The 72,089-nt window shown below is 43.8% G+C and overlaps 2 protein-coding genes across 3 annotated transcripts; one reads left to right on the forward strand and one right to left on the reverse strand.

Annotated features, from left to right (window-relative positions):
- The first annotated feature begins 1,044 nt into the window (after nucleotides 1–1,044).
- LOC121281966 (A-kinase anchor protein 17B-like) lies at nucleotides 1,045–37,431 on the forward strand. 2 transcript variants are annotated; one of them, XM_041195256.1, is made up of 6 exons: nucleotides 1,045–1,399; nucleotides 10,130–10,902; nucleotides 12,000–12,145; nucleotides 16,528–16,765; nucleotides 27,876–29,562; nucleotides 36,906–37,431. In XM_041195256.1, exons 1-6 carry the CDS (start codon nucleotides 1,348–1,350, stop codon nucleotides 37,067–37,069), a joined length of 3,060 nt encoding a protein of 1,019 aa, XP_041051190.1. In that variant the 5' UTR covers nucleotides 1,045–1,347; the 3' UTR covers nucleotides 37,070–37,431. The 2 variants fall into 2 exon arrangements, with proteins under 2 accessions (XP_041051190.1, XP_041051189.1); XM_041195255.1 differs by lacking the exon at nucleotides 36,906–37,431 and having other exon boundaries at nucleotides 27,876–30,943.
- Nucleotides 37,432–37,913: 482 nt separating this feature from the next.
- LOC121281967 (membrane-associated progesterone receptor component 1-like) lies at nucleotides 37,914–53,494 on the reverse strand. Its single transcript, XM_041195257.1, has 3 exons — nucleotides 53,000–53,494; nucleotides 41,503–41,658; nucleotides 37,914–39,179 (listed from the first exon to the last, which is right to left on the reverse strand). Exons 1-3 carry the CDS (start codon nucleotides 53,295–53,297, stop codon nucleotides 39,067–39,069), a joined length of 567 nt encoding a protein of 188 aa, XP_041051191.1. The 5' UTR covers nucleotides 53,298–53,494; the 3' UTR covers nucleotides 37,914–39,066.
- Between the last annotated feature and the right edge of the window lie 18,595 nt (nucleotides 53,495–72,089).

A 72,089-nucleotide genomic window follows, 5' to 3' on the forward strand; every position in this document is an offset into this window, starting at 1 on the left:
GGACGTGGACATCACTGGCAAAGCCACCATTTGTTGCCCATCCCTAATTGCCCTTGAACTGAGTGGCTTGCTAGGCCATTTCAGAGGGCAGTTAAGAGTCAACCACGTTGCTGTAGGTCTGGAGTCACATGAAGTTAAGGACATGTCCCTGAAGGATATTAGTGAATCAGACGGGTTTTTACAATGATAGCTTCATGATCACCATTACTGGGACTAGCTTTTCAATTTCAGATTTTATTAATTTAATATAAATTCCACTGCGGCCCATGTATATATCCCATGTGAGAGCTTGCAGTCCATTTATAGTTAGTTACCTGAAGGGGCTGTTCCTTAATGTTTGGTGACATTTTCACCCCACTCTGCCAAGCTGTGGGTGTCCAGTGGGGAGAGGGGTGGATAAATTGAAGCATCGTTTCATGGGCCTGGCTAAAGCAGCAATCTGTAGGGGCCCACAGTGATTGGGGTCAGGGGGCAGAGAAGTGGGGGGATGGTCGGGCTGTCTGCCTCTGTTCCGCATTCTTGTCCATGTCTGGGTGTCTCTAGAGAGGGAACATGTGGTGTTCACCAGTACTGAGAGCCTTCCGAGCCCACAGAGAGTGTTGGGTACATCAAATGGGCTGCAACAGGTTAAGGAGGCAGCTCACCACCACCTTCTCAAGGGCAACTAAGGAAGGGCAATAAATGCTGGTCTAGCCAGCGAAGCCCACATCCTGTGAATGAATAAAAAAAACGATACTTGTCTGTATTCTGGGACGAGGTAAATGCAAGTCTTTGGGCTTAAGGTACTTAAGAGATTGGATTTGGGGGGCGGGTTGCAGAACATTCTTAATTGCTGTTGAGTTGTAAAAGAAAACACACACACACACATTTTTGTAATTGGTGCCACAGAACTGCTGGTGCAACCTTATGAAGCCTAAAACAATTGGCAGGACTCAGAACACGTAGTTATAATCCTGCTCATGGTGGACCGCAGTGGAGCAGGAAGAGGAGAAGCTGCGCTTGCTCAGTCCGTGTGCAGTTACAATCCAGCCAGTTGGGGATTTCCTGGTCATTTCTCCTGGCTGTTGTGAATCAGCTGGGAAGGTTCTGTTTTTGCAGAGGGTGACACGAGTTGATCGCTGAATGTTAGTTTAAGAACTGAAAACGGCCGAGAATGAAATTCAGATGTCAGCAGACACAACCAGTCGCGGTTAATCGGACTGTCGCTTTGCGCACCGACTGATTTTTTTTTAACAAAACTGCTGCACCCCTATTGCTATTTAAAGAAAAAAAAGGTTATTTCTGCAGGAGGTCGCTTGATGTCAGGCAATGTGAACAACATCGAGCGTCCGAAATTGTGCATTGTGAATGGCTTTCGGTGCAAAGGAGAGTGAACAAGGGGAGTTCTGCTTCTGCATGTGTGAGTGACAGGCCTTTAATAGATCTCAGGCAAGTTGTACAGAGGTTTCTATAATACATGGTACGTTCACTGATCCGGTTGAGGGTGTGGGCAACTGGGGCAGCACACTTGCTTAGAAAAGTCAATTTGTAGAAAGGGTTCATCAGTATGTAGCTGATTGATCTCGTCCAGGGTGGCAATGGTATCAGGGGCTTGCATGCCCCTGGATTGGGGGAATGGCTACGACGCGTGTAGACAGTGGGTCGAGCTATTGACTCTGATGCCCGCCCCCCTTCACTTGTAAAACCTGCCAACTCAAGGTACATACATGAATATTGGCCATTTCGATCAGTGCTCGAGGGAAGCCAGCCTCCATGGAAGGACATCCTAGTGAGGAGTCAAAATTAGGGTAAGGAAAAACTGGTGTAGCGTGATCCAGACTTGTGGGCATTATAATGTGCAGTTCTGTACACCTTTCCATTACCATTTACCATTCCATTCACTGATGTTGTTTCTGGTACCGTTACATCTGTAAGTGATCACTCAGTTAAAGCCAAAATATATCCAAACAATTATTATTGTCAAAACTGGGGACAAGTTGTGATTAGGCTAAAGTAATTGATAGAAAGCAATAGAATTTTGAGGCTTAGTTCACTCAAGTTTGGCTGTGTTGATTATTGTCACAGCTGGACAGACAACTGTTACGTATGCTATAGGGCATTTTTAAAGCAACATTAAAGACAATGATTTCAAAGTTACGGTTACAGAGGTAGTTTCAGTCGGTGCAACAGTTAAACAACTGTCGAAGAACGTGAGATAATTGTTCATGAATTCCAATACAGCTGGAGATGGCTACAGTTGATGAGATAACATTGACACTGGTTCAGTGGACCGAATGGCTTCCCTCTGTGCTGTAATTTTTATGTTCCTGCTGTGCATTCCAGGGAGCAATACAGAAAGTTAAGAATTCATGTTAGTAATTGAGTTTTTTGGTTGTGATGGGATGTGGATATGTTATAGATGCAATCATTGTCAGAAAATAGGGTTACATTTCATTTATTGAATCTAGTTTTTTTTTAGATAATATGATATACCACTTGATATCTTTTGTACATGGCAATACAATATTAGCAGTTATTATTATTCACTTAAAATCGAGGCTTAAATTGGGATATCAATTTGCAGAGTTAATTCCCAAAAACATTGAAATAAAAGTGGCGATGAATAAAAATACAAAGATTTTTTTGGAAACCACAGTAGAAATAACAATGTCCTGTTTGTGAATGGAAGGACTCAGTTATGTACCAGTCTAAGGGAAGTTTATGAAATCTCATCACAATACAATATTTAGGAAGCATAGGTTATGGTTTTTGTCTCAAGTATTTTCAAAAGCATTATTCCCAAGTGTGTTGGACAAATTTTGGATCGGATTCATTTTTTCAAAGTGTTACAAATGAGCTTGACATCCTGTTGTACATTCTGTGATTTTGATAACTTGTTTCCTTACAGGAGATAATGTGTTAGTAACTTATTGTAATATCTGTACTAGGAATGCCAGATTTTCTGATTTGTCCCTATTACGATGGTGTTCTCACTTCTAAATCTTCACCTACATTGTTGCAATAAGCACCTATCTCCTGAGATTGTTTACTGATATATTTTAAAGTGGACAAAAGAATATTTATTCATTCACTGGCGAAGCCAGCATTTATTGCCCATCCCTAATTGCCCTTGAGAATGTGGTGACGAGCCACCTCTTGACAACTTAGTGGCTTGCCTGGCTGCTTCAGAAGGGCAGTTAAGAGTCAAACATGTTGGACTAGATTATATGAGGCGCTGGATTCCCCACACACTCCCACGCACTCCCCCGCAACAACCCCCCCCACCCCCCGGCCGTGCTAAAAGTTAGGCGGAAGCGGCAATACCAGCTCCCCCCACCCCCCTCCAGCCATTCAACAGGCAGCTGGCCATTAATTAATTTGAAGCAGGACTTTAGCCCTTCTGGGTCAAGAAATCCCATCTTGGAGAGTTTCCTGCCAATCGGAGGCTGGCAGCTCTCCAGAACTTCGGAACAGAGATGTTGGGTGTTGGTTTGGGACTTGGGTAAGTGATTAGGACTCTTTTTTTTAAAAAAAAATTCATTTATAGGATGTGGGCCTTGCTGGCTGGACCAGCATTTTTATTGCCCGTCCCTAATTGCCCTTGAGAAAGTGATGGTGAGCTGCCTTCTTGAACCGCTGTAGTCCATGTGGTGTAGGTACACCCACAGTGCTGTTAGGGAGAGAGTTCCAGGATTTTGACCCAGCGACAGTGAAGGAACAGCAATATATTTCCAAGTCAGAATGATGAGTAGCTTGGGGGGAACTTCCAAGTGGTGGTATTCCCCATGTGTCTGCTGCCCTTGTCCTTCTAGATGGTAGCAGTCATGGGTTTGGAGGGTGCCGTCTAAGGAGCCTTGGTGAGTTACTGCAGTGCATCTTGTAATGGTGCTCACTGCTGCCACTGTGCCTCGATAGTGAAGGGAGTGAATGTTTCTGAATGGGGTGCCAATCAAGCAGGCTGCTTTATCCTGGGTGGTGTCAAACTTCTTGAGTGTTATTGGAGCAGCACTCGTTCAGGCAAGTGGAAAGTATTCCATCACATTCCTGACTTATGCCATGTAGGTGGTGGACAGGCTTTGGGGAATCGGGAGATGAGTTACTCATCGCAGGATTCATAGCCTCTGACATGCTCTTGTAGCCACAGTATTTATATGGCTAGTCCAGTTCAGTTTCTGGTCAATGGTAACCCCCAGGATGTTGATAGTGTGGGATTCAGTGGTGGTAATGTTATGGCACAGTGGATGGTAAATGCTGAGCTGATCAAATCCCAAAGGGAAACTTGAAAACAGTTTGTATTTTTTATTTCAAGATGTGTGCCTTGAATTCAGTAGCAATAAGACCACCAAGTCTTAGAGTTTTTTTTAAATACAAAACTCAAGTAAACATTTCTTAATATAGGAAATGGTTTTAAGCACATACATAGGTCTACAAATTACTACTATGATAACTCCTAAATCCCCTAATCTAGCTCCCAGTTATGCCTCTGTTAAGGCAACAGTAGAACAACGTAGATTTCAGCAGACCCAGGCAAAGCACACAATACCCTGGACAGTCATATTTAAAATGAATTCTCTTAGCTTCGGTTTCTGGAGACAGCTGCTTGGTACATAGAGGCTGGAGGCTTTTCACACTTGTTGGATCTTAGAATGCCTTCTTCTTACACATAACCTCATCTCCTTTATACAGTTTTTTTTCCCTTTTTAATATAAATCCCATTGTCCCAACATGTCTTTGCAACTTTACTTTTTCCATAATATAAATCTTTCATAGCACTCATATTATCAGTAATCTTTGGGAAAAATAAACACACTGTTTAGCTTAGCCTCTATTAGCTAGGTGTAACACCTTGCCATCTCTTTGAAATTCACCACTCGGGTTTATCTAAAAACGCAAATGTTCTTCACATCTCCCATTCTAAAACTTCAACCATGTTTATGTATTTAGCATTTCAAAAGTGGTCTCCCCTCTGATACATCAAACTGCCCAGCCTAGCTGTCTGCAATTCAATTAAAACTCACACACAAATATACACAGAAACTAATTCAAACCCCACTATTAACCTACTTTTGCAATAAATTACAACAATATTATGACAATTATTATATTTTCATGACAGTAATACCATTGAATGTCAAGGGGCGATGGTTAGATTCTCTCTTGTCGGAGGTGGTCATTGCTTGGAAATTGTGTGGCGTGAATGTTACTTGCTACCTGGCAGCCCATGCCTGGATATTGTCCAAGTCTTGCTGCATTTGGACATGGACTGCTTCAGCATCTGAGGAGTTGTGAATGGTGCTGAACATTGTGCAACCATCAGTGAAAATCCCCACTTCTGACCTTATGATGGAAGGAAGGTCATTGATGAAGCAGCTGAAGATGGTTGGGCCGAGGACACTACCCTGAGGAACTCCTGCAGTGATGTCCTGGAACTGAGATGATTGACCTCCAACAACCATAATCATCTTCCTTTGTGCTAGGTATGACTCCAACCAGTGGAGCGTTTTCCCCCTCCAGTTTTGCTAGGGCTCCTTGATGCTGCACCCAGTCAAATGCTGCCTTGATGTCAAGGATCAGTCACTGTCACCTCACTTTTCACGCGCTTGAATCCTAGTATATTTCTAAATTTTCATAGTTCTAATGAAAGTTTGCAGACCTGAAACATGAACAATGCCTCTCTGCACAGATGCTGCCAGACCTACTGAGTATTTCCAGCATTTTCTGTTTTATTTCAGATTTCCAGTATCCACAGTATTTTGCTTTTGTTTTGATGTCCATTAGCACGTGCTTTACAGCAGGGGGTCACTGGATAACAATTCATAATACCAATCTTGGCTGTTATTTCTTTGTTTTGTTAGCCCGTCGGGCCAATGACAGAGACTTGACTGCTACATGACTGAGATCAGCTAAGTTAGTGAGCTTGGGTATCACACCTTGGGGCTCCAATAGGACTTGGAGCAACATTGTTCTGTTGACAGAAAACTTGCATAACAATGTGAAATGTCATCCCCTTATTACATAGATTTACATAGATTTTACACAACTGAAACAGGACATTCAGCTCAGCATTTCTACGTTGGTATTTGAGCTCCAAATGAGCCTCCTCCCACTCTTTTCATCTAATGCTATCAATACATCCTTCTATTCCTTTCTCTCTTATCTAGCTTCCCCTTGAATACTTATGTGCTATTTGCCTCAACTACTCCATTTGGCAGCAAGTTCAACATTCTAACCATTCTCCTGAATTCCTTATTGGATTTATTTATGTGCTAGTTTCTTTTAAAAAAGTGTTGCATTGTTACAAGCGAGATTAAATTGAGAGAAGTTTAAATATCTAGATTAGAATCTAAAGGCCCCATAAAGACAGATGGTACAATTATTTAGTACACAACATCATGCAGTGATGAGGTGTCAGTTTTTAACTGGGATTCCTCTGACACTTGAATTTCAAACATCAGCTGAGGCCATTGAGGGAGGTGTCAGCTGAAAGCCAAATACTTTTCCACAGTGAGGGAAGGATTATTGACTCACTTGGATGGCCAGCTACTGTATGTGTCAGCTACTTGGTCTATGGAACAGTGCATGGTCCAGGGATCTCAGAAACTGTTTTAGCATTTATAAATTTTGATTGTGTTCTGCCAAAATTTGAACTTGTCTTTTTTTCCTTTCTGAAGCTGCTGGATATTTCCAGTATTTTCTGTTATTATTTCAGATTCCCAGCATAGTTTTTTCTTCCTTTTCCTTAAGTAAGTTCAACAATTTGCTCGTAGAGCAAATCCTCTGCCAGTCTCCTGGTCTGTGTGCAGCTGTATTATGTTGCAGCCCGGATCATGACATTGTATTTTTACACATGAGCAGAGTGTTTTTTTTCAGCTTCAACGACTTAAAGGCAGTCAGGGTTGGCAATTTAAGTGGCCACTGGTTGGACATTGTTCCTGGAGGATTGGATTGATGGTCATCTCTTGTAATCCATGCTTTGGACAGCACTGCCTACTTCAGATGAGGAACATAAGAACATAAGAAATAGGAACAGGAGTAGACCATTCGGCCCCTCAAGCCTGCTCCGCCATTCAATAAGGTCATGGCTGATCTTCTTGTATTTCGATTTCCACATTCCCATCTACCCCAATAACCATTGATTCTCTTGCCTAACAAGAATCTATCTACCTCTGCCTTAAAAATATTCAATGGCCCCATATCTACACCCTCTGAGGCAGAGAGTTCCAAAGTTGCACAACCTTCTGGGGGAAAAAATTCTCCTCATCTCTGTCCTAAAAGGATGATCCCTAATTTTAAAACAGTGCCCCCTTGTTCTGGATTCACCCACAAGAGGAAACGTCCTTTCGACATCCACCTTGTCAAGGCTGTTCAGGATCTTGTATACTTCAATCAAATCACCCCTCACTCTTCTAAATTCTAGTGGAAACAAGCCCAGTCTGCCCAACCTCTCCTCATAAGACAACCCACTCATTCCAGGTATCAATCTAGTAAACCTCCTCTGAACTGCCTCCAACGTATTTACAGCCTTCCTTAAATAAGGAGACTGTATCTCTTTTGCTAAGTACTTAAATCTGTGCTCTCTCACTCTCAATCCTTTCACAAGTGGGAACAGCTTCTCCAGAGCCTCCTTTTCTCCAGCGAAAATGGCCCCAACCTCTCCAATCTATCTTGGTATCTGAAGATTTCATTGCTGGAACCATTCTTGTGAATCTTTTCTGCACTCTCTCCAATACCTTCACACCCTTCCTAAAGTGCGGCGCCCAGAACTGGACACAATACTCCAGTTCAGACCAAACTAGTGTCTTATACAAGTTCAACATAACCTCCCTGCTCTTGTACTCTATGTCCCTATTAATAAAGCCGAGGATACTGTATCAAAAACAAAAATTGCTGGAAAAACTCAGGTCTGACAGCATCTGTGGAGAAAAAGACAGAGTTAACGTTTCGAGTCCAGATGACTTTTCTTCAGAAGTTCTTCAGAGTTTTGAAGAAGAGTCATCTGGACTCAAAACGTTAACTCTGTCTTTCTCTCCACAGATGCTGTCATAATTGCTGAGTTTTTTCCAGCAATTTTTGTTTTTGTTTCAGATTTCCAGCATCTGCAGTATTTTGCTTTTATCTAGGATACTGTATGCTTTATTAACTGCTCCCTCAATCTGTCCATGTAACACCACATCAACAGCATTACCCTCATCAACCCTCTCTGTTACCTCTTCAAAAATTTTCAGCAAGTTAGTTAAACACAATTTTTCCTTAAGAAATCCACGCTAGCTTTCCTTAATTAATCCACATTTGTTCACGTGATGATTAATTTTGTCCCAAATTATTGTTTCTAGAAGGTAAACTGACTGGCCTATAGTTGCTGGGCTTATCCTTACACCCTTTTTTGAACAAGGGTGTAACATTTTGCAATTCTCCAGTCCTCTGGCACCACCCCTAAGCCTAAGGAAGACTGAAAAATGATGGCCAGCACCTCTGCAATTTCCACTGTCACTTCCCTCAGTATCCTTGGTTGCATCTCATCCGGTCCCGGTGCCTTATCAACTTCAAATATAAATAAAAGTACCCTATCCAATACTTCCCCTTTATCAATTTTAAAGCCATCTAGTATCTGAATTACCTCCTCTTTCACCTTGGCCTGGGTAGCATCTTCTTCCTTGGTAAAGACAGATGCAAAGTATTAATTTAATACCCCAGCTTTGCCCCTGGTTCCATGCGTAAATCCCCTCTTTGGTCCCTAATAAACCCTACTCCTCCTTTCACCACCCTTTTAATATTTAAATGCCAATAAAAGACTTTGGGATTTCCCTTTATGTTACCTGCCTGTCTCTTTTCATACTCCCTCTTTGTTTCTCTTTTTGCTTTTTCATTTCCGCTCTGAACCTTCTCTATTCAGCATGGTTCTCAATTGTATTTTCTACCTAACATCTGTCATAAGCAATATTTTTCTTCTGCATCATAATCCCGATCTCATATGTCATCCAGGAAGCTCTGGATTTGTTTTCCCTTCTTTCCCCTTTTGAGGGAATATACCTTGAATGTACCTAAACTGTCCCTTCTTAGAAGGTAGCCCATTGTTCAGTTATCATTTTCCTGCCAAGCTTTGACTTGAATTTATTTGGCTCAAATCTGTTCTTACCCCACTGAAGTTGGCTTTCCCCCAGTTAATTATTATTACTCTGGACTGTTTTGTCCTTTTCCATAGCCAGCCTAAATATTATGATACAATGGTCACTGTCCCCTAAATGTTCTCCTACTGACTTCATTCATTTTCTCTGGGGCAAAATCAATTCTGCTTCTGCTAGCGAGTGGAGCACGTCTGCTAATCCTGCCAATTGGTGTCAGTCTCAAACTCTATCAGGATCAGGTTTAACTGAAGGGCAACACTCCCTCCATTCTACCCCACAGTGTGCTTGACCCAAGAACTGTGTCCTCTACTGCATCGATGTGATAATTATTTCACTTCTTTCCCACAATAGCCATTCCTCTGACCAAAGTATGAACTTGTTAGTTGGTGGAAGTACCCACTAAGGGAAAAAACAATCATTCTGGATGTCACAAACAAGGCCCGGATGTATTGCCTTCTCTATTTGCCCTTGAGAAGGTGGTGGTGAGCTGCCTTCTTGAACTGCTGTAGCCCCTGTGGCATAGGTACACCCACAGTGCTGTTAGGAAGGGAGTTCCAGGATTTTGATCCAGCAACAGTGAAGGAACAGCGATATATTTCCAAGTCAGGGTGGTGAGTGGCTTGGAGGGGATCTTGCAGGTGGTGATATTCCCACAGAGCTGCTGCCCTTGTCCTTCTAGAAGGTAGAGGTTACAACTTTGGAAAGTGCAGTCGATACTGTCCAAACTATTTTCCAAGAAGACCCTTACAACCAACAGACAGGGGAGGCTGGTTTTGAATTTCTGGTGGACTAGATTCAAGGACAAGCTGCAGAGGTGAAGGCCTGTGTCTATCTCGCCCCTCCACCCACCCAACTGCATATAGAATATGTAGCTGTCAGTGAAAATGAATAATAGTCCATTGACCTTGCCACTGGTTATGGCACTGTGCCACTTAACTCTTCTAGGTAGTGATGGTATTTTTAAGCGCAGGAAATTTTACGAATGTAATTTTATTCTAACAATTATTTTACCCTTTTTCCTCCAGTGCTTAATGTTGCTATGGCAGCCACAAGATTGTTCGATACTTCTGATGCAGTGGAACTCTTTGCCCCCCAGTGCCTGTACTTAAAGCCGATTGCAAGGCTGACAATCAGTGTGATGTTTCCTGAGTCCAAGATATCCCCAAGGCTCGTTTCAAACTGGGAAGTGATGGAGATTCTGAAGAAAATGGCGTACCCAGATCAGATTACATCACTCAAAGTCTCGCGAAGTACAATGGACTTTATTCGCTTTGAAGCAGAAGTTGAAAATAAGAACCAAGTTCAAACTGTATGGGAAAAGTTCAACAACAAAACCATTAAGATGAACGGTATCAATGAGACAGCGAAGGTTCTGGCTGTTGTAACTCAAGTCAACTTTCCAAGCCCGTGTGACTGGGAGTCCTTTTTTAAGATGGCTGACTGCATGAATGAGGCCTTACCTGGTGAGAGACCTGATACCATTCACATGGAAGGGCTGCCTTGCAAGTGGCTTTCTTCAAAGCAGCTCAATAGGGAGAAGCCAATGGAAGAGATCCTTCAAAAAGTTTTTGGAAGGTTTGGAGAGATTCGAAATGTTGACATTCCCATGTTGGATCCTTATAGAGAGGAAATGACAGGAAAGAAGTTCAATACATTCAGTCTTGGCGGACTCCCCACCTTTGAAGCATACATCCAATATCAGGATTGTGCGGGCTTTGTGAAGGCTATGGAGTCTTTACGGGGAATGAAGTTGATGCACAAAGGGGATGATGGAAAGGCACTGGCATGTAACATAAAGGTATAGTGTTAAAATGCTTGCATTTGTTATATATGGATGCTGATACATTGTCCCTCAGCATTCAGATCTTGACTAGATGACCAGTGTCAGCTGTGCCTCAGTTGAAACAGTCATCTCCCTGAGTTACTAGATTCCAGGTTCAAGTCCCACTCCAGAACTTGAGCACAAGAATCAAGACTGACACTCCAGCGCAGTACTGAGGGAATGCTGCACTGTTAGAGGAGCCAGCTTTTGCACGTAACATTAAACTGAGGCCCTTTCCACCCTCTCAGCTGGGTGTAAAACCCCCCTCAGCGCTATTTTGAAGAAGAGCAGGAAAGTTATCCCTGGTGTCCTGAACAATAATTATCCCTCAATCCACGTGATAAAAAAAAACTGATTATCTGGTCATTATTGTATAGTTGTTTGTGGGAGCTGACCGTGTGCAAATTGGCATATTTCCTACATAAGATCATAAGAAATAGGAGTAAGCCATTCGGCCCCTTGAGCCTGCTCGGCCATTCAATAAGATCATGGCTGACTTGACTGTGGCCTTACCTCCACTTTCCTGTCTGGCCCCCTAATCCTTGACTGTCAAAAATCTGTCTCACTCAGCCTTGAGTATATTCAGCAGCCCAGCCTCCATTGCTCTCACGAGAAGAGTATTCCACAGACTAATGACTATTGACAACAGCAACTACACTTCAAAAGTACTTCATTGGGTGTAAAGCGCTTTGAGATGCCTGGTGGTCATGACATGTGCTTTATAAACACAAGTTGTCTTTTTGTCAGTATGAACGACTGCTTAAAAGTTCTATGTTCCAGTGAGGCTGAATTTCAGTAATGGGAAAGAAGGTAGCTATTTAGCCTAAGGAAAGGAATATTTTTAGGTTTTGATTCCCTGTAGACTGTTTCAAGTTTCCTTCAATTTCATTGATCAGTTCTGCCTGCCTCTTTCTGTACACCGGATATGGAGGGCCTTGATCAGTTTGACTCTGCGCTAATTTGGCTGATTTCTTTGTGCCACCTTCTGATGAACAATACCTTTATCCCTAACGTGTGCTTGTTTTAAGGTGCAGTAACTCGTACAGGGACCAGTCTCCTACTTTCTCTTCCAGGTGACCTTTGACACAACCAAGCACCTTAGTGACTCGGCCATTGAGAAGCGGAACCTGGAAAGGTTAAAGCTGCAAGAGCTGGAGAAGCAGCGGGAGGAGCAAAAACGGAGGGACAAGGAAGAGGAGCAGGCCAAAGAGGCTGAACGGTAAATCAGAATCTATTCTGGGAGATGCCTGGGAAGGTTATGTCAAGTAAAACAATTTAAAAAAAAAATTGTGCCCAGGCTGGTAAAGTGCTCAGAAAGGAGTAAGTATAAATAGTTGTTTGGTAGAACAGAACTTGAGTATTGTTGAAAAAAGAGACATGTCGATGCTTTTGTCTTGCACTCATCAGGACACTTCACAAGAATACCAATATATGGGGAAAACAAGAATTTAGGGTCTCCTTACTAACCAATCAGCACTCTCCTCACATAGAGTATAAATTGTTTTTTTCCCCCGTATATTGGTATTCTTGCAAAGTGTCCTGATGAGTGCAAGGTGAAAAGCTTCGATATGTCTCTTTTTTTCAGCAATTATACGTATAAAATTAACATTTCCAATACTCAGTTAACAAACTTAGTGGTAGAAACCCATTCCATTAGGGATAGTTTTGTGTGGGATGGTTTACTTTGTATACTCCAACGTGGATGGTTAGTGAGCGACTTCCCGTGGGGTGTGGTGCTGGGGTTTAATGTATTTGGCAGTGGTTAATGTCACACTGCCCCAGTGCCTTCCAACTTTGGCACATTGATGTTTAACCTGCCTAACTGCTGGGTTGGCAAAGCTGAATTGCTTTTTTTAGGTTGACAGCATTCATGGAATTTTCAAATTTTGGACATTTTGATCTGCGTACAGGCTGGAGGTAACCTGCTTCTCAGGGCATCGCAGAAATCAGTGGCTGAACTGATTTTTGCTGGCAGAGGATATTTGTCATAAGTTTTTCTGGATTCATGTCAACAGAAGCTATCAGAGGCTTCCAAAATTAGTCAGTAAATGATCCCATGATGGCCCATTTGCAATCTGCTCCACTGCCAGATAGCAGTAGTTTGATTTATATGGGGTTGGGGGGTGGGGGGTTGGACTAACTTACATCTTAAAGCTTACAGTGCACACAAACTTGCTTAGAGACTGACTAGCTCCATGAAGTACACTCGCTAAAATCAAACAGCTAAAGAAGTGATATCCATTTTAACACCCTTTTCGGTTTTTCTACTCACGTTCAGAACATAATTGTGTCAAAAATAAATGTTGATTACATGACTAGGATTTAATTTTGAGGATTTGATGGCTGTTATCTGGGCAAGTAGGATTTAGCTCAGGAATTTCAGAAAAATAGATTCGATGACAAAATCAGACCCCAATTGCTGAGTGACTAAGCACATTGATTAGTGGGCACTAAGTTATACAGAGCAGGTCTGTACTGAATTAGCCCACTAGGAGTCAGCGTGGGACGTTACAATTAGTTTTCACATTTATGTATTAGAGAGGAAGGGAAACTGATGAGGTTTTTTATTTGTTTCTGATTATTATTCCATTGGCTCTTGCAGATAGATGTTTGTGTGGATGTTGGATGAGGACAGAATCAGATTTGACTTTGGCTATGTGTCAGAGAAGTATAAGCCCATGGGATCCAGGCTAAAGTGGCAAGTTCGATCCAAAACTGACTCTGAGGCTGGAAGCAAAGGATAATGGTTGCTGGTTGTTTTTGACTGGAAGGCTGCTTCCTGTGGGATTCTGCCAGGCTCAGTACTAGGTCCCCTGCTTTTTGTGGTATATATCAATGATTTGGACTTAAATGCAGGGGATATGATTAAGAAGTTTGCAAACAATACAAAATTTAACTGTGTGATTGACCATGAGAAAGGAAGCTGTAGACTGCACAAAGGTATCAATGGACTGATCAAGTGGGCAGAAAAGAGACAAATTAAATTCAGTCCAGAGAATTTTGAGGTAATGCATTTGGGGAAGGCAATAAAGGCAAAGGTAGGATACTGAGAAGTGTAGAGTAGCAGAGAGACTTTGGAGTGTAAGGTAAAAGGTAACTCCTGAAGGTAACAGGACAGGTAGATAAGCTGGTTAAGAAGGCATATGGGATACCTTTACAAGAACCAAATACTGCAGCTGCTGGAAACCTGAAAGAAAATGCTGCAAATACTCAGCAGGTCAGGCAGCATCTGTGGAGAGAGAAACAGAGTTTACGTTTCAGTGTTGTCAAAACTCCGAAAGGTCATTGTTCTGAAACCCTAATCATGGTTTTGAGGTGATATAAAATTTGCAGAACATCAGTCTGTTCAGGGGGTATACAAGATCTCGTATCACTCAACTTCATTCTTCAATCACCACCAGCAACATAGATTAACTAGCCATTTATCTCATCTGCTCTATGTATGATCTTGCTGTGCACAATGAGTTTCTATGTTTTCTGACAAAACAATTACCTTGGGGATGTGAATCATACCATATAAAGGCAAGTCATTTCTTTAGGGAAGAGTGATTATAATACAAACAACATATACCTCATACTGCAAGTGTGCAGAGTAACACTCTTAATTGTAGTAACAGTCCAAAAATAACAAATGGAAGTCCCTCAACACCTCCCATATGGAGAAGTCTTATCCTTAATATGTATTTTAGTTGCAATTTTGTAGAACCACTCTGAGGGGTAATTTTAACCTAACACACCGGGCAGTAAAATCTTCAAGATCAATTGAAATGCTAGTTATATCTTCCACCCGATATCACTGCCATTAGCTTTTAGTCTTGTAGAAGGTAAAACTGATGTTGTCAGTTTCCTGACTGGCACATTAAAATTGTCCCCTTTCAGTCTGAAGACTTAAGGCTGGGAATTTTTTTTTAAAGTTGTTATTCCACAAGCTATACGTATTTCATTAAGCCGCATAGTAAAGACAAGGTCACACGTCACTCTCATATGCTGTTACAACAACAACTTGCCTTTATAAGAATGCCCCTAACATAGAAAAATTGTCCCAAGCAGGCACTTTGTAGAGCTGTAATCCGTCAAAAATGGGCACTGAGTCAAAGAAGGAGTCATTAGGAAGGGTAACCAAAAGCTTGGTCAAAGAGGTAGGCTTTAAGAGGATGGGGAGGAAGGGTGTGATTGCACTGGAGAGGGTGCAGAGGAGATTTACCAGGATGCTGCCTGGGCTGGAGGGTCTGAGCTACGAGGAAGGATTTAATAGGCTGAGGTTGTTTTCCTTGGAGCAGCAAAAACAACCTGCTGCTGCCCCAAGGAAAACAAGAATGTGGAAGAAGAAATGGGGCATAATTTAATGTAACGTTTATGAGATTCTCTCTCACATATCGTTGGAAAGAGGAAGAAGTGATTAAGCATCGTGAAACATTATTTTTGTCACACTCTCATCTACATGATCCACTGTGTCTCCCAATCTAGCACATATAGACTCATCGGTGTTTACAGCACAGGAGGAGACCATTTGGCCCATCGTGTCTGCGCTGGTCAACAAAGATCTGACTACACTAATCTCATCTTCCAGCACTTGGCCCTTAGCCCTGGAGGCTATGGCAATGCAAGTGAATATCTAAATGCTTCTTAAACGTTACAAGAGTTTCAGACTCAACCACCCTTTCAGGCAGTGATTTCCAGACTCCCATCACCCTCTGGGTGAAAAGATTTCTCTTCAACCCCCCCTCTTGGCCTTCTACCTCTTACCTTAAATCTATGCCCCCTGGTTATTGACCCCTCTACTAATGGAAAAAGTGTCTTCCTATCCATCCTACCTATGCCCTTCATAATCTTATACACCTCTACAGGTCCCCTCTCAACCTTCGTTGCTCCAAGGAAAACAACCCCAGCCAATCCAATCTTTCCTCCTGGTTCAGACCCTCCAGCCCAGCAGCACCCTGGTAAATCTCCTCTGCACCCTCTCCAGTGCAATCACATCCTTCCTATAATGTAGTGACCAGAACTGCATGCAGTTGTGGCCTAACCAGCGTTTTATACAATTCCAGCATAACCTCCCTGCTCTTATATTCTATGCCTCAGCTAATAAAGGCAAGTATCCCATATGGCTTCTTAACCACCTTATCTACCTGCCCTGCTACCTTCAGGGATCTGTGGATATACACACCAAGGTCCCTCTGATTTCAGTACTTTCCAGGGTCCTACCATTTATAGTGTAATCCCTTGTCTTGTTAGCCCTTCCCAAGTACATTACCTTTCACTTTTCTGGGTTGAATTCCATTTGCCATGTACTTGTGTGTTTAACAAAGAACAACGCTGGATATGCTGGGTTCTCTTAATTCTGTCAACTTAATTTTAACAAACAGAATTCTCCAGCCTGTAATGTAATCCCTTGCTTCATAGAAGATAAATGTGTTTGCTATGTTATCTCACATGTAATGTTGTGTTCAAAAGGAAATGTGAACATAACTCTTTATGGTTCGTTGACAGGAAACTATATTTTATGAATTTTAAACTAACATTTAAATAAACATTGAAGAAACTCAAAATGCCCAGAATGGCTCTGTGTAAACTCACGTTGACTTCCTGGACTGTTGCCTTCAGGAGACGTAGGGAAGACGAGCGGGAAAGGGAGAGGAGACGGAAAGAAAAGCTCAGGAGGAGGGAACACAGGCAGAGAGAGCGGGAGGAGAGACGCCGCCTGCGCAAACAGTGGAAGATAAAAACGGGGAACGAAAAAGAGCAGAAGGAGGCCACTGCCTGGGAAGAGAGAAAACTGGTGTTAGCACAGAGGAAGCTGGACTCGTACAGGCTCCTCACGGTGCTCTTAAACAGTGCAAAAGTAAGTATCTGGTTTTGAGTGAATTTCTCCATCACCCTCTCCTTTGTGTGCTAGTCTCTCTTTTTTTCTCTCCGATATCTTCATTCTCCTAACAGGCACCGACCCCTGCGACGTTACCACTTCTTTGCTTGGCTGCTGATCAAGCAGTGTCTTGAATTTAAAATTCACATCCTTGTTTCCAAATATTTCCATGATCTACCCCTTCCCTAACTTTGTAAGCAGCGCCCCCCCACCCCTACCCCCCCCTCCAGCCCTACAACTCTCCGAGATATCTGTGGTCCTCTAATTCTGGCCTCTTGAGCATCCCCGATTTTAATCACTCCACCATTGGTGGCTGTGCCTTCAGTTACCTAGGCCTTAAGCTCTGGACTACTCTTCCTACTCCTCTCTGCCTCTCTACCTTGATTTCCTCCTTTAAGACTCTCCTTAAAACCTACCTCTTTGACCAAGCTTTTGGTCACCTGACCTAATATCTCCATTTGTGGCTCAGTGTCATTAAAGGCTGTATATAAATTGTTGTTGCTGTTGTAATAGTTCTGTGGTCCCTCACTAAGTGGCCAATCCTTCATGTGTCAGTCTCAACACTGAGAATCAGCAGACTGTCCAAAGTGGATGCCATTCTACACCCAGTGCTCACACTCGCACCCTTTCTGACAGGGAATGACTGGTTTCGGTTAGGAATAGGAGCAAAGCGCTTCCTTTTCTCCTCCTTAGCTCAGGGCACCTTTCCAGCAAACAGTGATCTGATTTGGGATTTTTCTAGTTGGTGAGGCTCAGTACCATACTGGACAGTGGATTTGCCAGCAGGGCCATGGCAGAGTGGTGTGAATGCCAGAATAAAATATCGGCCCAAATCTTTCCATCAGGCTTGGAACCCCTATTTCCAACCTTTAATCAAATAGAAAAACACACACTTCCCTTGCTTCGATTTTTCTGAGCAATCTTCCTACGACTAGTCCTTCCGAACTGACTTGGTGCAGTAGATGTGGGAGAGAGCAGCGGAGAGAATCCACGCAGGAGCCACACCCGCTTTTACGGCAATAGCTGCCGTGTTCTGGTAAGTAAAGAGTTTAAGTGTCCCAAGGCTGCTTTGAAATGCTCCAGAGAGAAGGTAAGGGGGTAGGGTGGGTAAGAGGTTACATTGGCTGAAGTAAAGGTAAAGGTGGGTGATGTAAGTGGGTAAGGGGATAGAGTGGGTAAGGTAAGGGGGTAGGATGGCAGGTGGTTAGGTGGTAGGTGGGTGAATGGGTAGGCGGGTCATGGGCTATGTGGTTGGGTTGAGCGGTCAGGTCTGGGGAGAGTTGTGTGGTCGGAGGTTGGGGAGGAGGGGTGCAGTTGGGTCCTGAGGGAGTTGTCAGGTTGGGGGATTGTCAGGTTGGGTTGGGGGGTGGTCAGGGGTGGAGTCAGGGGTCAAGGAGGCAGTTGGATGGGAGTTCAGTGTGGGTGTTTGGTGTATCAGTTGTATAGTTACCTAGGTGTTAGACTAGGATTTTTCTATCTAACGTTTCCCGGGTAACTATCCAGGTGAGTAAGTTGGAACTGTCTAAAGTCTCTGACTCTAACTCTGTTGGAGACTTTTTCAGAGGGTTCCTGGGGAGAAGGGGAATTGACCACCGGAAGTTCAAACTTCCCTGGCAATTCCCACGGATTCCTTGTATTGGTGTTTCTGACGGCTCCCGTAGCGCATTTTCTGGGGAATGTCCAGTCTCTGAGCATTCGGAGTCTGGAAGATCTGAGCCATTGTCTTGTACCCTTTCCTCCCGAGGTTGATTCAGTCTTGCTGAGCAAGTTTAATTTATTTAATCAATTCTTAACTGGACCACTAGGTGGAGCAATTCAGCCACAGATGCAAACTTCTGTTCTCTGTGCAAGATCCCACAGTCCAAGTTTCATCCTTCAATTACCAAAATAGGGATCATCTGGTCATTTATGCAAAATAAAAGCAAAATACTGCGGATGCTGGAAATCAGAAACAAAAACAAAAATAGCTGGTAAAACTCAGCAGGTCTGACAGCATATGCGGAGAGGAACACAGTTAACGTTTCGAGTCCGCATGACGCTTCATCAGAACTAAGAAATAAAGAAATGAGGTGAAATATAAGCTGGTTTTGGGGCGGTGGGGTGGGGGGGGGGGGGGGTGTTGGTTGGAGGGACAGGTAGAGCTGGATAGGGGGCCAGCGAAAGGTGGAGGCAAAGAAAAGATTGCCAAAGATGTCATAGACAAGAGGACAAAGGGGTGTTGACAGTGGTGATGTTAACTGAGGAATGTGCTAATGGTGACATTAAGAGTAGAAAGCAGGATGAGCAAGGGACAGATAGCCCTAGTGGGGGTGGGATGGGGGGAAGGGATTGAAATAGGGAGTCATTTATGTTATTTGCTATGTGTAGTACCTTGCTGTGCACAAATTAGTTTCTGTGCTCCATAACAAAACAGCTGCCTTGAACATGGTACAGCTGCTATATAAATGCAACTTTTGACTTCCTAATGAAAGGGGGAAGTAGTAAATTACATAACGTACTAAAATGTTTTTGGAAAGATGCTCTTACTTGTATGGCACTGTCCAAACATAACAAATAAAACTCTCTCAGGCGGAGCTTAAACAGATAGTCGATTCCATCCCATCAGGTTAAAATGACCCCAGAGAGTGTGTAGGTACTGCCAACAATGTTTGTTACCAGGACACATTTTACCACCAAATATATTTTCCAGACACTTGCTTCAGCCAACAGATTTATTTCAGCTTGTCAATTCTTAGTTGAGCCACTAGGTGGAGTATCTCAGCTGCAGATCAAAACCTGTTGTCAGCTGGGTGACATTCAAAGCAGTGAATCTCAACAAATTGTCTTTATATGGTGCCTTTAATGTAATGAAATAAAACATCCCAAGGCATTATAAAGCAAAGGTTGACACCAAGCCACGTAACACACTGTAAGGGTAAATGGATAACAGTTTGGTCAAAGAGTTATGTTTTAAGGAGTGGCTTGAAGGGGAGATTTAGAGAGGGAATTGCAGAGCTTAGGATCCAGGCAGCTGAAGGCTACCAATGGCAGAGAAATTAAAATCGGGGATACTCAGGAGGCAAGAATTAGAGGAGCGCAGATACCTTATAGAGATGTGGGGCTGGAGGAAATTACAGAAATGGGGAGGGGTGAGGCCATGGAGGGATTGAAGACGAGGATGAAAATTGTAAAACTCAGGAGTTGCTTAACTGGGAGCTAAGGTAGGTCAGCGAGCATGGGGTGACGAATGAACAGAACTTGGTGCGAGTGAGGACACGGACAGTATCTCCTGTTTACCTGTTCTGTGGTTGTGGAAGAACGTCATTTCCCCACCCCGTTTTAAGGAAATAAAATCAGGGAAAATGGGCAAAATAAATGCTGAGAATCAGCTGGGCCAGTTGGTTTTGTGGTGCCTCAAGTTCAGGTGTGTCCAGCTGCCCTATCCCACAGCAAAGATACAAGGACAGATGTCATAACAACACAATGCATTTCTATAGCACTACAGAAATGTGCAGGGTATAGGAACATAGGATTTAGGAGCAGGAGTAGGCCATTCAGCCCTTCGAGTCTGCTCTGCCACTCAATAAGATCATGACTGATTTGGTTGTGTCGCAACTCTACTTTGCCATCTGCTCTCAATAACTCTTGGCTCCCTTGTTTATCAAAAATCCAATTCTGTCTTGAATAAATTCAATGACCTGGCCTCCACTGCTTTCTAGGGAAGAGAGAGTGAGAGAAAGTGTCTCCTAATTTCCACCTTAAACGGTAGACCCCTTATTTTTAAACTGTGTCCATTGGTTCTAGTCTCTCCGACAAGTGGAAACAACATCTCGGTATCTACCCTATCAAATCCCCTCAGGATCTTATATGTTTCAAAACCATCACCTCTCATTCTTCTAAACTCCAATCGGTGTTGGCCCAGCCTGTTCAACCTTTCTTCATAGAAAGATAAGCCCTTCATCCCAGGAATGAGTCGAGTGAACCTTCTCTGAACTGCTTCTAACACAATTATATCTTTCTTGAAATAAGGAAACCAAACTGTACACAGCATTCCAGTTGTGGCCTCACCAAGGCCCTGTATAGCTGCACTAAAATGTCCCTACTTTTATGTTCCATTCCCTTTGCAATAAACACCAACATTCCATTTGCCTTCCTCATCACTTGCTGTATCTTCATACTATTTGTGATTGAAGTACAACAGCCAGCTCCCTCTGTACCACTGAGTTCTGTAATCTCTCTCTGTTTAAATGATATGCTGCTTTTCTATTCTTCCTGCCAAAATGGACAAGTTCACATTTTCCCACAATATACTGCATCTACCAATTCTTTTGCTCATTCTCTTAACCTGTCTACATCCCTTTGCAGACTCTTCACCTCTTCTTGGCACTTACTTTCCTACCTATTTTGGTGTCATCAGCAAACTTACATTCTGTCCCTTCATCCAAATCATTGATGTAGATTCCACTTGTCACAGCCTGCCAGCCCGAAAAAGACCCATTCATCCCTACTCTCTGCTTCCTGTTAGCCAAACTATCATTTATCTATACCAATATGATGTTTCCCTCCTATACTATGTAATCTTATTTTGTGGTGTAACCTTTGATGTGGCACCTTATCAAATGTCTTCTGGAAATCTAAGTACACCACATCTACAGGTTCTCCATTATCCACCTTGCTTGTTAATTTTTCAAAAAGAGCTTGCAGGTGGTTGCATTCTCAATTGCTTCCTGCCCTTGTTCTTCTGGGTTATAGAATACCAGGTCCAGAATACCCTGCTCCCTGGTTGGCTCTAGAAAGTACTGCCCTAAGAAATTGTCCCAAATACACTCTATGAACTCATGTTCCTGGCTACCTCTGCGAATCTACATATAGATTAAAGTCACTCTGATTATTGCTGCATCTTTTTTTCACACCCCATTTATTTCTTCCTGTATAGCCTGTCATACCGTGTAACTACTGTTAGTGCTCCCACAAGTGACCTCTCACCTTCACTATTTCTTATCTCTACCCAAAATGATTCTACATGTTGCTGTTTCAAGTCAAGGTCATTTTTCAATACTGCACCAATGACATCCTTAATTAACGGAGCTACCCCACCACTTTTTCCTAGCTTCCTATCTTTTTGAAATGTCAAATACCCTTCAATATCCATGTCCCAGCCTTGGCCACGCTGTAACCATGTCTCAATAATGGCTATCACACAGAATCACAGGATTACAAAGCAGAAGAGGCCCTTCGGTCCATCGAGTCTGCACCGACACATGAGAAACACCTGACCTACCTGCCTAATCCCATTTACCAGCACTTGGCCCATAGCCTTGAATGTTATGACGTGCCAAGTGCTCATCCAGGTACCTTTTGAAGGACGTGAGGCAACCCACCTCCACCACCTTCCCAGGCAGCGCATTCCAGACTGTCACCACCCTCTGGGTAAAAACGTTTTTCCTCACATCCCCCCCTAAACCTCCTGCCCTTCACCTTGAACTTATATTCCCTCTCATGACTGACCCTTCAACTAAGGGGAACAGCTGCTCCCTATCCACAACTCTCATAATCTTGTATACCTCAATCAGGTCGCCCCGCAGTCTTCTCTGCTCCAACAAAAACTACCCAAGTCTATCCAACCCCTCTTCATAACTTAAATGTTTCATCCAGGCAACATCCTGGTGAATCTCCTCTGCACCCCCTCCAGTGCAATCACATCCTTCCTATAATGTGGGGATCAGAACTGCACACAGTACTCCAGCTGTGGCCTCACCAAGGTTCTATACAACTCCAACATGACCTCCCTACTTTTGTAATCTATGCCCCGATTGATAAAGGAAAGTGTCCCATATGCCTTTTTCACCACCCCACTAACATGCCCCTATGCTTTCAGAGATCTATGGACATACACGCCAAGGTCCCTTTGTCCCTCAGAACTTCCTAGTGTCATGCCGTTCATTGAATACTTCCTCATCAAATTACTTCTTCCAAAGTGTATCACCTCACACTTTTCAGAGTTAAATTTCATCGGCCCATTTGACCATCCCTTCTATATCTTCCTGTAGCCCAAGACACTCAACCTCATTGTTAACCACTCGGCCAATCAATGTGTCATCTGCAAACTTACTAATCTTACCCCCAACATAGTCATCTATGTCGTTTATATAAATGACGAATAATAGGGGACCCAGCACAGATCCCTGTGGTACGCCACTGGACACTGACTTCCAGTCACTAAAGCAGTCTTCTGTCATCACCCTCTGTCTCTTACAACTAAGCCAATTTTGAATCCACCATATCAAATTACCCTGTATCCCATGTGCATTTGCCTTATTTATAAGTCTCCCATGTGGGACCTTGTCAAAGGCTTTGTTGAAATCCATATAAACTACATCAACTGCACTACCCTCATCTACACATCTGGTCACCATCTCAAAAAAATTCAATCAAAATTGTTAGGCGTGACCTCCCTCTGACAAAGCCATGCTGACTACCCCTGATCAAACTTTGCCTCTCCAAGTGGAGATAGATACTCTCCTTCAGAACTTTCTCCAATAGTTTCCCTACCACTGATGTGAGACTCACTGGCCTGTAGTTCCCTGGCTTCTCTCTACAACCCTTCTTAAATAGTGGAACCACATTAGCTGTTCTCCAGTCCTCTGGCACCTCCCCCATGGCGATCTGCTCCCTTGCCTCCCTCAGCAAATCATCTGGACCTATCAGGTCATATTTATTTATTTCTATCTAACAATTCATCCATTTTGTTGTGAATGCTACACACATCCAGATGCAGAGCCTTTAATTTTGTCTTTTTACCATTTTTGCACTTTTCAGCCTTATCTGCTGCTGCACTCCCTGTCCCTACCTGCCACATTCTAGTTATCACTGCCCAACTTGCTACTCTGCTCTATTAACTTGTTGTTTCCCTTTGATTTACTACATCTTCTCTTGCACTTTACAATAAGAGGGATACAAGAGACCAGGGAGTGTGGTGGCGGTAGGAAGATCAAGGGAAAATTGAAGGGAGAGGGAGCTGTTTAGGGTGGTTGAATGAGCATCTGCCAATAGTGAAGTGAATGGATTGGAGTCAAGGAAGACCCCAAGATAAGAGGAGTGGACATTACATGTGGGGAGATAATCACTAAGGAAAGATGGAGTAATGCATAGAGGGATTTGAAAACAAGAAATCGAATGATCCTTTGAGTTTGGAGAGGACAGGGATGGCTGGAGTGAGCAACCTAGCAAAGATGCAACCTGTAACATTTTGACTAAGTTGTTGCTTCTAGAGGGTTGAGGCAGTGAGATAGATGAGCAGGAGACCTCAAGGTAACTAAGGCATGGACTAAAGTTTTGCTGTGGGGGTGGGGTAGGAGATGTGGAGTTGCAGTGTTGGGAGGTAGGAAATAAAGTGGAGGTGATGAGAGACAGGAAGCTGAACCTGAGGTTGAATGGGGTGTCAAAGTTCTACATCTCCCATATCTAACTGGTGCCGGCTGGGCAGGTGAGTGGGAGCCGAGAGGAAGGAAGCTTTTACATGCAAGTGGCAGCCAGAAGCAAGATTTGGTTTTGCAGGCACTATGCTGAAGGAGGTTCTGGCTCATCCAGATCTTAATCTTGGGAAGGCCTTAGCAAACACTTTATGGATCAGTGGGGTGGGAAGTGTCCTGCATTGTCAGCATGTGAAAGTTGGCACCATGATTGACACACTACTTTGGAAAGATGGGTGAAGGAAGGAATGGTTAACATTGGGCTTGCTTATTGTGCTGTTACTGCCTGGATAGTTTATGGTGAATGCCACTAAACAAATAGTGGACAAAACAGATCTGCACCAGAGAAGGTGGTAACACAACCCTCTGCTAAGCTTTTCCACAGGACACCAAACGCACTGTGTGTGTGTGTGTGTGTGTGTGTGCACGCGTATGTGTGTGTGTGTGTGAGAAATAAAAACACTAAATAACACTGAATAAAAACAGTAAAGTATGGCAAACTCAGATGTAGGAGATTAGTATTCAGGAACACTCTGTAACGTGTGGTGTGCTGTGTAATGGATCATCAGCACTCCTCCCTTTCACATTATTGCCACAGTAACCACCTCATATCCTGCTAACCTGTCAACCTCGGCTCCAATTCCTCGCAATAGAAAGGATGGAAATGTGAAACTGACTGTGACAGAGAAACATGTTATCTGGGGTGTACCCTACCTGCAGGTTTTGGTCGCACACTAGATTGCCCTATTTGTGGAATATTATGAACCCAGCAGGATAACTTACCTTACACTTTGAGCTGTCATTTTTCCATATCAGTAGCAAACAGAGTATAATGGAGCCCCGCCAGTTGAGATTTGTAGAATAATGCAGGTGCTTTTTGCAAAGCTTTCACAAGGAACCATGGATAATATTTAACACACTTTGAAAACAAATCTTATTTTGTCCACTCACTGAGTTTGGCACCAACTGTTGATAGGACTCACCCTTTTCCCTTATATCAATTGATTGCACAGAGTGGCTGATATCTTGATGCATATTTGAAAAGCCAAGCTAAACCTATGCAATCAATAAATTAAATGAAATCAAAGAAGTAAATTATCTTATGGATGCATATGTTGAATAACAAAAGTGACTGTCTTAAGTAAGGCGACAGGTATCTTCCTTTATACAGAGTACAAACCAAAGGAAATGACACTATATTGTAAGTAGGTTCTATAGTGCAATACCATTACATAGGTCTCTTTTGCATGCACACTCTGAGGAAGGTAATTGTTGGTCCCTGTATTACCCTGATGTTGAGTATCACATGATTTACCTTTATACAATGTTAGGATGTTGTCATATTATGCAAAACAAGGGCACATAAAGTCTTTTCCACCTGAAGTTCAACCTCACACTGTACATTTCTGTGGAGGATTTTACCAATAATAGACTGGCTGCTCAATGTGCATTATAACTTCCTAGAGTAGGTTGGCTCTTAATTAAAATACCCTGCAACACTTTAGAATCATGCAACAGAGGAAGTGGCCATTCAGCCCATTGTGTCTATGCTGGCTCTTTGATATCCAATTAGTCCCACACCCCCTACTCTTTCCTCACAGCCCCGCAAACATTCCCACTACAAGAACTAATCCAATTTCTTTTTGAAAATTATTACTGATTCTGCTTCCAACGTCCTTTCAGGCAATACATTCCAGACCATAACTTGCTGCATTAAAAAAATGTCCTTGTCTTCCCTCTGGTTTGTTTGCTGATCAATATTAATCTGTGCTTTCTGGTTACCAACCTACCACTTTCTGGACCCACCAGTTCCTCCTTATTCATTATCATCAAAATCCTTCATAATTTTTGACACCTCTATGAAACACTTAACCTTCTCTGCTCTAAGAAGAACAATCCCAGGTTTTTCAGTCTCTCCATATAACTGAGGTCCCTCATCCCTCACACCATTCTAGTAAATCTCCTCTAGACCACCTCCAAAGCCTTTAGATTTCTCTAGATTGCCCTTAATAGGTAACTATAAATATTCACTTCTCTTCACCTGGAATTTCTCACACACTCAGTTCCTGCTCTTTGCTTTGCCAAATGTCCTTATTTCATGGAAATGGCTGAGGAGAGGAAGAGAGTGGCATTAGGGGAATGCTGGCATAGGGAAGCTCAGCATTCTCTGGGCCATTGTATGGTGCAAAGGGAGGCCGACTTAATTCAACTTATTTTGGCAGTGAATATCTTTGTTTCATGTTTTGTTTGCTCTGTTGCTACTATATCGATGTTATAGAGGTTTTTTTCCAAGGTTGTTGTATTAATGTACCAGTAACAAAAGTTCCAGATAGATAAGGTATGAAGTTGAGCTGTTTGCTTATCATTGCACATTTGTAACTCCTCAGATAATGAGGTAGTCCACGCCCACTTATAGCAAGACCTGGACAACATTTGCATCACACAACTGCCAGGCAATGCCCATCTCTACCAAGAGAGGAACTCGACATTCAACACCAGTGCCATTGCCAAATCCTTCACCATTAGTATCCCAGGGCTGATCATTGACCAAAAACTCAAATTGACCAGCCTAAATAAATGGCATGGCTACTGAAGCAGTTCAGAGACTGGGTGCTCAATGGCAAGGGCCTTGATCCTGACCCCCTTAAGCCTCCCCAACAACTCACATACCAGGGGTGCGATGAAAAACTCTCCACTTGGGCGCAGCTGCAAAAACTCTCAAGTAGCTCAACATCTAGGGAAAACAGTCTGCTTGATACTACCCAATCCATTAGCTTAATCATTCACCCCCACCATTGGTATATTGTGGCTGCAGTATATCCTATCTGTAGAATGCAGTGGAGCAACTTGCCAAGATTTCTTTGACAGTACTTCTCAAGCCTGTGACTCCACCAGCTATAAGGATGAGAGCAGTGGGTGCATCTAGTAGGAACACTATCATCTACAACTTCCCCTCGAAGTTGCATAAGCTCCTGACTTGGAACTAAATCACCAATCCTTCATTGTCGTTGGATCAAAACCCTGGAACTGCTTGCCTGCAAGGCTAGCATTTGTTGCCCACCCCTAATTACCCTTGAACTGAATGGCTTGCTAGGCCATTTCAGAGGGCAGTTAAGAGTCAAACACATTACTGTGGGCCTGAAGTCACATGTAGAGCAGACCAGGTAAGGATATCAGATTTCCTTCCCTAAAAGGTTTTTATGACAATCACTGATAGTTTCATGGTTACTATTACTGAGTTTTCAATTCCAGATTTTTAATTAGAAGTAAAATTAAATTCCACCAGCTACCACAGTGAGATTTGAACCTATGTGCCCAAAGTATTAACCTGGGTCTTTGGATTATTAGTACAATCACATTACCACTACACCACTGTCTCTCCCTGTACCTATACTGCATGGATTGCAGCAGTTCAAGAAGGTTCACAACCATCTTCTCAACTTAAATTAAGGATGGGCGATAAATGCTGGACTTTCCAGCGATACTCACATCCCGAGAACGGGAAAAGGAATGTCAGATGTTTGCTTTGTCTTGCGATGACTAATATATTTGCCAATAAATTTTTTATAGATGTGAAATGGACCTAATCACCATCACCTTTGCCAGACATTTATTTTATTGTTTTTATTTGTTTACAGTTGTTCTTGCAAAAAGAAATGAGGTTTCGAAAGAGACAGCTTCCTGAGAGCGACACAGCAAACTGTAACCAGAAAAAGCTGAAATGTGAACACGTGGAAGAAAATGAGCGACTGAAACCAGGTGAAGATGTCGCCGGAAAGGAAGGTTTTCAAAAAGTGGAGACTGAAGAATGGAAGAAGATTAAGATGGTGCACAAAATCACTGATGAGAAGCACAAGTCACTTACTGGAGCAAATGAGCCTTTGAGATCACAAACCAACAACTTTCCATTCACAACCTCACTGATAGACATGATTCCTGTTGACTCCAAAGAACAGCATGGCCCTGTCAGGGAAAAGGGCACAACATCCCATGAATCTGGATCATTGCAAATTACTGTGATTCAAGATTGTGGTGCACACTTATATAATCAGCATACAGGTGGCTACAATAATTACCTGTGCAATCGACACTCGCGTAAGGTCACCACTGTGGATCGGCAGATTCGCCATCAGCTTTACAGCTATGAAGATTTTGTCAGTTGCTTGCTGGATTACCATCAGCTTGCCTGCCCTTCAGATCTCACCCGTGCAAATATCTGCCTTGATACCAGCAGCTCAGGAAACCACTCTGAGTGGCGGAGGATAGTCTCTGACAATGGGGAAAGCTTCAGAATAGATTTGAAGAATAAATCGAACCATCTTTGCACCAAGGTTAGCGCCACACCACAAAACAGGTGGCACGATTATGACCACAACAGCAATTACCGGTGGACAATCACTATCAGTGAGTCTGGTGCGAAGCAGAAAGCCTCCAGCAGTAGTACTAACCATCAGCTGAACAACTATAACAGAGAGTTCCAGTTGCAGTGGAAGGATTTAGACAGCCAGTTGGATTTTCGGAAAGATTTAACTGGTGGGAGTCAACTGCACTTAAAAGATATAGTTGGTGTCTCAGAGAACAGTTGTGTTGCCTCTGACTATAGCTTTAAAAACCAAGAGGGGAAATTGGTCAGTAACCCTGAGAATCTGTATTGCAGCACCAAGGATCTGTGGATATCTTCCCATTCAGGCTCCAAAGAACCATGGAAAAATCCCACTACCAACTGGAAAATTTCAATTAAAAACACTCAGAACAATGTGGCTCAACCAAGGCTAGAGGACAGTAATCAGTCCAGGAATTCAAGCAAGAAGTACAACCCCCAACTGAAATCTCATTGCAAGGTAACCAAGATTGAACCAGGTTGTCCCAAGCAAGAATGCACAGATGAGCTGAAGCAATCAAATAAAACAGTAAAGCGCATTCATAAGGATAACGCTTGTGAGTTCAGTGCTGTACAGAGCTGGTCAAATTGCAAGTCAGGAATTCACCAAGAAGCCTTGAACCACAAGCCTAACAAAAAATCTCAAACATGCAGCAATGACACAAAGCCAGCTCCCAGTGGATCCAGGAGTGAACTAAAATATCCTTGGAAAGAAAATGAAAGCAAGTTAAAGGAAGAGCTTAACAATTCTGGCAAACCTTGTAGGGGGCACCAGAGGAAAGACTTATGGGATGGTGAAGGATCTGGGAAAAAGCTTAGCAATGTGTCGGATTTGGGTAATCAGCTGTCTAGTGGCTCTGAAGTCTTCAGTGATGAAGCAAAGCACAAAATAAAGGAAAGCAACACAGTGATCATAGTACATCCCAAAGACAAGCACTGTAAACGTAAGAATCATCTCATGGATTCTAATAGAGATATGAAAACCCATTGGAAAGGTCTTTCTGCTTCATCTCAGCATGTGAAGAATGAATGGATAGATAATTATTGCTCTTATGAAAGGGGTTTTAGCATTCACCATGGTTGCTATGGAAATTATTCTTGGCCTCACGAAAGAGATTTTGGGCATCATTATTACCATTCTCAAACAGAAGCAAATGGAAACCAGACATACTTTCACAAGCAGCTTGGTTTTGATGATGCGCTTTATGATGATAACAGAAATGGGCAAAAAATGAAGAAGCATGAAAATGATACAAACAAATTTCATCTCCGTAAATAAGCAAAAGGATTAAAGTGAATAAAAACAACTTAGGAGGTCTAAGCACAGTGAAGCTCATGCATCATCATATCTTCTATAAATTAGTGACCTAATCTGCTTATTTTATCCAAAGCACCATCCATAAAAAACAGATTTCCATATGATTTGACTTGTGCTATTACAATAAAACCCATTTAAATACATTGATGCTTTTCTAGGCCAAAGCACTTCAATTAATCTGATTTGAACAAAGTAGCATATTAAACCTAGCTTAGGTATGAATTGACATATGGTCGTGTAAATGCAATATTGTAGCCTGTTTGATTGACCAGCAATCATTCTCTTTCTGCGAACATGTTTGAGAGAACAAATTCTATATTTGGGAGTCAACGTAGAAAAGGATGCACTCCAGATATTTGGCAACCAAACGAAATAGGAACAACATAATAAGTGTTCCCCGAAAATTACATTTAAACTTCTCCCTTCTCATTAATATTTTATCTTAGCCAACATTGTCCCCGCAAAAACAATCTGGTCATTTACCTTGCTACTTTCTTGGGAGCTTGCTGTGCGCAAATTGGCTGCAACATTTGCCTATGTTACCACAGGGCAACACTTAAATAGTTAATTGACTATGAAGTGCTTTGTGACATCCTGGGGATGTGAAAGGTGTTATACAATTGCAAGTTCCTATTACAGTGAACAAAGTCAGTGATACAGCAGGCTTTGTACTGGAACAGAGGACATAAGCTTTATTATTCTCTGGTCCTGGTTCCTACTTAAACTCTGATACTCCAGTGAATTAGCGTGGCATAGACCTAACTTTAATTGCAACCCTCACAGCACAACATTATTTCAACCTTTTTTCTCTCTTCTCAGACTTTTAGTTCTAGCCAAAGGCTAATTTATTAGGGGAATATGGTTTTCCCAATGAGAGGGCACCACTGTACCATTTAGCTTGACAACCCACTTCATAAAAATGTAATGGTTCTTGTTTTTCTTTGTTAAATGTTTACTTTTGGTAGTTAAATGACTCAAATTAAATCAAAATATGAATATAAAATGTTCATAAATCAAGCTGTAGCAGCATTTCTAAAAGAAGGACAATCCCAGTGGTTAAATATAAATTTATAGATTTGCTTAGAATCTAAGGACCTTATTAGCTTTGTTTACTGCATACAGACACGTTCAGATGAGATGATAAGCATTTGAATGCAACATGTCTCCACAGTGGCTGCTAAATAATTCCTAATCTGTATCCTCTCATTTGATGATTTTTGTTAGGTAGTTGAATTGATATTTTTTAATCAGAAACTGAAGAAGAAAGTTTTTTTTTAAATCCTCTGAATGGAGACTAGAATAACTAACTGCAGATTTTATACTGAGTATGTTACAATGCCCCCACCCACTCCAATCTAAATTGCTAGCGCATGCAGCTCAGGGGCTTTGAAGGTCACCATTGTCCAAAAGGACCATAGGCTGCTCTCTCATTGGAAAGAGACATAACTGGCAGTGGATTTAACCTGAGGGTCACCACACCTCAGACAAGGGGTGAGGCTGAGAAGGCGGGCCTTCATGGATGACTTCACTCGGTATGGAAATTGAACCCGCGCTGTTGGCGTCACTCTGTATCATAAACCAGCCGTCCAGCCAACTGGGCTAACCGACTCCAACAGGAGCTGTATGTGACTAGAGATATTAATAATGTAATTCTTAACCCATTTACTGGCCTGCAGAGAAACTTGCTTTATAGCATCACATTCCATTTGCTGGCCACTCTAGGTTCAAACTCATGTTAGTTTCACAGGTGACTTTATAAAAACAAAAGATTGGAATACTTACATTCTAGCTTTTGTTAAACTGCATTTGTTCAAAGCAGAATTAATTTACAACATGCATCATAAATGGTCTGATACCGTCACTTGCTTAGAACTAAGCAATACTCAGTTGTACTGTGGCTCTGCAAAGTTCTTTGTTTAGGTAGGTGCAATTCTTCATGATGCTGGTAGGTCCAATCACTGGTCTCCAAAAGCTGATGACATTTTCTAATGTTATTGAGATTAAAAAATTAAAATGATAACTTATGGAAACTCTTGTTCCACAGCCAGTGTAAAACAAAAGCAACTTGAGATCTACCTGATTAAGACCGACGTCATTCTATCTGAACTGCATCTGCTGCAAGAGAACTGTCGATATATTACAGATTATGTGCTGTTACCTGCTGCACCACTACCTGCTTGCCACTTTGAGGGAAAGAGATGCAGTGTTTTTATCTGTAAATTCTTTGATCTATTTGTACTGCACCAGTGTAAAATTATTCTGCAGTCACAATTAATGAAACTGCAAGGATTTATGGTGGTGAATCACAGAATCTCTCAGTGCAGAAGAGGCCCATCGGGTCTGCACCAACACATGAGAAACACCTGACCTACCTACCTAATCCCATTTACCAACACTTGGCCCATAGCCTTGAATGTTATGATGTACCAAGTGCTCATCCAGGTACCTTTTGAAGGATGTGAGGCAATCCGCCTCCACCAACTTCCCAGGCAGCGCATTCCAGACTGTCACCACCCTCTGGGTAAAAAAGTTTTTCCTCACATCCCCCCTAAACATCCTGCCCTTCACCTTGAACTTATATTCCCTCTCGTGACTGACCCTTCAACTAAGGGGAACAGCTACTCCCTTTCCACCCTGTCCACAACCCTCATAATCTTGTACACTCGATCAAGTCGCCCCTCAGTCTTCTCTGCTCCAACAAGAACTACCCAAGTCTATCCAACCTCTCTTCATAACTTAAATCTTTCATCCCAGGCAATATCCTGGTGAATCTCCTCTGCACCCCCTCCAATGCAATCACATCCTTCCTATAATGTGGGGATCAGAACTGCACACAGTACTCCAGCTGTGGCCTCACCAAGGTTCTATACAACTCCAACATGACCTCCCTACTTTTGTAATCTATGCCCCGATTGATAAAGGAAAGTGTCCCATATGCCTTTTTCACCACCCCACTAACTTGCCCCTATGTTTTCAGAGATCCAAGGACACACACGCCAAGGTCCCTTTGTCCCTCAGAACTTCCTAGTGTCATGCCGTTCATTGAATACTTCCTTATCAAATTACTCCTTCCAAAGTGTAAAACCTCACACTTTTCAGAGTTAAATTCCATCTGTCACTTATCTGCCCATTTGACCATCCCGTCTATATCTTCCTGTAGCCCAAGACACTCAATCTCACTGTTAACCACCCGGCCAATCTTTGTGTCATCCGCAAACTTACTAATCCTAACCCCGCCCCCCCCCCCCCATAGTCATCTATGTCATTTAAAAAAATGATGAATAATAGCACAGATCCCTGTGGTACACCACTGGACACTGGCTTCCAGTCACTAAAGCAGCCTTCTGTCATCACCTTCTGTCTCCTACAACTAAGCCAATTTTGAATCCACTTCATCAAATGACCCTGTATCCCATGTACATTTGCCTTCTTTATAAGTCTCCCATGTGGGACCTTGTCAAAGGCTCTGTTGAAATCCATATAAACTACATCAACTACACTACCCTCATCTACACACCTGGTCACCTCCTCAAAAAATTCAATCAAATTTGTTAGGCATGACCTCCCTCTGACAAAGCTATGCTGCCTATCCCTGATCAAACCTTGCCTCTCCAAATGGAGATAGATTCTCTCCTTCAGTATTTTCTCCAATAGTTTCCCTACCACTGACGTGTGACTCACTGGTCTGTAGTTCCCTGGCTTCTCTCTACAACCTTTCTTAAATAGTGAAAGCACATTAGCTGTTCTCCAGTCCTCTGGCACCTCCCTCATGGCCAGTGAGGAATTAAAAATTTGGGTCAGAGCCCCTGCGAACTCCTCAGCAGTCTGGGACACAAATCATCCAGACCTGGAGATTTGTCCACTTTTAAGCCTGCCAACACCTCCAAAACCTTGTCATTCCCTATATCAATTTGCTCAAGAACCTCGCAGTCTCTTTCCCCGAGCTCAATACCTTCATCCTCATTCTCTTGGGTGAAGACGGATGTGAAGTATTCGTTCAACACTCTACTGATGTCCTCTGGCTCCACCCATAGATTGCCCCCCTGGTCTCTACTCTTTCCTTGGTTATCCTCTTCCCATTGATATACTTAAAGAATATCTTGGGATTTTCCCTACTTTTACCAGCCAGATCTTTCTCATATCCCCTCTTTGCTCTAATTGCTTTCTTAGGCTCCACTCTGCACTTTCTGTACTCCACTAATGCCTCCACTGATTTGCTCCCTTTGTACCTGCTAAAAGCCTCTCTTTTCCTTCTCATCGTATCCTGAATATCTCTGGTCATCCACGGTTCTCTGGGCTTGTTACTCCTTCCCATCACCCTAGAGGGAACATGTTGAGCCTATACTCTCCGCATTTCCTTTTTGAACACCGCCCACTGCTCCTCTGTAGATTTCCCCACAAGTAGCTGTTCCCAGTCTACCTTGGCCAGATCCTGCCTTATTTTTAGTAAAATCCACTCTCCCCCAATGCAAAACATTTTTTTTTAGCAACTTGTCTATTTCTTTTTCCATAACAAGCTACAAAATTAGCACCTTTTGCATTCTAATTCAACAAAGACAAGGCCAAGGTTAAATATTTTGCACAATTACCAAAGATCAGTCACTCTTGTGGAATTCCCCCCATAAACCTCTCCACTTTTCTGTCCTCTTTTACGACAGTCTTACCTGTCCTGATATCACTTCGCAGTGTTAAATTTTGTTTGATAATACACCTATGAAGCGCCTCATGAGATTTTCACCATGTTAAAAGGTACTATATAATTGCAAGTTGGTGTTGTAGAGTCACAAACAGGGAATTAAGACCAAGTGTGTGATCTTCAGGTCAAATAGGGTTAGAAGGCAGGACTGGATTAGGGCCCACAAACAATGGAAAGATAGACAATCCATTTGAGGTAATTGTAATCATGTGCTGGGACTGGGCTGGGAAACTGTACTTTCTAAACAACAGTCAAGGTTCAACAAGTTGTAATCAACTTATTTATCTCCTTATCCCCAAAACACCTCAGCACCTGCTCACTACATTTCATACATTGCAACTTTCCTCAACTTAGTCAAAGGTTGACTGACAATGTTTCCAAATTTTATTTTGTGATAAGTAAAATATTTATTTCAGGAAGTTCAGTTAAAAAAACTTGCCTGAAGAGACTTTTCCACAACAATTGACCACAATATTTTTTCTGATTTTCATTCGATATACTTTCCAGATTAGTATTCAGAATCCAGGTCAAGGATTGTCTGGATTTACTCTGAAACCTAGCAGGCACCCAGTTTGGATTGGTCAGTTACTGTACAAAACTTGACCTGGTGTTTCAATGATAGTAAAGGGTAGATCCTCAGGGTAACAGTATGAGGATGCACTGAGAAGCCATGACAGGATACGTTTTAGCTACATTTAGATAAATGGGCTGAAACCAAGTCTCACTGAACTGACTGGCACAAGCAATTTGTTGGAGATTTAGTGAATAGAGGTTAATTTAATGATGTCTCCTCTTTTGCAGATGGAAAACTGCACCTCCAAAGTAAAATGAAGCTCAATCTCAGCCGGGCAGTGTTAAGCTGCAAAACAGAAACAATTTTCCATCTGTGATAGTGACAAATTGGGTGAGCAAACCAACACTAAGTTGCAGTGATATGTGCTATTTAATTAATGTTATTGCTGTGCAGATTAAAACTTTTGAGACAATTTGGGCTCTTAAAGCAAAGATTTTTAGTGTTCTATCACTGCAACCTAGAGTCTTGGTTCATTCACCCAATTTGTCATTATCAGAAATGGAAAGTTCTGTTTCCGTTCTTTCACACTGTCCAGCTGAGATTGGAAGTTTCATTTTACTGTGAAGGTGCAGTTTTCCATATGCAACAGAGGAGTCATCATTAACCTGTATTCACTAAATCTCCCAAAAAAATTCTTGTGCTTCTCTAGTTCAGTGAGACTTGGTTGCTGTCCCATTTATACAAATGTAGCCAAAACATCTCCTGTCATGGCTTTTCATTACATCCTCATACTGTTACTTTGAGGATCTACCCTTTACTATCAAACAGGTCAGCTTCCACACATGGGCCCATGACAACCAGCTTAATTTCCCCTGACTTCTCGATTGCCTTTGCATTGAGAGTTTCGCTAACATCCAGTCATGAATGAATCTTGCTCCTATTGCAACATCACAAATGCTGAAAATACTTTTGCAACCATTACAAATTCCATTCGATTCCATTTCCACTCAGGTTGAACCCGACTTTGGAATTCTTTCATACGAACCTTGTAACCTTTTGAACACAAAGACCACATACTTCCATTTGTGCAACTTATTACCTGCCTGTTTGCACCCCAGTTCTTGCTATACACCCCCCACCATCATGCTGAAACCCTCATATAATCCACTGTCTACTTCAGTGTTCTCCTTGCCATCATCCACACTTCTCCAGTTTGTACAAATCTCTGTTGCATGCAGCTATAATTTTTTGATTCACAATAACTAGATAACATTTACTGAGGTGATGATGGGCCTATCATAGCAAATTGTTCTGCAGCTGAGTGACTTGTTGAGCCACTTCAGAGGGCATTCAAATCCAGCAGAGGCCTTTAACATCAATTTCCACCAATTTCCTATAAAAATTTGGAGTTGAGTGGGTGGGGTAGGGTCGGGGAGGCAGGATGGGGGAAGGTTAATCAAGAAAAAGGAACAATTTCTAACTGATATTGACCTGTTAGAAGTGGATCCTGAAATTATGAATGCTGTAATGACACATTCATGAAAAATGTCATCACTGGAATGGAATGCATGTATCCCAGGACACCACCTGCAGTGCCAAATTCTGGAAGGAGATAATCTGAGCCAAGTTCAATAAGCACAGGTCTGAGAGGATTGAAGGACTGTCAGTTTCACTGACCTAGTGGCGATAAAAGAAAAATGAAGTGGTATTCAAAAAAAAAAGTTACAAAACTTTATGGACTTTTTTTTACACTTGACAGGAACATTACTGGCCACCCAAACATCACTGATCAACATCTATGATACTCGGACAAGCAAAGAGCATTTAGGGCTTATAATGGAGATGGAACAAGAAAGGAGTGAAAATCCGCATCTAGATGTTAAGAGTTTCCAAACTGCGAGCAAAGCAAAACAAACAAAATGAGAAGCTTTAACAATATCACAGCTGTTAAGAAAATGGATAGTGTGTCCAATGATGCAAATTCAACAATCACACCACATGCTACAAAATTAAATTTTAGCACCAGCTTTCAAGACAGATGTTAAAATATTAGTGCTTCAAGGTAAAATCATGTACTACTTTAAATATACATTTTAGCAGACACTGACTTGCAATTCATTCAAAAATATTAGAAATGTATTTTAATGTTAAAATAGCTTGAGTGTTTTGTAATCAAGGTTACTTATCACAAAAGCACATGTATCTTTTTCCGTAAAGCATTTTTTAGTGAACAAGATTAAAACTGTTTTTTCCTGATTGCCCCTTAAAATGTAACCAAGTACTTTATTTAAACCAAATTTCGATACTAAAACAAAAACTGAAGAACATTTGAAGGTGAGGATTTTGAAATCAGCAATACAACTTAAAACTAAAAGGTCCTTAACCTCACAGTACAAGGTCAGTTAGATGATGTTTGTTGGGGGTGTGGGGGTTGTGGGAGGGGTAATAGATGGTGCAGGGAGCTCCAGGTGTCCTTCCCTGAAGGATATTAATAAGTTAGTTGAGTTTCAAACGCCAATCCTGCAGTTCAAGGTTATTATCTGGCACAATGCACCAGTTACCATGGCTCATTGAAAACAATTTCATAACTTGCTTTGGCGGAATTGCAACTCTCAATCTCTGGGTTGCTGGTCCAGTACCATAACCAAGACACTACTGTACCCTTAAGGATATCTACCAACTGTGCCAGAGGAGTCTTGATGAAAAATCACACTTCCCGTAAAATGTACTGCAACGGTTCTCACTTTTACACAATTAAATCAGCATGTTTTGAATTCCAAGTAACGACATTCTTTATTTCAGCAAAAGTAAACACGGATGCCTTTCAGTATCATCTGATGTGTATTTGTACAGATTCAATCATACTTTGTTAGTATGCAACATTTAACCTAGTTAGGCATACATTTACTGCAAACATGGGATTTGAATTTTTTTTTACAAAGCACATTTCTCTGAAGAGGACACACATCAGCCTTCCACTTGTGTCGGCTGTTGTACAAGGATTATAGAATGACATAGAAACAGGTCACCTTATCCCTACAATTAGAAAAACTACAGAAAAAAACATTCTGCTTTTTTTTGTTGGTTAACTACTGGAATGATTTCACATGCATATTAAAACGGTTTGCTTCATAGGCCCATTATTTTAAAGGGAATGTGGTTTTAACTGAGCTTGTTCCACATATTTCCCGCGAAACATGACCCTCAGAAAGTTATCCTGTTCAGATATTGCTATGTACTTCCACTGAGGCACTGCAACTGATAAGAAAGGCTCTGTTGCATTTACACAAGACAAGCAACATTTGAACAGAATTAACTGCTGACCTTACAGTAACTACACAGCTGTAAACTGGTGCTGCACATTTTTCTGGAACAAAAACACTGCTAGTTGCTCAACTTAAGCCAAATAAAGGTTAACTCAGCGGGAATGTGATTAATACTATTTGCTCGCATGAAAGGTAAACATCGACCCGCACTGGCCAAGCTGAATGGCCTGTTTCCCTGCTGTACCTTCAAGGCATTTCTCCAAACTTAATTTCTAGTGTGTAAAGGCCTTTGCCTTCTCCTATTAAAGAAATGAGGGAAAACATTGGTTACGTTTTCAAATTATCCTGACTGAATTGGGTAGCTTGATTATCAGACTAGGCTGCTCTGCCTTGGCTGGGATAAATAGTGTTACATTACAGTTTTACAATATTTACAGCTCAGTGCTGTTTTTAGAATGACATACCTCCCTCCATACAATTTATGCCACACCCTCACTCAATGCGCCACAAAACATCTGTCAAAGTGATGAGACTGAACAGTTGCAATAATCATGCCCTCCCCAACCCCACAGAAATCTTACTCCAAAAATTCAATACAAGGTTGTTGTTGCGTGATCAATTCTACAAAAATAGATCTCTTCAAACTGCAGAACTTCATTCCTTTTTCAATTCTTTAGCCTCTTTTCCATCTTTCGTATCTTCTTCATCCGTGTATTCTGTGGGTTCCTCTCCCGGTTTCAGGAGTTTTCCAACATAATAGTACTTCTCTGGAAAAGATTGGGAACCGAGAAAGCAAGCATGACTGTTAAAAGGTCTTTATTCAAACTGACTAAACATTCCAGTCTTAGGGAATGTCCCAAAAAAGGTGCAATTTAAGAGCACGGGGACACTGCATTGTGCCCCTAAGCAAAAAGAGAAGAGAGCGCACCCTCTATCTCACCCCGTTTCTCTGATAAATCACTCCATGGCCCACTCACAGCAGCGTGTGTGTTAGAGAAGATAACAACCCCACCCTCTCCGAGCTCACAATAAATTCGTTCTACACAGATCAAGTCAAACAAGCTGCATCAAGCCTTCGATCCCAGTAAACCACACCAGCCACAACAAAGACTTGGATTCTCAAAGCATTCCTTCCACAAACATTTTTGAAAATTCAAAGAGAAAAACTCAAGATTGGTAGTAATAAAGATAGTGAGAGAACAAAATATTCACTTTACTCATTTAAATCTGATGTGTATTTGTACCAATAGCAAATTTAGCAAAAACAAAACCCATGTTGTAAGAAAAACAGCTGCAGAATTAAGGTGATTTGAAGCATGGAGTACTGAGACAGAATAGATAGGAACAGATTGATTATGGAGTGTATAACATGTAGATACAAGAGAACCAAAAAAGGGATGCGAGGCTGTGAAATGCACTACCAGCGTTAGTCATTTTGTTTTTCCCAACTTCATTCCTTAAAAGAATGTGAAGGAGTGAAAAGATTCAATTTTAACAGGTTGCAAAGTGGGTGTTCCTTCCATGGTTGTATCCAGTTTTACACTAACCCTGAGGGTGGTTCATTCTTATTGGTGGAAGAAGTTTTAAGGGCTCCCACATGATAAGAACAGCTCATCAAACCCAGCAGACAGGGGTATCCCACTAGATGTCAGAGTGGAGGTCCAGTCTTCACTTACCAGGGCTGTCTGGATGACTACTGAAACCCTGCACCATCTGGTGCAGAGGCAGGAATGCCAGCACTAGTCAAGGCTCACTTTACTAGAATTAGTGATTGAAGCTGAAACCAAGTCAATATTTAAGGATGTAGTAACTTAAGTGGTTGTAATTGCAATGGGAATCTCAACAGGATTTTGATGATAGAGTGAGAAACCAAGCAACAGAGTTGCTAACACAATATGCTTAAAAAGCTGAAAGGCCAGAGTTCATTTCCAAAAATGAATTGGTATTAGTAAAATTAGTTGATATCTAAAACTTGTGTTGTTAGGTTGAGCTGTAAAGTAGATTTATCCAATTTACAATGTGCAAGTATAAGTATTTGCCAAAATATTGAGAACTACATAGCTATATGAAAAGAAAACACACTTTATCTGCTTCGGTATTAGAAGCTGGAAACACTACCAGTCTTCTTTTTCTGAGGATTGCAGAAGGAGTATTAGCTGTTAAAGATGAATGCTCTCATTGCTTCATAATCTCTTCTGTGGTGTAAGGCTCTTTATCTCTTCTGTACAGAGACTTCCATCCTCTAATTGGATTCTGAACTTTAGAGGTTTTACTGGAAGTCTAAGGAGCCCAAGCACAAGTTAAAATTCAGACCATTCTGTGAATGTAGCAATTTCATCACTTGTAGCACTGGTTTTGGTATTTATCGAAGCCAAGTACATAACTCTGTTACATATAAGAACCTAAGAAATAAGAGCAGGAATAGGCCATACAGTCCCTCCAAACTTTTTCTGCCATTTAATAAGATTATTACTGATCACTGACCTCAACTTCACTTTCCTACACTATCCCCATATCCCTTGATCCCTTAAGTATCCAAAAATTTAAACCTTTTGTACATTTGCCTCCTCCACAATGTTAACTATAACATTCATGTCTTCCTCAATAAACAGGGCACAGGCAGGAGAATCAACCAAATGATGTTAAATAAAGTATCACAACTTAGTGACAACTAAAAGAAAACTCAGTTTATGATGATGAATATTCTCCCATTCCAGGAAAGGAAGCAAATGCCAAAGGTATTACATCTCTACTGGTAAGATTCTGGAGCATTAAATGTACAGTTGAACGGTCAAAACCTTTTAAGAGTTGGATCTGCAATCCTTAAGGATTTGCAATAGGAAGCTGGCATTTTTCATTAGATTCTATCCGGAGGTATTTGTAAACAAATGAATTTTTTAATACACTGTGGAGTGAGAAAACATTACGCAGAGGTTTTATAGTTGTACAACAGAACAGAGCTTAATTACGTCTATGGTTCCTCCTCTCTTCTACATTTCCCTGGATTTGAAACGAGAAATTAGAGTCCCCTGGCCTAGACAACACAAATGGAGGTTCAGGCTTCCATCACCAAACAATGAGAATACTTACGGGTGAACTGCATCTCCCACTCCTGAAGGCTTTCCAGCTGCATGGCATTGAGGTCAGACAAGTCATCATATTCGTCCTTCAGTGCCTCCTTATCCAGGCAGAATGTAGCAAGGCCTCTCGATGCATCTCTTCCAGCAAAAATGCCATAAGGACCCTCTAGGCAAAAAAAATAATTTATTAATGCAATTGTATCCCCTCTCGAACACTTCTTTCTTTACAAAAGGTTCTGGGACACGGGGAAATGGCCTCACAGGAAACATAGGCATAGCCCCATGGCAATTAATTAGAGCATAATTGTATGGATTAGAAATTGTAGGAGTTCTTTTTCAGCCTACAGTTATTTTTTAATAGAGAGGAATCAACTAAATAACATGAAATTGAGAATCATAACTGAGACAACTGAAAAAACTCAGTTCTTCCAGGAAGCAAGGCCACACATGCTTAAACATAAATAATATTTGAGTCAGATGGATGAAATTTTCTTCTGACATTCAAATTTTCTAATCTCTGGCCTTGAAATTTTGCTGAGATATTAATATGGAACGGCTAGCATGCCACTGGAAATCCCAGTCTGCTATGGTAACAGAGATGCTAAGTCAGTCCCATTAACCAGACCAATGCCAAAATCTGACTGCACATTTTCAAGTCTTGAGCTTTTACTTTTAACTGTTAATGGTATGTATTTTAAAGATCTTACTTGTATTTTGCCATAGTAAGTAGTCACATATGTTGCATTATTGGTTAGGTGATGTGAGATGTTGCCAATGGCAGAAAACAGTCATTATGAAACAATGTTTTTGTTTGTTTTGTACTTGAATTCTGTCTTCATCTCGCTCTCTGTCTTTCACATGCTTGTGTCTGTTAGATCTGTTTTCATCCATCATTCTTTGGAAGAATATTATACCATATGAACAATTCTCAGTTATCAGTTTACCTATCAGACTCTAAATGGGATGGGTTCCGGTTGCTGCAATCCCTGTTCCTACTTCCAGTCACCTAACATGGGCATTGCAGAAAGGTCAATCTAATTGCTACAGCCAACCATGCCCCAGTCCACCTATATTTACTTCTGGTTGCTTGTCAGAAAAATGGGTTGTGGGTGGGGAGAGGAAGGGAAGAAGAACAGGAACAGGTATGGCAAGAAATAAAAAAATTGGAAGTGGTCTTCCAAGGAGCAATAGCAAAGTACTCAATGCCAGTGTAGTCCAATCAATGATCAAGTAGTCAGGAAGGTACCAGGCTGCATCAGTACCAAGTCACACAACAGCTGAGCAAATCAGGCCTCAAAGAGCATTAGTTCTTGGAGGCGAGGCAAGATTTTAAGTTGACAGAGCAGCTAATCCATTACGAGGTGAAGAACGTGAAACACGAGAAATAGAAAGCTTAAAATAAAACTAAACAATCACATGGAAAGAATGGTTGGAAAGTACAGGCATAAAATAATGGGGGAGTCTAACTGGCCGACAGTATCATGTGCTGAGCATGGACCAATCAGCAACACAATAGGAACTGGAAGATAGCACATTTACAAAAACATTGTGGTCATTGAATTGTTGCAGCACAGAAGAAAGCCGTTCACCCATCATGTTCATGCTGGCTCTCCTGAGGAGCAATCCACATACTGCCACTTCCCTGCTCTCTCCCCACATCCCTGCATATTCCTCCTTTCCAGATATTTAGAAGAATGTACGGCACAGGAGGCCACTCTGCCCATCGTGTCCGCACCAGCAGAAAAACAAGCCCCTAAACCTAATCCCATTTTCCAGCATTTGTTCCATAGCCCTGGCGGTTTCGGGACTTACTGCTCTTCATTTGTTCCCCATAGAAAACATTCTCTTCCAAGGAAACAAAAGCAATTCAGCGTGACGCAGTTTGAGGTGCTGAGCTGTAACAGATAGTCTAACATTACTTAAAATGCACATCCACTTTTGATGGAGCTCTTTGTGCATTGAGAGTTGGGAGCTCCTGCTGGTAAAGCTTCGACACTTAACATTAAGCATCAACAGCAGCCAGAAAGCAGCAGACAAGCCTGCTGTGAGCCAGACCACTCCATTCCACCCACTCCTCCCTCTACCAAGGAGGATTTTTCAGCTCCTTATCAGTGATTGCTCTAGCTAAATGTGAAAAATCAATTGACAGGGGAGGGGAAATTATATTCTTAAGAGAAAAAACAAGCTTTCCTGATTATCAGCAGGTGGATTTTGCATTAAATAGCCTTATCTTCAACCCTTAGTCTTTGATGCGTCTCATCTGGGTCAGTCTTGAGGATACAACTGAACAGTCGTTTGGCAGCACAGAACATATATTGCTGAAAAAAAAGACATGCTGTTTGAGCTTTTTGTTTTGTACTCATCAGGACAGTTCACAAGAATTCCAATTGTAAAGGGAACAACAATTTATACTGCATAAGAAGGGTGCTGATTGGTTGGCAAATGGACCCTGATTGGTAGAGGAGTTGCCATGGAGAATGCACCAGGGAATGGCTGCCGCCCAACCTTTAGATTAGTTGAAAAAGGCACAATGCATGGACATGCTCCTTCTGTTCTGCAAAGGACAGGGCCGTGTGTGTGAAACAAAAACAAAAATACCTGGAAAAACTCAGCAGGTCTGACAGCATCTAAGGAGAGGAACACAGTTAACGTTTCGAGTCCGTATGACTCTTCAACAGGACTAAGGAAAAATAGACAAGCGGTGAAATATAAGCTGGTTTAATGGGGGGGGGTGGGACAAGTAGAGCTGGATAGAGGGCCAGTGATAGGTGGAGATAACCAAAAGATGTCATAGACAAAAGGACAAAGAGGTGTTGAAGCTGGTGATATTAGCTAAGGAATGTGATAATAAAGGTACAGATAGCCCTAGTGGGGTTGGGGTGGGGGGAAGGGATTGAAATAGGCTAAAAGGCAAAGATAAAACAATGGATGGAAATACATTTAAAAAGAATGGAAATAGGTGGGAAAAGAAAATCTATATAAATTATTGGAAAAAAGGGGGATCAGAAAGGGGGTGGGGATGGAGGAGAGAGTTCATGATCTAAAATTGTTGAACTCAATATTCAGTCCGGAAGGCTGTAAAGTGCCTAGTCGGAAGACGAGGTGCTGTTCCTCCAGTTTGCGTTGAGCTTCACCGGAACAATGCAGGAGGCCAAGGACGGATGTGAGCATGAGAGTGGGGTGGAGTGTTGAAATGGCAAGCGACAGGGAGGTCTGGGTCATGCTTGCGGACAGGCCGAAGCTGTTCCGCAAAGCGGTCACCCAGTCTGTGTTTGGTCTCTCCAATGTAGAGGAAACCGCATTAGGAGCAGCGAATGCAGTAGACTAAATTGAGGGAAGTGAAAGTGAAATGCTGCTTCACTTGAAAGGAGTGTCTGGGCCCTTGGACAGTGGGGAGAGGGGAAGTAAAGGGACAGGTGTTGCACCTTCTGCGGTTGCATGGGAAGGTGCCGTAGGAGGGGCTTGAGGTGTAGGGGGTGATGGAGGAGTGGACCAGGGTGTCCCGGAGGGAACGATCCCTGCGGAATGTCACCAGGATGGTTGAAGGGAAGATGTGTTTGGTGGTGGCATCATGCTGGAGTTGGCAGAAATGGCGGAGGATGATCCTTTGAATGCGGAGGCTGGTAGGATGATAAGTGAGGTCAAGGGGGACCCTATCATGGTTCTGGGAGGGAGAAGAAGGTGCGAGGGCGGATGTGCGGGAGATGGGCTGGACACGGTTGAGGGCCCTGTCAACCACCGTGGGTGGAAAACCTCTACATTGGAGAGACCAAACGCAGACTAGGTGACCGCATTGTGGAACACCTTAGGCCTGTCCACAAGCATGACCCAGACCTCGCTGTTGCTTGCCATTTCAACACTCCACCCTACTCTCATGCCCACATGTCCGTCCTTGGCCTGTTCCAGTGAAGCTCAATGCAAACTGGAGGAACAGCACCTCATCTTCCGGCTAGGCACTTTATAGCCTTCTGGACTGAATATTGAGTTCAACAATTTTAGATCATGAACTCTCTCCTCCATCCCCACCCCCTTCCGATCTCCCCCCACCCCCCAACACTTTTCCAATAATTTTATAGATTTTTCTTTTCCCACCTATTTCCATTAGTTTTAAATGTTTTTCCATCCATTGTTTTACCTTTGCCTTTTAGCCTATTTCGATCCCTTCCCCCCACCCCACCCCCACTAGGGCTATCTGTACCTTTATTATCACATTCCTTAGATAATATCACCAGCTTCAACACCTCTTTGTCCTTTTGTCTATGACATCTTTTGGTTATCTCCACCTATCACTGGCCCTCTATCCAGCTCTACTTGTCGCAACCCCCATTAAACCAGCTTATATTTTACCTCTTCTATTTTTCCTTAGTTCTGTCCAAGAGTCATACGGACTCGAAATGTTAACTGTGTTCCTCTCCGCAGATGCTGTCAGAACTGCTGAATTTTTCCAGGTATTTTTGTTTTTGTTTTGGATTTCCAGCATCCGCAGTTTTTTTGCTTTTATCCGTTTGTGAATATATGTAGCTTCTAGCATTCATAAGTGAGCCACACTGTGAATCCGACCGATAATCAAATTGATTTTCAATGTAATTCTGAGCACAATCAGGATGTCCAATCACATCTATTGTTGGACGCCATGTTGAGTTTTGCGAGCATGGGCTGGTTGGGTATGATGTTATGCCAGGTATGTAGGCTGTACATCCCAACAACTGGATTTCATGTATAACAATGCATGGGTTTATCCAGTTACCGTATTAACCCACCTCCAGGTGTTACAGAAAGAAAAGCTGGGCAAACACAAGAGTTTTATCTTTAAACATTACCTCATTTCCTCTGCCATTATCTTGTGCATTTTCCAATAGCCAGCACTAAAGCAGTACTGATAGAGGAAAGAAACGGATAGCGTGCTCCCCTCCAAGTGGACAGAGGAGCAGATGGAGAAGTAGTATTTAAAGTAATTCCTAACATGATCTCAAACCATGAGGAGTACGCCTCCAGAAGGGAATGTTACTGAATTTTAGTGGGGTTAATCAGAAAGATTAAAAGGAAATGCAGCCAGTTACAAAAACTGAAACACCACAAGAAAGTCCACCAGGATGAGATGGAGGGGATAACACAGAGATAAAAACAAAAAACTGCGGATGCTGGAAATCCAAAACAAAAACAGAATTACCTGGAAAAACTCAGCAGGTCCTCCGCCGATGCTGCCAGACCTGCTGAGTTTTTCCAGGTAATTCTGTTTTTGTTTTGGAGGGGATAACAGATGCTCCTTACTGTGCAGTTCAAGGCAATGACACAACTCAGTCCAAGGCAACTTTGCTAGATCTGATGTAGCAAGAGCGGCTATATTAGGTCCTATTTTTAGATCTAACCAATTTATTCTTTTACATGCTAAAACATGTTGGGTTTGCTAAGCTGGGCGACTGATTACTCTAGCTAACATCACAGTAAATTTTACAAGTGCAACGGTTCGCCACATCTCAATACCTGAAGTTATATCCAAGCAGATTTAGGCATACCAATGTACCGGATTAAATAAAGGTGCCAGTCTGTCTAATTTATTTCAGCTATAGGTGGATCAAAATACTTAATTACCGTATGTACGTAAGAAAAAGATAGAGAACTGAAACACCATGAAATTACGTGATTAAACAACCATGCTGGCAGACTCCATATTGCAATCAACTGAATTTATTTTGAATAGTGTGTATAGGTCAGAGCCCATTTTTAGCCATTAGCTGCAGCGCCTGAACAATTCAAACAGATCCTCAGACTAGCACACAGAAGCAGACAGAGTAAAACTGTTAAACAAGGGGAACAAAGCTATCAGCATTTGCTGATCAGGGAATTGCTCCTCAAAGAAGTACGGTAAGGGAAATCCATTGGCCTACACCAAAATTACTTTCAAGCACTGCCATGTGTATTTCTGGTACCGGTGATGGCCCATACACAGATGCTTATCAGGAATTGCGAGCTTACTAGCTCAGTGATGCATTCCTGTTCACAACAGCTGATGATCAAAGATCAGCTGACATTTTATAATGATCGTATCCAAAGCTTACTGGTTTAAATGAGAATCTGAAGCAAATAATCAAAGCCCTGTTAGAAAGAATGTACTACGGTCATATACCAATCACTAACTCTCATATTTCTACCGTTAAATGTGATTATCCAAAAGAATTCCAAACATCCTTATAAAAATGTAGTAACTATCCCTGTCATCTTCATTTCTACATACTTTCCAAGTACCCTTGAATAACTAATGTCTGCTCTTAAAAGGTCAATGAGAGACATAAACAGCAGGGCCTGTTTTGGAATAAAGCTAGGGTCTAAATGCCAAAATTACACAAACAGGAACAAGAGCTGGGGGTGGGGGGGGGTAACCAAAGCACTGCTGAAGTAACAGTGTATACACTAACATTCTCAAAGATTAGCTGTGATCACTGATTATTTGGGAGAGTTTGCAATGAGTAATTAGTAACGCAACCAGTATTTCATAAGCTGTTCACAAACAAGGCCAGACTGAATAAGACCAGACAGTTTTAAAATTATTCCTTCCAAATTTAGCTCTACCAAACAGTACAGGCTGAAACAGAGAATGTGAGTGCTCCAATGTTCATCAGGGATCTGTTGAATGGACAGGATACTAATCTAAACAAAATTAAATTGCAAACAGGAAGAAATGTGCTCCAACACCCTGAACATGAATGCAAATAAAGGCCCACAGCCACTACTCCAAACAATGATTTCTAACTCTTACTAAGTAAAAGTAATTTTTGAAGAGCTTGAGGAAAGTCACAAAAAATGTTTTTTTTCCACCATTCAACCTCAGCAGCACACTTTCACTGTAGTCCTTGATCTCTTCTTTCTTCCCCCACATTAACCCAAGAACTCCACCCAATTATTTTTAAACCATTTACAAGGTTTTTGGGGGGGGGGGGGATTTTTTTTCTACAAGTCTATTCTCCCAACTTTCTTAACCTTTCCTAAATTTCAATGAGCCCCACCTCTTACTTGCTACATTCAACTTTGTCAACCCTTTCATACAGGAATTTTTCACGGCGAGCAACATCTCAAGATGGTGAGTCAAGCTGTAATGCTAGAACTCCCAGTCCTCTGGCAGGATATTATTATTTTGCACTGTAACCAGCTGCTTACAATGCAGCACCACCTAGAAGCTAACTCCAGGATGGTGGTGGGGGGTGGGGAAGATGCAGACAAAAAAAACAATTCAAACTATAAGAGACCAAACAAAGAACTGGCTTGATTATATGTGGGGAACAGTAAGAAAATGATAGCACGTGCAAACGCTAGGATGTAGTGTGCTAGTTCTGGTAACAATCTTTGCTACACAACATTTTTGCCATCACATTGAGAAAGAGGCAAGCAATCTGTGCAATTGTGTACATCACAACAATCTTTTTCTAGTCTGTGTCATGAAACTGACTTACCTTTCGCACAGGGTGGGGTGCGTTTCCCAGGTGGAGGCCAAGGACTGTGATCCCTGTCAAGCTATAAATTTTAGTCCATGCGGCAGTGTGCGGCAGGACCTATGGCTGTGCATGCTTTGTCCTGGTTTCTCCTCTTGTGGTTGAAGGGCTTGGCCATCCAAACAGCAGCGTGCCTGCATGGAAAACCTGAACACGATGCCCAGTATGGCGTCGCAAAAAGTGGGAGTCCCAAGACGCAGGGAGGAACCACTGGGGAATGCCCACAGAGAAGAAGAAAACCACCGGGGAAGGACCCAAAAGAAGATCCAGGCAGCGAAAGAGATGCTGTGTACTCGCTCCATACAGGTCGGGTTCACAGAAGCCCTAGAGAACTGAAAAGGCAGAAGATCCATTGACTCTGTGCTGCAGGCCACTGGGGCAAAGGCAACCAGCTGCGTTCTGCTTGGTGTAGCTGAAGAGCTGGAACCGAGCTCGTGAGTAGGTGCTGGAGTGCAGCTTCGGGAAGCCAGGCGAAGTAATCTCAGGAGAAGAGATAAAACCAGATGAGCAGTCATTGAGGCAGTGACTCAAGTTGGAGCGACTTTTGGAGGGATTTCAGAGGCTAGATCCTCATGAATGAAGGCTTGAAATCCCTCACAAGGGAATCAGAGTTTTAACGAGATTATGTAACTCAGTGGACACTGACATCTGGGTGGATGGGTTGCTGAGAAATCCGTGGGATCGATCTCGGTTACATATGGCATTTATGGTGCAGTATAGTGCGTTTGGCCAAGGTTTGCCTGTTAATTCACATGTACCTCGTGTTAATTTTAAATGTAGCAGCATAAGGTAGATATTGTAAATAGTTTTACTTTGCTGAATTCGTATTGTAAAGTTTCTTCTGGTTTGTGTCAAACTGTGGAATTTTGAGCCTTTATTCTCTTAGTAAGTACCTGGGATCTCAAACTTTGTCTAAAAAATGTTACTGGTTCCTAAATTTGGGGATCTGATCCAAGATCATAAGTATTTCTGAAGGGGAAATGGGAAAATAACAGGCAGAACAAAAGAAATTGACAGGCAGAAAATCAGTTTATTCAGTAAGGCTGCTCCAACCATGATGGTCTGAGCATCATGACTAAACACTTCTTTGTTCCACCACTTGCCACCCCCAAGCCTCCCCCATGTAATCTGAAAGTGTGGTAAGAGCTGCAAAGGCTGTTAAATATTTCTCAAGTTTACAAACAGTCCCGCAATCACGCGTGCACTGTTGGCAAACCCTGAAAATGTCTTACAAACAAATATTAACTTCTTAAAAAATTTGCATTTATATTCAACACTTTTCACAACCTCAGGATGTCTCAAATGTGCTTTACAGCCAATGAAGTACTTTTGAAGAGGCCGCTGTTGCAATGTAGGAAACGTGGCAGCCAATTTGTACACAACCAAACTCCATGAACAATTTGAAAATGACCAGATCATCTGTTTTAACATTTCACCTGAGAGCACATTTATTACCTCACCCAAATCTGAATTATAAATTAACATCAAGTTATAATACACACTGACAAGATAAAACTACCACTTAGAATGGAAAATAATCATCATATCTAAAACCTATCACAAGAGTGCAGGGTGCAGTGGAGAGAAGGGGCATGGACAAAGAAATGGGGCAGGGAGAACAGCAGGAGCAGAGCAATAGGGGCAGGAACAGAAGAGGGCATGGGGGTAGAGCAACATGGCAGGAGGCAGAATGGACAGGCTGAGGCAGGGAGAAAGGCTGGGGAAAGAGCAACAGAGGTGGCGGCAGAGGCAAGGCAGAGAGGAGGGCGGGGCGGAGAGGAGGGCAGGACGGCAGAGGGTGGAGAGGAGGGCAGGACGGCAGAGGGTGGAGGGGAGGGCAGGACGGCAGAGGGTGGAGGGGAGGGCAGGGCGGCAGAGGGCGAGGGGAGGGCAGGGCGGCAGAGGGCGAGGGGAGGGCAGGGCGGCAGAGGGCGAGGGGAGGGCAGGGCGGCAGAGGGCGAGGGGAGGGCAGGGCGGCAGAGGGCGAGGGGAGGGCAGGGCGGCAGAGGGCGAGGGGAGGGCAGGGCGGCAGAGGGCGAGGGGAGGGCAGGGCGGCAGAGGGCGAGGGGAGGGCAGGGCGGCAGAGGGCGAGGGGAGGGCAGGGCGGCAGAGGGCGAGGGGAGGGCAGGGCGGCAGAGGGCGAGGGGAGGGCAGGGCGGCAGAGGGCGAGGGGAGGGCAGGGCGGCAGAGGGCGAGGGGAGGGCAGGGCGGCAGAGGGCGAGGGGAGGGCAGGGCGGCAGAGGGCGAGGGGAGGGCAGGGCGGCAGAGGGCGAGGGGAGGGCAGGGCGGCAGAGGGCGAGGGGAGGGCAGGGCGGCAGAGGGCGAGGGGAGGGCAGGGCGGCAGAGGGCGAGGGGAGGGCAGGGCGGCAGAGGGCGAGGGGAGGGCAGGGCGGCAGAGGGCGAGGGGAGGGCAGGGCGGCAGAGGGCGAGGGGAGGGCAGGGCGGCAGAGGGCGAGGGGAGGGCAGGGCGGCAGAGGGCGAGGGGAGGGCAGGGCGGCAGAGGGCGAGGGGAGGGCAGGGCGGCAGAGGGCGAGGGGAGGGCAGGGCGGCAGAGGGCGAGGGGAGGGCAGGGCGGCAGAGGGCGAGGGGAGGGCAGGGCGGCAGAGGGCGAGGGGAGGGCAGGGCGGCAGAGGGCGAGGGGAGGGCAGGGCGGCAGAGGGCGAGGGGAGGGCAGGGCGGCAGAGGGCGAGGGGAGGGCAGGGCGGCAGAGGGCGAGGGGAGGGCAGGGCGGCAGAGGGCGAGGGGAGGGCAGGGCGGCAGAGGGCGAGGGGAGGGCAGGGCGGCAGAGGGCGAGGGGAGGGCAGGGCGGCAGAGGGCGAGGGGAGGGCAGGGCGGCAGAGGGCGAGGGGAGGGCAGGGCGGCAGAGGGCGAGGGGAGGGCAGGGCGGCAGAGGGCGAGGGGAGGGCAGGGCGGCAGAGGGCGAGGGGAGGGCAGGGCGGCAGAGGGCGAGGGGAGGGCAGGGCGGCAGAGGGCGAGGGGAGGGCAGGGCGGCAGAGGGCGAGGGGAGGGCAGGGCGGCAGAGGGCGAGGGGAGGGCAGGGCGGCAGAGGGCGAGGGGAGGGCAGGGCGGCAGAGGGCGAGGGGAGGGCAGGGCGGCAGAGGGCGAGGGGAGGGCAGGGCGGCAGAGGGCGAGGGGAGGGCAGGGCGGCAGAGGGCGAGGGGAGGGCAGGGCGGCAGAGGGCGAGGGGAGGGCAGGGCGGCAGAGGGCGAGGGGAGGGCAGGGCGGCAGAGGGCGAGGGGAGGGCAGGGCGGCAGAGGGCGAGGGGAGGGCAGGGCGGCAGAGGGCGAGGGGAGGGCAGGGCGGCAGAGGGCGAGGGGAGGGCAGGGCGGCAGAGGGCGAGGGGAGGGCAGGGCGGCAGAGGGCGAGGGGAGGGCAGGGCGGCAGAGGGCGAGGGGAGGGCAGGGCGGCAGAGGGCGAGGGGAGGGCAGGGCGGCAGAGGGCGAGGGGAGGGCAGGGCGGCAGAGGGCGAGGGGAGGGCAGGGCGGCAGAGGGCGAGGGGAGGGCAGGGCGGCAGAGGGCGAGGGGAGGGCAGGGCGGCAGAGGGCGAGGGGAGGGCAGGGCGGCAGAGGGCGAGGGGAGGGCAGGGCGGCAGAGGGCGAGGGGAGGGCAGGGCGGCAGAGGGCGAGGGGAGGGCAGGGCGGCAGAGGGCGAGGGGAGGGCAGGGCGGCAGAGGGCGAGGGGAGGGCAGGGCGGCGGGGGGGGGAGGGGAGGGCAGGGCGGCGGGGGTGGGGGGAGGGGAGGGCAGGGCGGCGGGGGTGGGGGGAGGGGAGGGCAGGGCGGCGGGGGTGGGGGGAGGGGAGTGCAGGGCGGTGGGGGGGGAGGGGAGTGCAGGGCGGTGGGGGGGTGGGGGGGGAGGGGAGTGCAGGGCGGTGGGGGGAGGAGAGGGCAGGGCGGCACAGACGGCGGGGAGGACAGGGCAGGGCAGGGCAGCACAGGGCGCCGGGGCAGGTGGGCAGGGTGGGGTGGGGTGGGAAGAAAGCGACAAATTTTCACAACGTCCGCGGTCAATTGTCTCCGTACCGTGTCCGTAGAATTTCTTTCCTTTGGTGACATCAAAGACTTTGCCATTGACGGCGATGAGGATCCGCGGGTTCACTTCGCCGTCATATTCCCGCATCTCGGCCGGGGTGAAGTCCCCCCGGAGCCGCGGCAGCTCCTCTTGGCGATCCGCGGGTTCGGCCTCAGGCGGCCGTTCCCCCCGCACGATCTTGTAGAGGAGGAATAGGCAGAGGAAAAGAAGGCTGACGTTCAGCGGGCTGGTGAAGATTTCTTGCAAAACTCCGGGCCCAACCGAACTCTGCACTGTTTCCTCCGCCATCTTAGCACCGCTGGTCTGAACCGGAGACAGAGAAACGCACCCCCTATCCTGGAGGACCAGTAGTCGCACCCTCCCCTATTCTGGCGGACCTGTAACCCCACCTCCTATCCTGGAGGACCAGTAACCGCATCCCTTATCCTGGAGGATCAGCGACTCCATTCACTCTCCCGGAGGACCAGTTACCGCACCCTACTCTGGCGGACCAGTAACCCCGCCTACTAGCCTGGAGAACCAGTAACTGCGCCCCTCTCCTGGAGGACCAGTAACCCCACCACATACCCTGGAGGGCCAGAAACCGCGCACCTGTCCAGGAGAGCCAGTAAGGGCTCCCCCTACCCTGGAGGATCAGTAACCGCTCCCTCTTGCCTGGATGAACAATATCACTGCCCCCTAAACCTGGAGGACCAGTATAAGAAAAGCAAACCACTGCGGATGCTGGAAATCTGAAACAAAAGCAGAAACTGCTGGGAAAGCTCAATAGGTCTGACAGCATCTGTGGAGAGAGAAACAGGGTTAAGGTTTCGAGTCTGTATGACTCTTCTTCAACATTTCTACTTCCCTTTAGCTCTGAAGAAGTCATACAGACTCAATACGTTAATTCTGTTTCTCTCTCCACAGATTCTGTCAGACCTGCTGAGTTTTTTTCCAGCATTTTCTGTTTCTATTTCAGATTTCCAGCATCTGCAGTATTTTGCTTTTATAGAAGTAGAAATGTGATGGACTTTATACTGCTTAAGAGGCCGTGGAGCAGATGGAGCAAAATAAGGTTAGGGATAGATGGGTGCTAAGGAGAAATTTGACAAAGGTGTCACGGACACAGGACAGTGGTAGTGTTAAAGACTAAAGAAGGTGCTGATAGTGGCATAAAAGTAAGATAGCAGAATATGTTAATGGAAAAACAAGGGTGGGCACTCTGAAAGCAAAACATAAAAACAGGTGATGGATGGCCTGGGGAGGGGGTTGCTGGGGAAAAGGGTATTTTTAAAAAAATGAATAAATAAATAAAATTTAAAAATCGATTAAAAAAGGGGTAAAGATGGTCTGAAGTTGTTGAACTCAATGTTAAGCTTGGAAGGCTGTAAAGTGCCTAGCCAGAAGAGGAGGCACTGTTCCTCCAGTTTGTGTTGGGCTTCACTGGATCATTGCAGCAGGCCAAGGACAGACATATGCACATGAGAGCAAGATGATGTGTTGAAATGGCAAGGGACATGAATGTCTGGGTCCTGCTTGTGAACGGAATGAAGGTGTTCTATAAAACCTTGTTGCTGGAGGACCAGTAACCGCACCCCATATCCTGGAGAACCAGTATCAGTGCATCCTCTCTTGGAGGACCAGTAACTGCACCCATTGCACTGCTCTTTACCCTGGAGGACCTGTAAATGCACCCACTGCACCTCCTCTACCCAGGAGGACCAATAACCTCACCCCCTACATAGGAGGACCAGCAACCATGCCAAATGAATCACCGCCTAACAGTGAGGACCAGTAAACGTGCTCACTGCACCTCTCCTACCCAGTAGGGCCAGTAACTGCATCCCCTATTAAGGAGGACCAGGAACCATGCCCACTGCACTTCCCCCCACCCTGGAAGACCAGGGACCGGGATCCTTATGCAGAAGAGTCATGCGGACTCAAAACGTTAACTGCTTCTCTCTTCTCAGATGCTTCCAAACCTGCTGAGCTTTTCTAGCATTTTCTGTTTTTATTTCAGATTTCCAACATCTGCAGTATTTTACTTTTATATTAACTGAGCCCCCTACCCAAGCGGACCAGGAACTGCACCCACTGCATTGGCCCCTATCCAGGAGGACCAGAAACTGCACATACCCTATCCAGGAGGACCAGGAACTGTGCCCACTGCACTGCCCCTACCCAGGAGAGCCAGTAGCGGCGCCCATCATGTTAACAATGACCTGAGAGAGTGTGTTTTAACTGCTTAACAAGTCTCTGGGCACTAAAGCAATGATCATCTGGTGTGATGATTTGATGCCTCAAGGACCCTTGCTGCATGAGTGAGTAATTGGACAGTGAAAAAACTGCAGGCCATAGTCTGGTAGTTAGACCAAAGCAGGGCACATCCCACTGCAAACTTGAATCTGATCTCAGCCTCTGTGCACAATAGCTGGATATTCACATGTGCTGTTAGTTTGTTGTTAATACAAATGGAATTCTTTCATAAATAATGTGATAAATAATGTCATTCTTCAATGATCTCCACTAGCTTCGACATTTAAGGAAACCCTTGTTTGATTCCCAGCAATTTTCTAGTCATATTAAGTGTATTATCTGGATTTATCTGAGTCATATTCAGGGTGAGGGTTGAAGAGGTTGAAATCAACTTGAGCAAAGACATCAGCCAAGCATTGCTATACATTCTTCAGTGCATTCCTTTATTGGCAAAAATCTATGATGCTACTTATAAAAATATTTGTTCTGCTTTTGGTCTTGAGAATGTAAGATAGATCAGCTCAATTGATGACTGTAATATGGAATCCCAAAACATTACCTTCCCTCACACCTCTTCAATAAAATGGGAAGATACTGGAGAAAGATCATTACTAAATTATTTTATTCATAGTATAAGAAAATGAGTTACTCTGTCTGTGACTTCTCTTAGTACATCCATCAGCTGTTGCCATTTTGTTGTGTTGACATTACCCCTTTAGCAATTGTCTGTATTGGTAAGCTAATATTAAAACTAATACTTTGTTAATTTGTTATTTTATTTTGCAGTTTAAAAAAAGAACTACGGTCAAACTTCACTATAAATATTCAAGATTAGTAAAATAACTCTAAGTAGAGGCCAGTTGTGTTAAGGTGTAATTTTGTTGGAATGGCATGAGTGTGTATTTTGTGGGCAAAACAAACTTTGGTTTTCTTTTACCTACAGCCCTAAATGAAGTACAGGACTAATGGATAAACTGCTATTACCTACTGGACAATAATTACCATTGAGGACATGAGTATTGCAATGAATATGTGGAACAGCTTAAAATGATCATCTTTGATCTAGATAATGACATCAGAGTCCAAAAAGAGCCAAGAATCTCTCCTTTTGTGATTTAACAAAATTACTGCTCATCACAATAAGAAAATTGAGGCAATCATATATCAATTATGGGATGAGCAATTTTTTGAATATTGGATAGATGTCAAAACGTAGCATCTTACCAGTCTGTATTTCTGATTGCTTCTAATCTGAGAAAACAATATGTAGGTTTCTTTCATATTGCATCAAAAATAGGAATACTAACAAAACGTGGAGGTTCCCCTGAAAGGTCCACTGGGGAGAAAGGTTCTGAGTTTTTTCATGAGATCAGCTTAGTTTAGCACTGGGGATCCTTGACAAACACTCACATTGGCCCTCACAGGTAATAAGACTGGGATACGGTAATTCATGGATACCTTTAGGTATCAGCTACCACCCTGTTTGCAAGCATCCTGTTTGGTCTAGCTCAAGGGTGGAAGGCTTGAAAGAAGTCTAACATCTCCACAATGGGGATGTGGTGGCGTAGTGGTAATGTCACTGGACAAGTGCTCCAGAGCACTTGGGGTAATTGTCTGGGGACCTGGGTTCAAATTCCACAACAGCAGCTGGTGAAATTTGAAATCAATAAAAAAATCTGGAATTAAAAGTTTAACAGTGACCATGAAGCCATTGTCAATTGTTGTAAAAACCCATCTGGATCACTAATGCCTTTTAGGGAAGGAAATCTGCCGTCCTTACCTGGTCTGACCTACATGTAACTGCAGAACCACAGCAATGTAGTTGACTCTTAATGCCCTCTGAAATGGCTTAGCAAGCCACTCAGTTCTCAATGGCAATTAGGGATGGGCAATAAATGCTGGCCACATCCCACAAATGAATATAAAATAATACTTTTAAAAACCTAATAGTCAATGAGCCAAGCCAACAGAATCAGCTTTTGGGTTGCCATGCCAGTAATTAACCAACTTTGTTTCCATGTTCATGTAAAATGCATAGGAATAAATTCTCTGTGAAAATGGTAACTTTTAGATTCAGGTCAGATTGCAGTCATGGCTTGTTGCCTCTGCTTTATGGTGATCTGAAAGCCATTACACTTTGCCTCTTGCTCTTCACACTGACCAACTGAAAGTTCAGTTCAGTCATGGTGGAAGAAGAATTTCTTTGCTTGCTCTGAGCATCAAATCGTAATCATGTTGGTTTTGAATGAATTACGCGTGGACTAACCCAAGCTATTCTTCCCATCTTGTCCCTGAGTTCACCAGTTACCTTCTCCCTTGCACAGAATGCACTGTTGGAACTTTGTAAAATTTCATTCTAGTTTGCTTTCTTTATTCTGATGTTTAAATAATGTCAGTTGGCTACCACAACATGGCTTGCAGGCTGAGAATGAGTCCATTCTGTGCATTATTGGGGGTGAATGCAGGGGAGACAGGATTTTATTATTTGTTTATGGAATGTGGGTGTCACTGGCAAGCTATCATTCAGTGCTCAGCACTAATTGCCCTTGAGAAGGTCTAAGTGATGAATATGCCAATGTGAGATGAAGCTTACTTTGAGGCAAATTCAGAGTTGAAGTAGGAATGAGGTCAATTTGGATATTTGGGAAGGAGTGGCAGGTTTGCAGAGACAACTTGATAGTCAGAATTGGAGTGAAAGGCACTGGAGAGCAGAGCAAAGACAAAGTTGGGGAAGCAGAGCCATAGAATGCAGTGAAGAGGGGAGGCTGGGCCAGGGGGGAAAGTAGAGACTGGAAAGTGGGAATCTTTGGGGCATCAAATAGAGTTTGACCAACAGCCTGGGAGGAACATCTGCAGCTCCAGGCCAGTGAAGTATAGAGAAGCACCAGGGAGAAGGGAGCGGAAGAGCTGATGCGTTACTGCAAAAAAATGTGGCTACGCCTCATTCCTGGGACTCATGTGGCACCAACAGACCAAACAGATTAGTGGAAGAGGACCAATCATATTACATGCTATACATGTTTCCAATAACATGGATATCATAAAAAAATAGAATATGCTCCTATTGTTCAGACATTAAGTACAAGCGATACCATTATGGTATCCTGAAGAAAACTGTGTCCAGTGATGATTAACACTGGCAGCTTTAACAGCAAATAAAGGAGGATTTAATAGAATGCGTGCCAAAGAAATACAGCACCTGTATCATTTTCTTGTGATGGATGGGGATATTTGTTTTTCTATGTGAATAGCCTTTACTCAGAAACAATGAACAAATGAATAACAAACAAGAAAAACTATATTTGACACTGTTGTTTGTTCTCATTACTATTCATATGGGGTGAAATTACATTTTCTGCTATTGATAATGAATTAATGCATGTCCTGTGAAATTGCTGTCCCTATTGTAAAGGAGATATTAACACACTTAAAATAACAGGGTTAATGTCTTATTTATATTAGCGAGTAAAGCAATTTCACACATCTGCAGTTATGATATGCTACTAAATCTTCTTCTAACTTCTCCCATGTTGGCATCTATTCTTAAGTGATATGAAAGTATCTAAATAAACAGGAGAGGTACTTGATTCTTAGTGCCCCTTCTAAAAGGAAGTTAGTAAATTACAGCAAAAAACACAAGGTGAAAATAACGTAAAAGGAGTTGCTGCATTTCCCAGTAATTCATTGTATGTGAAGTGCTTCGAGACATTTCTGAAAGATGTGATGAAGTGCTGTAGAAATATAATTTGTTTTGCACACCTTTTAGAGAGCTTTAAAAATACAAAAATGGAACCAGATTCCTCCGTGCTGTTTGACAGTGAAAAGATTCCACTTGCGTCTCATGCACTTTGCAAACGAGACAGTGTGCGTCCAGAGTGACTGCGAACGCACTGCCCAGGGCCACAGTCGACCATCTTGCGACACACAATGTCAATCTAGTCAATGAGCTCGAGTCATATTCCCAGTTTGTGACAACACAGCTGCCAGTGAGCTCCAAAACCTTCAATAGATACGTGAAATGAAGGCTGGGATTTTCCGGTTCCGCTGCCAGCGGGCGTTGTCACGGGCGGGACAGGAAAATTTGGAGAGCCATTAAATTTTCCTGACCTGCCCATGACAATGGCCACCGGTGGCAGGCAGGCCTGGTTATGCACCAAGCACCTCTACATGCATGCCAATCAACGTTGTCCTGTGTATCGGCCTGCCACAGAACTCATCTACGATCTCACCCTCCTGTGAATAGGCACATGCATTACCATTTTCCCCTTGCCTCACTGCAGTGAATGCCAAGGGACTCGCTTGTTCTGACCCCAAATCTGTACTATCCTCTAACATATGAACAGTGCCAGTACCTGAGCTGGTGGTGGCATGTGTCAGACCAAGTGTTAGTGTTTCTTTATCAAAGACCCACTGTTGCCTGCAACTTTCAAGGTGAGGCTGCAGTGGCAGCCTGGTCTAAAGGTGGCAAGCGCTGCACTGTTAAGGGAACAAGGTTGTGGAGTATGCAGCAGACTGCCACAAACTTGGGACATGCTCTGGCAGATAATGGAGGGCTCCCTATTCAGGCCAGGGAGCAGAACCAGTCTTTCAGCACACCAATGGCTCGCTCCTCGACTTTCCCAATGACAGCATGCCTCCCATTGTAGGTGTTCTGTCCATGTGTGGTCCCATGGTGGAGGGTGTTGTATTAGGATGATCGGATTGTAAAGGTTAATGTGGGACTGGGGGAACAGTGATGTTGAGGGTCAGAGGGGAGTAGTAGAGTGTAGCAGTGAGCCTAGTAGGAGTCAGCAAGGAGGTAGCACCTAGTCAAGACTGTATCCTGTATATATGTATATAGCTACCTATTATTAATAAGTAGTCATTGTTCAACCATACAAACCTCTAGACCACTTAATGAGATAAAATACAATGCTGGCAGCAGGTGAAAGACCCCAAAATCCCTAAGAATGAAGAAGTAAAGAAATTGCAGTCTGACCAGACAGGAGTGAGCCTAACATGAAGATCTCAAATACACGTGGAGACCACCTAAGAAGCTCAATTACAGGCAGAGAGGCTGAAGGGCAGGAGAAAGATCGGCTGTGCAGTGTAAGAGGACTCCACCAGAACATGTGAAGGTCCATTGCAAGGCCCAATCGAAAACATAGTCAAAGGCCCTTGCCAGATCACAAAACGGTGAGAAAACTAAAAAAACTAAAATAAGCTTTTAAATTCAGCATAATAACCAGGTAGCACTGGCAGACTTATTGTTTTAACGAGTGTGGCTTTAAGGATACTGCAGCCCAGGTCCAGAGTCGGTGCCATAACACCATTTGCCAAGGGAAAAAAAAAATTTTGAAAGAGAAGTCAGGGCAAAAAATCAGCTTCAAATTGATTCTTCAAGCTTGGGAGAGCAACTACTTGGCCAAAATGATTTGTTCAAAAGATTTTCTGCAGAACTGCTGAAGTTTAAAGCAGCTCTGTAACCGCAATGGGAGCCTGCCAAATCCCAACAAGTGCAGGAAGAAAACAAAACAAAAACAATTACCACAGTGCCATTTAAGAAAAAAAAAATAAAGCTGTATTCCCCTGTGCTGAAAATAATAAATTAACACTGCCAGAACAATTAAGGCAGATGGAAGAGCCAAGCCAGGTGCAAAATTGGGCATTATGGTGAAGTAGTTTTTTTAGATATATGGTAGCATCAGGCTTGAATAAGAAAACAGAGGCTGAACAAGTAAATACACTATAATATTCAGTAGGTCCTGTAGTCAATGACATAGTTACCAGACAAGGAATAAATTAATTTTGCAATAACCTTGAAGAGGTCATGAAGTCTTTTGACTCCTACTTTGGAGCGAGCAAAATTTAGCAAGAGAGTCCAAATGCCCAGCAAACCCATCAACTCTTTCATAAATGAGTTATACAGATTGATTGAAGGCTTTGACTATGGTAATCTTAAGTTGAAGTTCATAAAAGGCTGAATAGTAGTGAGTGGCTGATAGGAACATAGGAGCAGGAGTAGGCATTCAGCCCATCGGATCTGTTCTACCATTCTCTGGCAAGCTTTGCTTTAAACATGCTCAATGACCGAGCTTCCATGGCCCTCTGGGGTAGAGAATTCCAAATTCACAACCCTCTGAGTAAGGAAAATTCTCCTCATCTCGGTCCTAAATGGCTCCTCCTCATTTTGAAATTGTGTCCCCTGGTTCTAGACTCCATAACCAGGGGAGCCATCTTACCTGAATCTACCCTGCATATCCCTTTAAGCATTTTGCAGGTTTCAATGAGATCACCTTTCATCCTTCGAAACTCTAGAGAATACAGCCCAGTGTCCCCAACCTCTCTTCACAGGACAGTCCCGACATCCCAGGAACAGGTCTGGTGGACCTTCGTTGCACTCCCTCTATGGCAATAATATCCTTCCTAAGGTAAGAACTAAAACTGAACACAGTACTCCAGGTGCCTCACTCAATCACTCAATCACCAAACTCCCACTTTATGCTCTGTGCACCTGAAGCAGCATTCTCAGTGCAGACGAGGCAGCACTCAGGAAGGCCTGTTTTTATACTCCCTGAAAAACAATTGATTCAAGCTATTGAAAACAAGTTTAGACTAGCGACCTAATTAACTAGCTGCAGCTGCACTCAGAGAGCTTGTATACCCCAATTTTAAGGCTAGGATTAAAAAAAACTTCTAAGGGGTAATTTTTAGTTAATTGCTAAATCAAAGAAAAAATTCAACTTTAGATAGAAATGAACCTTGAAAATTCTCTCACTCACCAGCTCTCAGTGCAGACCCAATGGTGATGCTTATAAAAAATTAATTCATGGAATGTAGGGTTCACTGGCCAGGCAAGAAGGTGGTGCCTTCTTGAACTGCTGCAGTCTGTGTGGTGCAGGTACACCCACAGTGCTGTTGGGAAGGGAGTTCCAGGATTTTGACCCAACAACAGAGAAGGAACAGTGATATATTTCTAAGTCAGGATGGTGTGTGGCTTGGAGGAGAACTTTCAGGTGGTGGTGTTCCCATGCATCTGCTTCCCTTGTCCTTCTAGGCGGTAGTGGCCATGGGTTTGGAAGATGCTGTCGAAGGGGCTTTGGTGAACTCCTGCAGTGCATCTTGTAGATGGTACACACTGCTGCTACTGTGTGTCGGTGGTGGAGGGAGTGAATGTTTGTGGATGTGGTGCCAATCAAGTGGGCTGCTTTGTCCTGGATGGTGTGAAGCTTCTTGAGTATTGTTGGGACTGCACTCATCCAGGCAAATGGAGAGTATTCCATCACACTCCTGACTTGTGCCTTGTGGACAGGCTTTCACGAACACTCTTTCAGGTGTATTTCAATCTAAAGAAGATCTGACTTTGGAAAAAGCCATCCAAATCACCAATCGAAAGTCCGCCAGCAAAACTGACCCATTATGTGTGGCAACCCCAGCAGTCCAGCTTATGAAGCGATAAAAAGGGTAAGGAGACTCCAGAGCAAGGAAAGCAATACTCAAGCAAAACACAGGATGGTGGCAAACCATGTCAGCCAAAGGACCTCACAGGCGCAAGCAATGTCCAGCAATCACTGTGCAGTGCTTTCACTGCAAGCACCTGGGACACTTTGGAAAGATGTTTAAGTCCGAAACCTCGAGATGTGCGGAGGATCCTACACGTGTCCATGAGATACATAAGCCACACCAAGAATAAGGCCAACAATGCTTCTTGGGAGAAATTAAGAATCCCAGATTCATATTTTGGAATGCCGACATATCCGTAAATGGTCACCTCATGAATTTCAAATTAGACACAGGAGCCAGTGTGATGGTTCTGTCAGATAAGGAACCGTGGCTAATGAAACAATGTCTGAAGTGAACTACAACACAGTTACCTGGACCAGGAGGCATCGAGTTCCAGGTCAAAGGTATGTTGCAAGCAACACTCCAATATAAAATCAAACAAACCCAGGAGAAATTATATGTGCCCCATAACCAAGTATTTTCTCTCCTGAGCAGGAAAGCCTGTGTCAACCTTAACCTTATCCAAAAGGTTGACGAGATTAACCAGCAAGGATCTGGTTCCGATTTTAAAAAGGATTTTCCAAAACTTTTCATTGGGCTGTGGTGACTGAAGACTGTGTACAGCATAACGCTGAGAAATGCCAAACTTGTGCGTTTGTTTACACCACAGAAAATACCTCACCCGCTTATGAAGCAAGTACAACAGCAACTTGATGAGAAGACCAAGATGGGGGTCACCTCCCCCATCACTCAGCCGACAGAATGTCATTCTGGGATGGTCCCAGTTCTGAAACCAAATGGGTCCATTCACATCTGTGTCGACCTAACACAACTCAACAAGGCAGTGGCGAGGGAAATCCATCTGATTTCCAATAGCAGGGTGTTCTTGAAAACTGATGCCAACAGGAGCTTCTAGCAGATTTTATTAGATGAGAAATCTAAATTGCTGACAACTTTTATCACCCTATTTGGCAGATTCTGCTTCGATTGTTTTTGCCTTTCAGCATTACCTTGGGACCCGGGATTTTTCAGCGCACAATGTTGTCCATCTTACAAGACCTGAAAGGAGTCATCTGCCATACGGATGATGTCCTTGACCATGGTACAACTGTGAGGAACACATCAGTAGACTCATGGCTGTCTTGAAGTGCTTGCAGGAAGCAAGATTGATGCTGAATGATAAGTACAAGTTCTCTAAACCTTCATTCGGTTTTTAGGTCATATTGTGAGTAGTGAAGGCATCATGGTGAACCCACACAAAGCAAAAGCAATCAGTGTGTTTCCAACCTGGTCATCCATTCCAGACCTCCAGAGATTCCCAAGCATGGTGAACCAGTTGGTGAAATTTCCAGCCTAACCTGGTGCAGGTCACAGAGCTTCTGCAACACCTTCTCAAAAAGGCCCAAGCGTGATGTTGGGAGACACACTAAGAGCAAGCATTCCATCAGATCAAAAGAATGCTGGGCTCACTCTGACCCATCCTTGCAATTACAATCGCAGTCAACAGGACTAGTGGCAGTTCTGTTCCAAGAGCAGCTGGATGGATGCCACCAGCCAGAATATTAGGAATCTAGGGGGCTGTCAGACACAGAGATGCAGCATTCAATTATTGAGAAACAGGCCCTCGCAGTAATGTGGGCTTGTGAGAAGTTCTCTGACTATATTGTTGGGCTGAAGGTGATCATCAAGACAGATCACAAACCATTGGTCTCACTATTGGACAAAAAAGAACTTGCCAGGATGCCCCCCAGAATTCAAAGACTCCACTTGCATCTCATGCACTTTGCATACGAGACAGCATATGCCCAGGCGAAGCATCAAGTGACTGCGGACACACTATTCAGGGCCACAGTGGACCATCCTGCGACACACAATGTCAATCTGGTCAATGAGCTCGAGTCCTATTCCCAGTTCGTGACAACACAGCTTCCAGCAAGTTCCAGAAGCTCCAATAGATATGTGAGATGAAGGTTGGGATTTTCCACTTCCATTGCCAGTGGGCGTTATAGTGGATGGGACAGGAAAATTTGGAGAGCCGTTAAATTTTCCTGTCCTGCCCACAACCACGGCTGCTGGTGTTGGGGCCAGAAAATCCTACCCAAAGAGTGTGTCCTGTCCGCATCCGTCAGTACTGTTTACAAGGTTGGCCACAACAGCAGCCAGCTGGCAATGTTATGAAAATTTCCTTCGAACAGCAGAAAAGCTTCACTGCCATTGATGATTTGCTAGTGAATGATGAGCGATTGGTCATTCCCATCTCAATCCAGCCAGAGATTCTACAATAAATCCACCAAGGCCACTGGGGCATCACAAGTGCAGAGCATGAGCCCAGTCTGCAGTGCGGTGGCTGGGAATGTCAAGAGCAATTGATGGGATGATTTTAAACTGCCAGGTGTGCATACTGCACAAAGCAGCCCCAGAGGGAGCACCTGATCCCTACACAGTTCCCTATCAGACCGTGGGAATGTTTGGGAATAAATCTATTCATGTACAATGGCAAGACCTTCCTCATCATTGTTGACTATTTCTCTCGGTGGATCGAAGTGAAGCATTTACACACAACAATCACAGAGTCGGTCATTTGGTCGTTGAAAGAAATCCTTGCGATCCATAGCGTCCCAGACCAGCTGGTGTCCAACAATGGGCCGCAATTCGTTGTTGGATGCTTCACTCATTTTGCCAGGAATTACGGATTTCAACAAGTCACCAGCTCCCCAAGGTACCCACAACCTAACGGTGAGGCAGAAAGGGCTGTTCACACTAGTAAAACTCTTGAAGAAAAATAACAACTTTCCAGCTGTGCTTTTGACAAATTGATCTACCTCACTGCGATGTGGATTAGCCCCATCAGGGAGCTGATGGACAGAAAAATTCACACTCAACTTCCCATATGTTGAAGAAATTAATTCCAGGGTTGTCAGTCAGGGACTATCAGAAGGTTCAGAGTGAGAATACATTGCTGTTCCTTCACTGTCACTGGGTCAAAATCCTGGCACACCTCTCCCAGCAGCACTGTGTGTGTCCCTACACCACATGGACTGCAGCGGTTCAAGAAGACAGCTCACCACCACCTTCTCAAGGGCAACTAGAGATGGGCAATAAATGCTGGCCCAGCCAGCAAAGCCCACATCCTGTGAATGAATAATGAAAAAAGAACAGTCCTACAGACAGAGATGAGCTTCCACTTACAATAAGAGGTACCTGTATTAGAAACCTGCTCAGGCTACAGAGAGGTGACAGGATTTGGATCAGGGACCTCACAGAAAAGGCGTCATTATCTGAGGGATGAAGAATGACTGTCTTACTTGATACATACCCCCAGAAGGCACAATCATACAGAATAGGAGAAGTCTTCTCCTCATTCCTCAAGTTGAAAATCTTATCATACATTTAAGCAAACCAGATGTAGAAACCCAAATGGTTGCAACACCAAGTGCTACAAACTCAACTCCAGACCAAGAAACTCAGTCCAGAGCAGCTGAGATGACCACTCCTCCAAACCTGAAATAACAAGATCTGGAAGAGTTGTAAATCTTCCAGACCATCAGAATCTGTAAAGTCTGAGACTTGGGTGGGGAGAAGAGGTAGCATGTAAATATTATTGTAAATACATTTGGGTAAAGGCTTGGGGGGAGGTGTAGTATTAAGGTACTTGGGATTGTAAAGGTTAATGTAGGACTGGGGAAACAGTACCACCCACATTATGATGTAGAGAGTCACATGGGAGTAGTAGAGTGCAGCAGTGAGTCTGGTAGAAGTCGACAAGAAGATACAGTCAAAGCAGGACTATAACTATACTCTCTCTCTCTCTATATATATAATATGTATATATACGTGTGTGTTAATAAACAGTTATTGTTCAAACATTCAAGCCTCTAGACCTCTTCATGAAACAATACATAACCTTACAATAGAGGGGAGTTATGAGTCAGATGTAGAGTGGGTAGTCCTTGTCACCAAGCAGCTGATCTCTGGTACATTGTGGCAGCTCAAAGATTATGAACATGGCTGAGCAGCACTGGATGAATGCAACATGGTTGCTGCCAGGGTAGCAGGCATTCACCAGCAGGATGTTCTGTGCATGGTCACCCACAAACTGTATTGTCATGGAGTGATAACGCTTGCGGTTCCAGTACATATCCCCATTAATATATGGCAATGCCACAGACCCATGTGTGGGCAGTTGATAGCATCTTGCACCATTGAGAGTCCTGCTACCCTTGCAAAACCATGTGCCTGCCCTTTCTGTTTCTTACTGCTAAGAGAGAAGATGACAAGGTGCAATAAAAACAGAGTCATCACAACCTGAAACATTAACTATGTTTCTCTCCATAGATACTGTCTGACCTGTTGAGTATTTCCAGCACTTTCTGGTTTTATTTCATATTTCTACCACCTGCAGTATTTTGCTTTTGAGGCAATGAAGCACTCTCTTCTGGAGTCCAGAGTCCCTGTCATCTCCCTGGTGTAGCAATGGAGGACTAACCATGAAACGTAGGCAATGTCACTTGCTCCTGCCTGGAAGGATTCTGTGGCATAGAAACTGAGGGCCATGGCGATCTTGATAGGCACCCTTGCCCTGCTGTGTGCAGCTGCAGGTTGGGCTGTATGAGATGGCAGTCACTGCCTCCTTGGTGAAACATAGGTACCTCAGACATTGCTGTGGAGGTGGGAGAACTCCCTGAATACCTGTGCAAGATACGGACTTCTGTTGAGAGCCGTCCTCCCCCTTCCTGTGCACACAGCACGCTTTCTGCTGCCTGTGCTCAATCTCCCTAGTGAGTCCAAAAGCTTTTCAACAACTTCTCCAATAACACTCAGCACAGTACTTCCACTCACTTTACAGCAGCAAATGTAAGTTGTAAGTTCCTCACCTGAAAATTCCATGGCAATGTTGTTAAAAAGCACTCATGGTGAGGGTGTTCCTCATGCAGTTGAACTCATGTTTAGCTAGGAGCATTTAAGACAGGCTGTTAACAGGATCTGTGCAGTTCCAAACAGTTTGACATCACAATCTGCTCATTCTGCACATTTCCAGCGCGTGCATACAATGTTAGCACTTGTGTCTTTACAATTATAGCACGCTGTGCAGTGATTACCAGAAGTAGTTGAGCCAACATTAATGAAGTTTTGGCCTTCTGTGGCACCAATGCCAGCAGTGTTCTGGGGCTGATTTTTACATCCATGGATCTGTCATTGAATCAATATGATACACCTCAGGTGTTACTCCTGGTACAAATGTAAATGAAACATATTCTTGCAATTACATTGTGTACCGCAAACTGACATTGAAATGTGTGCTATGAGTGTAACTATTACTTTATCACTTTTTGGAGTGATTCAAAAGCTGGATACATGTGTTGCAGCTGAAGTCATTTTAATACAGGCAGTAGATATTACTCTTGCTTTCAAAGCCTTCCAATTGCACTTGGAGTTCTCTATAGTTTCTGTGGCTGAAAACAACTAACAAATAAATATGTTTTCCATTTGAGCACTCTTTAGGAGCAAACATTTAAGAGTTTTACATTTTACTGCATTTTCAGGGTTAAGTATTAATGAGTGACAGCAGCAGAAACTTGTATTTATGTAGCACCTTTAATGTCATAAAATGTCCTAAGGCACTTCACAAAGAGCAATTGATTATCAAACAAAATTTGATATCAAGCCACCGAGTCAGGTAACTAAAAACTTGGTCAAAAAAGTCAGTTTTAAGGAGCATCTTAAAGAAGGAGAGGCGAAGAGGCAGGGAAGTTTAGGAATGAATTCCAGAGCCCAAGGGTAGAGTGAAGATACACAAAAGCCTAGAATTGGAGGTGCACGGAGAGCTCAGAGAGTTGTAGGGCTGGCCAAAGATAGCAGACAAGGCCGACTGGCACTGGATGAATGCAACATGGTTACTGATAGGATAGCAGACATTCACCGGCAGGATGTTCTGTGCATGGTCACCCACAAACTGTATTTTCATGGAGTGATAACCCTTGCAGTTCCAGTACATCTCCCCATTGATATGTGACAACGCCACAGAGCCACAGAGGTAGGGAGGGGGAGGTGAGTCCATGGAAGAATTTGAAGATGTGGGGCAGACTTTTATGTCCCGCGAGTGAGTGCGCGCCCAACCCGATCGGGCATAAAACAGCGTGCGATGACGTTGCGTGAGCGTCCTGGTGTCATCGCGTATTCGTGCGATATTTCAGTCGGCGGGCACATGCGAGAGTCGGCAGTGCGCCGGCCAACAATTAAGAGGCCTATTAAGGCCTTTAAAGTACTAATTGACAGCGATTTTTCGCTGCCTGTCCAACCTTAGGGTTGGCGGGCGGGCAAATCGGCCAGGTGGCCTTTGTATTTTTCAGGGTGGGATGAGGTTTCCGTAACTAAAGAAAAAATATAAAAACGTTTGGGCAGAATTTTTATAGTGCATATGTTTAAGTGAGTGAGTCCGATGTGTGGACAGTTTTTTCTGCATTTAGAAATCTTTATTTGATGGTTTTATATTCTTCAGCTCCCTGAGGCAGCTCTCTGCCTTCAGGGAGCTTTCATTGCGCACTCCCCTGCGTCCGCACTGACTTCAGTGCCCACCCTCCTCCTGCCCCCACCCTGGCAACACTGAGCATTTCAGCATGTGTTTCACACTGGTTGCCCATTAATTGGCCAGCCAGTGTGAATTCGCGGCCTGGGACCCAATCGTGGGCAGCGGGCCGTTTACCAGCCACTCCCAGGCCCACCCACCGCACCCACCCAACGGCCTCAAAATTCAGCCCATGAAGGGAATCTGAAAATTAAATCATTCCTAGATGGTGTGACAATTTCGGTCAGCAAGCACAGGGGTGATGGGCTAATGGAACTTAGTGCAAGTTAGGATGTGGGAAGTAGAGGTTCTGAATGAGCTTACATTTATGGAGGGTGCAAGGTGGGAGGCCAGTCAGGGGAGCAGTGGAATAGTTGAATCTAGTGGTAACAAAGGCATTAGTGCATATTGATGCTGCTTGGAGCTGGTGTAGACCAACTGATCAACATTCAGACTGAGTATTGGTCACCTTCATCACAATTCCCTCATGACGCTCTATCCCAAGCATTCGTTACAAGGACATGACTTACAAAAGCTGACATTCTGTAAGAATGTTAAAGTGCCAATTTTGACCTTTTAGATTTTGTCATTCCCAAAGGGAATTTAAATACTTAATCTGTAGCGTTCAACATGTAAACACAAGGAAATTAATGACTTTGAAGAGCAAGTTACAAAGAAATTCATAACAGAATTGTTTCCTTTTGTCTTCCGATATTGTGATATTGGGATGCTTGATGGTTAATGAAGTCTTCTGAGTGCACTGAATAAGAGCCTCGTTTTGTAGCTCATTAACAGCAATGCAAATATTATTAAACATAAATAGAATACACTCTGACAGCTGATGTTACTTCTGCCACATTAGAACAGTCAAGCCAACAATCATTTATACAGCCCCATAAAATATATTATCTCATGTAATAATTCATCTTATCATACAAATAGGATGAATGCTCAGCATACTTTTTCGTTAGTGCACTTCATTTAATAACTTAAAGAGTGTTATGTTGATAGCACTTCTTTTAATGTGCATATATAGACCTTTATAGAAGCTCTGTAAAAAATGCCATTTGCAGTGAATATGAACATTCTTACAACCTATTGCCTTTTGTGATGGTTTGGGATCAATATTTTAATTTTGTTCCTAACAGTCCGAATGACGAGAATCAATGAGACCAGCGGAGCTACAAAGAGTGCCGAGAGGTAAGGCGGGAGCTCAGTCCTAGCGGGGAGAAATGGTGAGAGCAGCAGGGTGACAAAGAGAGGGGGAGAGGGAAGGTGGGAGCTCAGTCCAAGAGCAGCTGGGCTAGGCTATTTCCAGTCAGGGCCCTGATTTGGAAAGAAAAATAGAGGTGTGATATCACAGGGAACTGGTATTAGTTGGTGAGTATTTATGATCTAAACTAGGGAATAATGGGGTGAGTCTTATTTTTTCTTATAAAGTAGGGTTTATTACTACTAGTAAGTTGTATTAAGTATAAGTAGGAATCATAAGTATTTCCATTTATTGGTATTGGTAGGGCTCACTACCACTAGTAAGGTGTAAGTAAGTATTGACAGCGTTTATCAATATTGCTAAAGTTTATTAATAGTTGTAAGTTTTATTTGTATTGGTAAAGATTTATTAATATTGGTAAGGTTTATTACCAGTGGGAAGGTTTAATTGTAGTAACAAGGTTATCGGTTAATAAATAGAGAACTGGCAGGGCTGCTTCAACCTCAAGAATGCCTATCCTGTGCTATGTGGGGACTCCAGGTCACTTCCCATATCCTATGCAGGAAATGCTGTCAGTTGCAGCATTTTGAGCACCGGATTGTAGAACTTGAGCAGCAGCTGGCATCACTGCACTGCACCTGTGAGGCTGAGAGTTATGTAGATAGCATGTTTATAGATGTGGTCACCCCGCAGCTTAGGAGTATGCAGGGGGAGAGAAAAGAGGTGACCACCAGACAGTAAAAAAGGAATAGGCAGGTGGACCAGGAGTTCTCTGTGTGCGTCCCATTTTCCAACCAGTGGTCAGTTCTGCGAGTGATGATTCATCTAGGGCGTGCAGCCAGAGTCAAATCCATGGCAACATAGGTGGCTCCGATGTACAGAGGATACAAGGAAGTCTGGAAGAGTAATAGTGATGGGGGGTTCATTAGTTAGGGAAATAGATAGGCATTTCTGTGGCTGCAGATGTGAATCAAGGATGGTGTGTTGTCTTCCTGGTTTCAGAGTCAAGGATATCACTGAGTGGCTGCACAGCAGCCTGAATGGGGAAGGCTGAACATCCAGCAGTCATGGTCACATTAGTACCAATGACATAGGTAGAAAGAGGGATTTGGTCCTGCAGTCTGAATTTAGGGAACTAGGCAGAAAATTAGCAAGCAGGGACCTGTAAAGTAGTAATCTCCAGATTACTCACAGTGCCATGTGCAGTTGAGTACAGAAACAGGAGGATAAGACAGATGAATCTGTGACTGGAAAGATGGTGCAGGAGGGAGAGCTTTAGATTCTTGGGTCATTGGAACCAGCTCTGGGGACCTGTACAGGCCATACAGGTTGCATTTGAACAGAGCTGGGGCAGAGTTCTTTGTGAGGCATTTTGCTAGTGCTGTTGAGGAGTGTTTAAACCAACTCAGCAGGGGTCTGGGAATCAGGAGATAATATTAGAGAGGAATACCAGGGGGCACAGAATACTTGGAGAGATAGATGGTAGTAGAGTAGGAAATCATAAGTTAATAGGTGGGGTCAGAGTAAAGGAGACAGTAATAGAGTCTAAATCAGGGTTACTGTGTGTATATGTGAATGCCTGGGG

Source organism: Carcharodon carcharias, chromosome 9 (assembly GCF_017639515.1).
Source record: "Carcharodon carcharias isolate sCarCar2 chromosome 9, sCarCar2.pri, whole genome shotgun sequence".
In the NCBI taxonomy this organism is placed as follows: Eukaryota; Metazoa; Chordata; class Chondrichthyes; order Lamniformes; family Lamnidae; genus Carcharodon; species Carcharodon carcharias.

Excerpts from the sequence above, each read along its gene's own strand:
- LOC121281967 (XM_041195257.1), bottom strand. The coding sequence starts at position 53,297 with ATGGCGGAGGAAACAGTGCAGAGTTCGGTTGGGCCCGGAGTTTTGCAA. Across the intron at positions 41,659-52,999 it reads AAAGAAATTCTACGGACACG|AGGGTCCTTATGGCATTTTT; the intron begins GTACGGAGACAA and ends TTTTTTGCCTAG. Across the intron at positions 39,180-41,502 it reads GTGGGAGATGCAGTTCACCC|AGAAGTACTATTATGTTGGA; the intron begins GTAAGTATTCTC and ends AATCTTTTCCAG.
- LOC121281966 (XM_041195255.1), top strand. The coding sequence starts at position 1,348 with ATGGCTTTCGGTGCAAAGGAGAGTGAACAAGGGGAGTTCTGCTTCTGC. Across the intron at positions 1,400-10,129 it reads GGAGTTCTGCTTCTGCATGT|TGCTTAATGTTGCTATGGCA; the intron begins GTGAGTGACAGG and ends TTTTTCCTCCAG. Across the intron at positions 10,903-11,999 it reads CACTGGCATGTAACATAAAG|GTGACCTTTGACACAACCAA; the intron begins GTATAGTGTTAA and ends TTTCTCTTCCAG.